The 71,133-nt window shown below is 49.8% G+C and overlaps 2 protein-coding genes across 2 annotated transcripts in view; both read left to right on the top strand.

Annotated features, from left to right (window-relative positions):
* The first annotated feature begins 19,526 nt into the window (after positions 1-19,526).
* P2RY2 (purinergic receptor P2Y2) lies at positions 19,527-29,665 on the top strand. The gene is given in 6 exon segments (XM_017894481.1): positions 19,527-19,697; positions 21,526-21,714; positions 27,873-28,127; positions 28,129-28,153; positions 28,155-28,259; positions 28,261-29,665. Coding segments are annotated over 4 exon segments (1,131 nt in total). The 5' UTR covers positions 19,527-19,697; positions 21,526-21,714; positions 27,873-27,876; the 3' UTR covers positions 29,011-29,665.
* Positions 29,666-65,732: 36,067 nt separating this feature from the next.
* Positions 65,733-71,133, top strand: part of P2RY6 (pyrimidinergic receptor P2Y6) — a 25,832-nt gene continuing 20,431 nt past the window's right edge. Inside the window, 1 exon segment of the mRNA XM_017894485.1 lies at positions 65,733-65,939. The gene's annotated coding sequence lies outside the window, so the exon portion shown is untranslated.

Here is a 71,133-nt window from a genome sequence, read left to right as displayed (position 1 = left end):
CCCAGCACTTCGGGAAGCTAAGGTAGGAGGATCACTTGATTACAGGAGTTTGAGACCAGCCTGGGCAACATAGTGAGACCTTGTCTCTACAAAAAACAAAACAAAATTAGCTAGGTGTGGTGGTGCACACCCATAGTTCCAGGTACTCATGAGTCTGAGGAGAGAGGATTGCTTGAGCCTGTGAGGTCAAGGCTGCAGTGAGCTGAGAAAATGTCACTGCACTCCAGGCTAGGGTACAATGTGAGACCCTGAATTTTAAAAAAAAAAATTGATAAATTAAATCACAGAAAAATGAAAACTTCTATGCTAAAAAAAGTTACAAACTTAAGTGCTATGATTTGAACATGTCCTCCAAATGTTGTGTGTTAGAAACTCAATCCCTAAATTCATTGTTGATTGGAGGTGGGGCCTTCAGGAGGTAATTAGGGTTAGGTAAAGTCATCAAGATGGGGCCCACGTGATGGGACTGGTAGCTTTATAAGGGGAGGAAGAGAGAACTGAGCTAGCATGCTTGCTCTGTATTGCCATGCAATACCTCTCACCATGTCATGTTGCAGCAGGAAGGCGCTCACCAGATGACTGAACCATGCTCTTGAACTTCTCAGCCTCCAGGATCGTGAGCTAAATAAATCTCTATTCTTCATTAATTACCCTGTCTGTGGTATTCAGTCACAGCAACAGAAAATGAACTAAACACTAAGTAAAACCTAAAGACAAATGACAAACTAGGAAAAATTATTTTCAATTCAGGTCACAGACGAAGGGATGAATAATCTTCCTAAAATACAGTAAGCTAATGTGAATCAATAAGACCAACAACTTAGTAGAAAAACGGCTAAAGGATATACAGTCATGCACTGCATAGTGATGTTTTGATCAATGATGAACTGCATATATAACATAGGATTATAATACTATGTTTTTACTGTACCTTTTCTATGTGTAGATACGTCTAGATATATGAATACTTACCACTGTGTTACAGTTGCCTCTAGTAATCAGTACAGGTACAGGTTTGTGGCCTAGGAGCAATAGGCTATACCAGATAGCCTAGGTGCATAGTGGGCTATACCATCTGGGTTTGTGTTCACATTCACACAGTGATGAAATAGCATAATGACACATTTCTCAGAAAACATCCCAGTCTTTAACCAACTCATGACTGTAATGGAAAAAGAAATGGAAATGGATTGTAAATTATACTTTTGTTATGAATATAGGCACTCAAAACAAAACAAAACAAAAACCCACAAATTAAAACTATACTGAGACATGACTTTTCACCTATCAGATTGGCAAAAATCCAAAAGTTTGATATCACAGTGTTGGTGAGGCTATGGAGATACAGGCACTCTCATACATTGCTGGTGGAAGGGTAAATGGATACAATCCCAGTGGCTGACAATTTGACAACAGTTACCAAATCTTCAAAAGCACAATCCTTTTGATTGAGTAATAATGTTTCTGTAAAATTTTCCTACATATATTTACACCCAAGCAAAAAAAATGTACAAGGCTATTCATTGCAGCATTGTTTGTACTAGCAAAAAATTGGCAACAACCCAAATGTCCACCGACAGAGGACTGGTTAAATACATTATGGTACAACTATACAATGGGATACTAGGCAGTCCTTAAAAAGAATGAAGAAGCTTCCAATGTACTGATTTGGAAAGATCTCCAAAATACACTGTTAAGTGATAACATGCAAGAGTCAGTGTGTATCTTTATGATACTCTTTTGTGTTTTTTCAAAAAGGAAAATGAGGGAGGCTGAGGCAGGCACTTGAGTTCAGGAGTTTGAAACCAGCCTGGCCAACATGGTGAAACCCCGTCTCTACTAAGAAAAAAATCCAAAAAATTAGCCAAGCATGGTGGTGCAAGCCTGTAGTCCCATCTACTTGGGAGGCTGAGGCACAAGAATCGCTTGAACCTGGAGGGTGGAGGCTGCAGGGAGCCAAGATCACGCCACTGCACTCCAGCCTGGGTGACAGAGCCAGACTCTATATAAAAAAAAAAGTAAAAAATAATTAAAAAATAAAAAGGAAAATAAGTGGAAATGTTTGTATTCACTCAAAGGAACTCAAGGATACACAATAAATTAACAAAACCACTTTCCAGGTTAAGAGTGAAGGGAGCAGTGGAAACTAGGCAGCTGAGTGATGGGGGATGGAGGGAGACATTTCTCTGAATATCTTTTTTTCCTATATTATAAAATTTTTGAACCATATATTACTTATTCCAAATTTTAAACAGAAAAGTTAAATGACACAGCAAGTTTACATTTGGAAGCACAGACAAAGCTATGTGAGGTAAATGCGAATGAAATAAAGCAGGGGATGGTAGTAGTGATGTAAGAAATGTTTTAAAATATGGTTAAAAGCATTAGATGGGACAAAAGGGGGACACTTTTATCTATAAAAATATGTAAGCCATAGTGAGGATGAACTTTTATATATTGAATAACAGAGCATCAAAATAGATGAAATAGAAATAGAAGGAAAGATTGATATAAACAAAAAAGTAGTGGGAGACACATTATTTTCAACCTGCTGGGTTATATAGGGAAAAAAGAAATACTGAGGCTGGATGCAGTGACTCATGCCTATAATCCCAGCACTTTAAGGGGCTGAGGCAAGCAGATTGTTTAAGCCTAGGAGTTTGAGACCAGCTTGGGCAATATGGTGAAACCCCATCTCTACTAAAAATATAAAAAATTAGCTGAGTGTGGTGGTACCAGCCTGTAGTCCCAGCTGGGAGGTTCAGCTGGGAGGATCACCTGAGCCTGGGAAGTCGAGACTGCAATGAGCTGGGCTGGGCAAGACCCTGTCTCAAAAAAGAGGGGCAAATGAAAGAAAAGAAAGGAAGGAAGAAAAGAAGGAAGGAAGGGAGGGAGGGAGGGAAGGAGGGAGAGAGAGAGAGAGAGAGAGAGAGAGAAAGAGAAAGAAAGAAAGAAAGAAAGAAGGAAAGAAGGAAAGAAAGAAAGGGAAAGGGAAGGAAAGGAAAGGAAAAAGAAAAGAAAAAGAAGGAAGGAGGGAGAAGAAGAAAGAAAGAAAGACAGAAAGAAAGACAGAAAGGAAGGAAGGAAGGAAGGAAGGAAGGAAGGAAGGAAGGAAGGAAGAAAGAAAGAAAGAAAGAAAGAAAGAAAGAAAGAAAGAAAGAAAGAAAGCAAAAGAAAAAAGAAAGAAAGGAAGGAAGGGAGGAAGGAAGGAAGGATGGAGAAAGAGAGAGAAAATTATTTTCAAATATATTTGTGTATTAAGTACGTATATAGTACAACTAGGCAAATAAAATATCAAGAGGTGAATCTATAAAACACAAATCTCCTTTAAAATATCCATGAAATGCATAAAAGTAAATTCTAAAAAATAAAATATTCACCAACTACAGACTTTACCCTTTCTTTACAGACTTTAATTTAAACTTTCTTCCCCCACATACCTGCAACAAAACTAGAAACTCATAGCATGTTTAAGCAATAGGAAGAACTCCAAAACTTAAATATTTCCCTAAAAAGACTTTTGGTTGTGTCAAAGAGTAATTACAGATTCAATTACTACTAGTTATAAAACAATGATAAAGAAAACTTGACATACCAAAATGCATATAACATAGACCAAGCTGAATTCAGAGGAAAATGATAGCCTTAAAATGCTTACATTATTGAAAAGAATAACAACAAAATAGGTATTCACTTTATTTATTTATTTATTTTGAGACAAAGTCTCACTCCGTCTCCCACGCTGGAGTAGAGCGGCATGATCTTGGCTCACTGCAACCTCCAGCTCCTAGGTTCAAGTGGTTCTCATGCCTTAGCCTCCTGAGAAGCTGGAATTACAAGCGTGTGCCACCATGCCGGGCTAATTTTTGTATTTTTAGTAGGGATGGGGTTTCGTCATGTTGGCCAGGCCAGTCAAACTCTTGGCCCTCAAGTGATCCACCCATCTCAGCCTCCCAAAGTGTTGGGATTACAGGCGTGAGCCACTGCACCCAGCCTAAGCATTCACTTTAATAAGCTTGTAGAAAAAGAACAGAAAAGCTATCCAAGGTAATTAAAAGGGAGAAAATAGTAAAGATAAAAGCCAGAACTTAATTACTTAGTAAACTATAGAGTTGAGAAATAAATTCAAGTATGTTTTAAACAAGCATGCAAAAAAATTCCTTAGTATGGCATTATAAAACCCTTCATGGCTTGGCCCTGGTGAACCTCTTAGTTTCATCCCTTGACAATGTCCCTACACACTCAACTCTTGCCATTCTGAACTATAGACTCCTTGCTATTTGAACTCAGCAACCTGGTTGATGCAGATAAAATTTTGGAGATAGGGCTGATATCCCTGATTCTTTGAGCTCCTGTCACTTGCTTATCATTGCCATTCACTAGTGAAGTCTACCTGCCCTGTAAGGCCCAGTTCAAAGGCCTCTTCTTCTAGGTAGGCTTTACGGATTTGAACAACTACAACACAAGCCAGTGGGGGAGGAGCACCGCTAGAGTGGGTGAACCCAACATTGTAGATTAAACAGGTTAATGGGTGAAGCTAAACCCAACTGTGGGCATGAAGAAAAGCTAGCTAGGCTAGTGGAGGTGGCTTTTGAGCTGGTTCATGGAGGAGAAATGAGATTTCAGCCTACCGGAGCAGGGGAAACAGCCCCCCAGGAATAAGGAAAAGCATGAGCCAACACGGGGGTGTGTGTGTGAAAGGATAGAGTGTTTGGAGAATAGTGGGACTGCATGTGACTGCAGCGTGGGAGGCTGAGGAGGGGTGGGGACAGGTGAGTGAAGAAAGGTCAGCAGAGCAGGCCACACAGGGCCCTGAAGGACACAGCGCTGAGAGTGTTTGCTTCATCCTGCCACCGGTGATGGGGAAGGGTCAGAAGTATTGTGAGGCTGGGACTGCCAGACAGTTAGTTGCCTGAGCCTCACCCTCACTGAGATGGGGGAACGTGGCGTGGTGGAAGGTGTGTGGAAGATTCCATAAGCTGGCAGGCTGCCCAGCGGGGAGATGGGGTCAGAGGCCTGGGGAGTGGGGAAGGGGCCCATCTCTGAGTCTGTTTCTCCTCCCTGACCCATTTCCTGGTTCTTGCAGGCCAACACCCTCCCCAACCCTCATCACGACCAGGGAGGGTCTAGGAGGCAGCTCCTGGCAGCTACCCCAGTCACCACAGATAGAGTCACACAGCTCCATCCATTTGTCTGTCCTAGCCCCCACAGGGGCCTCTGTGGTCAGGTCTTTGTGTCTGCACAGTGGCCCTCTTTGTCCTGAGCAGCCTGTCCCCATCCCACCTCCCTCCTGCCCTTCTCTCTCTCCTGCCTGGATCACAAAAAACACCAGCTTCGCAAAGAGCCGGGACAGAACTCTGATCTTGGCTTCCCCCACTGAGTCTCTGTGTGGCCCTGAGCAAGTTACTTTGCTTCATGGATTTTTAGTTTTTTCGTTCCGTGAAAAAGAGCTATTGTAAGCAATCAATCTCCTGGCAAGGAGTTTGGTCTGCCACCCAATGCTGAGACCCAGATAACAAATCATGAACTCGGAGACTCTTACCTCATCCTCATGCTGTTCACTGGACCTCCTACCACCAGCTCCACCTCATTCTCATCCTCACTCTTTTGGCCAGTGGCTATCATTCTCCCACTTGACAGACGAGGAAACCAAGGCCTGAGGACAGGGCTGACTTTGTGGGCATGTGATCTGGACAGTGAGGGCCATGATTTGAAGCATTAAATACTCTGCCATCACCATCTTGAAATTCTTAACTTTTTCTTATTTTTTCATTCTTTTGTTGGAAATTCTTAATTTTTGAATGAGAGGCCCAGATTTTCATTTTGCCTTGGGTCCTGCAGATTAAGTAGCTGGCCCAGCTGGTCTTGCTTGAAGGGAAATGAACAGAGGCATGCCCAGGCCTGGACTAAACTTCCTGCGTCCCAGGCGGCCTCATTTGGGTGCCCGCATCCTGGCATGCCGAGAGCCAGCTTTTGGCATCAGAGCCCTGGACCCTACCCAGGAAACCTGAGGAGCACATTTCCCGGCTGGCAAGGGAAGGGAGGATGGTGCAGGCCAATGCAGCAGTTCAGGGAGCAAGTAAGACAAGGCTGCTAGAGCCGGCCCAGCCCTGTGTAACTGGAGCTGCCAGTGTGGGTCCCAATGCCATGGCCCAGCCATTAACTCTGGGAACTCAGCAGGGCCTTCCATCCCATCAGGCTGCAGTTCCGGGGCCAGGAGAACCACTGCAGATTCACTGTGTGGCTTTCGACATTCACTTCTCACTTCCCCTTTCTGAACCTCAGTTTCTTTTTTTTTTTTTTTTTTTTTTTTTGAGGCGGAGTCTCGCTCTGTCGCCCGGACTGGAGTGCAGTGGCCAGATCTCAGCTCACTGCAAGCTCCGCCTCCCGGGTTTACGCCATTCTCCTGCCTCAGCCTCTCGAATAGCTGGGACTACAGGCGCCCGCCACCTCGCCCGGCTAGTTTTGTATTTTAGTAGAGACAGGGTTTCACCGTGTTAGCCAGGATGGTCTCGATCTCCTGACCTCGTGATCCGCCCGTCTCGGCCTCCCAAAGTGCTGGGATTACAGGCTTGAGCCACCGCGCCCGGCCTGAACCTCAGTTTCTCTACATGTCACATGAGAATAAAATAATGCCTATCTCACAGGGTTCTGGAGAAGATTAAGTGAGATACCTTAAACTTAATGACTAGCACAAAGAAGGTGACCACTAAATAGAGTTCTTATTCATTCACTCATAAGAAATATGTTGTGACAAGTATTCAGGGACAGGGGTCAGGTGCGGTGGCTCACACCTGTAATTCCAGCACTTTGGGAGGCCAAGGCGGGCGGATTGCTTGGGGCCAGGAGTTCAAGACCAGCCTGGCCAACGTGGTGAAACCCTGTCTCTACTGAAAATACAAAAATTAGCGGGGTGTGGTGGTGCACGCTTGTAATCCCAGCTACTTGGGAGGCTGAGGCAGGAGAATCGCTTGAACCCAGGAGGCGGAGGTTGCAGTGAGCTGAGATCACGCCACTGCACTCCAGCATGGGTGACAGAGCGGGACTCCATCTCAAGAAAAAAAAATTCAGAGACAGTGCTAGGTGCTGGCCATTTAATTGTGAACTGAATGGACCCTGGCTCTGCTCTCAGAGAGATCCCTGTTAGAAGGAGAGACAGGCAGTGATAGCGATAACAGCATGGTAGGTGGTGGGGCACCTAGCCTGGGTCTTTGAGGAGCCATGGTGGGGAGCCAGGAGCAGGGGCACTGGGGGGCAGAGGGAGGGGTAAGCGGCAACAGGAGGCTGGTCAGAAGTGAGAGGTGAGGCAGAGAGACAGGGAGGCTGGAGTGGCAGGCTGGAGAGCTAGGCTTTATCCAGTGGATGGTGGAGCCACCAGAGAGTGTAAGGCAGGGTATGGCATCAAGGGGCAACAGAGACACCACTATAGCCTGGGAAGGGGGGATTGGAGTTTGGGCCAGGGCAGGGGCTCCATCCCCAGCATGCATTTTCAGAACAAGTTTTCCCAGGGGCGATGAGAGAAGGAGGATGAAAAGGCCTGAATTAGCCAAATACCTTCTCAGGGCTGGAGAGACAGGAAGCCTCCTAATACATGGGAGAAGCTGAGGCTGGAACTTTGCCCTTCCCCTCCTGACCTGCTACTGCTAATGGAACCCTCCCCCTGCCCCCATGGCTCCATTACCCACCTCCAGGGGACCATTACTGTGCCTGGGCCTTCACCATTAGCCGGCCTTGGCTGCTTGGTTCCAGGGAGACTCCCTCGATGCTATTCCAGCCTTTCAGATGAGCCTGTTGTGTGATGCTGGCTGTGTCTCAATTTCCAGTTTGATCAATGGTTTTACATTATTTCAGCCACAAAATCTTCTATGTGTTTACAACAAATTCTTGCCAAGAAATATAAATAAATAAAAATACAAAAGCAAAGGTGCTCAAGTTGAAGTGGGATGGAGGTTCCCCAGGCAGCCCCAGGTAAGGGGGACTTTGTTGGGGGATTTGAAGCCTGCAGGACTTGATGACCTCTAAAACCCAGTGATGGGAGTGCCTGGGGAGGATGTCAGGAGACGAGACTTCTAGCCCCTCATTACATGGGATACTAACCCCTTGAGCCCAGACAGCTTGGGATGATGAATAAAACCATGAAAAAAAGAATTTAAGGATAGGGTGCAGGGGCTCATGCCTATAATCCCAGCACTTTGGGAGGCCAAGGCAGGAGGATTGCTTGGACCCAGGAGTTTGAGACCAGCCTGGTCAACACAGGGAGACCCCATCTCTACAAAAAAATTTAAAAATTAGCCCGGCATGGTGGCGTGTGCCTGTAGTCTCAGCTACTTGGGAGGCTGAGGTAGGAGGATCCCTTGGGCCTGGGAGGTAGAGACTGTAGTGTGCTGTGATCATGCCACTACACTCTGGCCTGGGTGACAGAGCAAGGCCCTTTCTCAAAAAACTTAAGACAGGCCAGCAAGTGAGATATTAGTATTACTCCCTTTTGTAAAAGAGGAAACTCAGGCTCAGAGATGAGTCATGGGACAGGTGAGGCAAGACTGGAATCTAAACCCAAGGCTATGGGGTTCAAGGACTAGACCCCTTCCTCTGCTCCTGAGGCCTCACTAAGCCACCTGTGTGGTAGCTGAAATGCCATATGTCTCAGGGATGCAGTTTCCTCAGCTGTAAAGTAAGGGAATTGGGCCAGAGCAGGGACAGAGCCCTGGGCAGGCCACCAACCAGATTTGCCTGCTGAAGGTGAAGGTCGAGGCTGGGTCCTCAACTTTGAGTCAAAGAAACTCATTTCTCCTGGGCTAAATGGCTGTGACAGTATAAGGTTTGAAGTTTTGGAAGAGGGGAGAGAAAGAAGGGATTGGCTGGAGTTCCAGTGCCTAAAGGGTCTTCCCCACACTGGAACGTGAAGGCCTAGGCCCTATAACTTGGCTATGAGGAGACTTAGGTCCCTGGAAGGCACGTGGCCCGGCTTAGACAATAGGGGGAGAAGGCTGGACAAGGGGCTTTTGTGTCTCCCAAGCAAAGGTCCCAGCGGGACTGCAGAGGCGGCTCTGCCCCTCTGGGCTGTGTGTCCATTCTGTTCCTGCTCCCGGTGGGGCTGCAGCCAGCACCCTTCATGGCAGCCAGGCCCAGTCAGCTGATATGGAGCCCAAGAGGGCCCAAGGCCCCAAGGGCCCTGGGCAAGTTCCTTGGCTACAGGAAGAGGCCTCCTCTGCACTTGTCCAGCCACCCGAGTGATTGACTCCACTTCACAGGAAAGGAGACCCTGAGAGAGAATGGAACTGGGTCAAGGTCTCCCAGAGTCGGTGCTGAAGCTGGGTAGGAACCTACATTCCTGATTCCTAGACCAGAAATGAGAGAGAGGGGGGCGCTCATTCGTTCATCCATTCACACCTTTAAGGACTGAGCACCTGGGACAGCAGCAGGAAGAAGGTAGACCTGCTTCCCGCCCTCGGGAGCTCACAGTCTCCGAATGGGTCAGACACGCAGCCCGACCAGGGAAGGCCATTAGAGTGGGGTGGACGTGGACGGCAGAGAAGAGAGTTAAAGCAGCTCAAGATAACGGGCCAGAGAGAGTGGGGAGTTCAGGGAGCTGCTGGTAAGATTAAGGCAGGGAAAGTGGGGAGCACGGAAGAGGTGGGATCCTGAGTACCCTGCTTTCCTTCCCAGGGTAATGGGGAGAGGCATTCCCTACCCCCACTTTCAAGCAAGGGAGGTGCGTCCTCGGCCTGGGGTTTCGAGCAGGTCTCTCCGAGCAGGTCCCTTCCTGGCCAGCCAGGCTGGGGCAGGGGCGGGACAGGGGTAGGGTGGCGCGGCGGCTGGGCGCAAAGGTCCTGCAGTGGGCCACGCAGGCGCCGGGCTGACCCGGCAAAACTTTGGCGTCTCTGAAAACCTCTGCTCACCCGCTCCTTTCTAGCGTGAGGGAGCCGGGCGGCCTCTTTCTGGCCCGGCAGTGGGACCGTCGCCGCCCGCCCCTCCTGTTGCAGCACCGCTACAGACGCGCTGACCCCGCGGCCGTGTCGCTAGGCGGCATCCCGGAGCGGGTGGCGAGGTATCTACCCGGGCGGGTTGAGGGCGGTGCCAGGGTTGGTCAAAGGTCTGCCCCGCCCCCTGCCTGGCCCGGCTTCGGGGTTGGGGAACAGCGCAGAGAGGTGGGTAGCTGGGATCCCAGGCACGTGGATCTCTGCGGCGGCGGCTGGACGCAGGCACTGGCACCCGGGAGCCGCGGCGACTGCACGCCGGGCGGAGAAGCGCAGCGCAGGGGCGAGAGGTGCGGTGCCTGGAGGGAACAGGGCGCTTGGAGAGGCCCGGGGAAGCGGCGGGCCGGACTGGCGCAGGTGCCGACTGGGCGCGGGGCAGGGGAGGGCGCTGTGGAGCTGCTGTCGCCCCGGGGCACCGTTGAGAGCCGGCGTGTAGCGCATAACTGGGCGGCGTGAACGCGCCTGTGGGTCCGTGGTTGAACTTTGTCTCCACGGGAGCGTCGGTCTCGGTGAGTGTGGACGGGCGCCCTGGTTGTGAGGAGGCTGTGCGCGAAGTCTGCATGTTAGCGGGTGAGTGTGTGCGCCCCTCGGGGCGACTGGCCCAGCCTGCGGAACTTGTCTGTGTGTGCTCGGATGTGAGCGTCCCCGTGGCATGGGGCGGTGGGCGGTGCCCAGAGACATGAATCCCTGAAGATCGCCTGACCCCTGTCCTGCCCCCTGTCCTGCCCCTGTCCTGCCCCAGGGTCACTCTGGGTGGCCGCCTGCCATTGGTAAGGTTGAGGGGCAGTTGCAGGGAGTGGGCGGGGGAGGAGGGAGTGGGGAGGAAGGACAGTTAAGCCTCTGTCTCGGGACTTTAAATCTGGCAAATGCCCCGGTAGGAAGGGTCAGTCAGGAGAAAGGCGATACCCCACCCCGCAACCCGAAGGCTGCCAGTGGCCCTTTTAGGGTCCTCCAGGAGTGCAGCCCAAGGGTCAGGGACTGCTGGAGACCAGCACTGCCAGCTCGGGATCCACTGTGGGGTCCATGGCTGCTGTTCCTTTCAGCATGGCATCGCCAGCTTCCCCGGGACCACAGCCTGATCTGCCTGGTTTGTTTTGGATCTAAGCTGAAATAATGATGAGTTTTGAGGATCTGGATGAGGACCCAGGCAAGTTTATTACCTGTGGGTGGAAGTGGGAGGAAGAAGATTCTCTGCGCAGACAGGTCCACAAGAGAGCTCTGGAGACTCAAGAGATCTATGTTCCAATCCTGTCTTGGCCACTGTGTGGTCTGAGCAAGCCGTCCTTTCTCTGAGCCTCCGTGGCCTCCTCTGTAAGAAGGGACTAATGATACGGAATTTGAGGGCTGTTGAGGAGCTGATGAGTGTGTCATGTTCAGCACCAGTGTCCCCCCATGGGCAGGCTCACAGCTTGGGGATGGGAAGTCAGTCCCTGGAGGGAGCCTGCCAAAACCAGAATCCCACAAGTGCCCCTCCCTAGGGCACAAGCCTTCCACAGGACCAAGCCTGAGCCCTGTAGCCTGGGACTTAAGGTCTCTGATAACTGGGGCCTGCTGGCCTTTCCAGCCACCTCTCCCGCCTGATTCTTCACCTTGCAGCAGCTGTCTGGAGTCTCTCATTTCTTGCCCCAGGCCTGCTGCATATTCTACACTCCCTGCCTGATAAGCCTCCTACTCTCACCTTCTTCAACTGGAGAACTACCCAGACTTGGGACCCAGCTCAGATGGCCCCTCCTCTGGAAAGCTTTCCTTGATCCCCACAGCTGGGTTGGAGCCTCTTCTAGGCCCCTACAGTCCTGGTGCTGACAGCCCTGGTCCCACCTGGACTGTCATGATCTATGTCTGTCTCCTCCTTTCCTCTTCTCAGGTCTAGGGGATCCTGAAGGGCAGAAACTGGGTCTGACTCATTTCTGTGTTGCCAGCATCCCGCACGAGGCTGAGCTGAACCGAGAGAGCAGCAGCAGCCCCTATCCCCTGTTTCTGGCCCCAGCTTCTCCAGTAAAGGCCTGGCTGCAGGTGAGCTCCATGTCACTACAAAGAAGGGCAAACCAGAATATGGTTATCAAAGTGGGTGGCACAGTTTACCAGAACAGTGTGATCTGGGACACGGCAGGACCTAGAGTGCCCAGGCTAAAGTCCTGGATTTTATCCTGAAGGCAATTGGGAGCCATGGAAATTTATGAGCAGAGGAGTTTCATGGTCAGGTGGCATTTCAGAAAGAGCTCTCTGGCTGCAGAATGGAGAATGGATCAAGTAGTGCCAAGTGCAGGAAGGTCAGGGCATTTGTGATGTCAGCATTAGAACTGTCCCAGGAGTTGTTTAAACCCTAATTGAGTCCTTGCCCGTTGGCCAAACACTTTTCCCTGAGCCTTCAGATGCTCCTGCTGAGGAATTTGGGGACCTGCAATAGATCTCATTCCAGCTCTGCTCCCAGCTTGTTGGATGACCAGTTCCTGCCCTGCTAGGCTCTAAAAGGAGGCCAGAACAAGTAAGATCCTGCATGGCAGAGTATGTGGGGAGGCCCTGGCACAAAAGGTTTGTCACTCTTTCTCCTTTTCTCCCTGTCTTGGGCTTTCTTGGAGTCTGGTCAGAGGGATTGGGTATCCCAGTGGGTAACCCTCAGAAACGACTACCAAACTTGGGCTGTGTAGTGAGGCTGTGGCTCCTCTGTTTCTGTCTCCCTCCCGCCCTGGATGCATAAGGTTCTAAGAAGGTGTGAGGGTATCACCAGGGCCTCATGAGTGACCCCATGAGAGCTTTGACTTAATGGCTATAGTCTTTAGAGAGGCCATTGTCCCTCTCTAGGTGTCAGTTCTGCCATCTGTAAATTGAGAATGGTGATCCTTGCTTCTTTGAGGGCCAAGTTGCTACAAGGATTAAGATAGTGACCAGGGAAAAGCTTTATAAGCCTTAAACTGCAGTGCTTGGAGAAGGAATGTGATACTCATAGACTTAAATTCATTTTGAAGACTGTAAGAGAACATGGGTGCAATAGCAAGGGATTGTGCTGGCTATTGAAATTTGATTACTGAATGCCTTCCTCTCTACCCGCCCTGCAGAGATGGCTTCACTAGGAATGATTTACAACAATCCATTTTGTCTTCCTATAGACCTGTGAGGCAGGAATTGGATCTCCATTTTGCAGATCAGGAAATAGAGGCATGGATTGTATCTTGCCCAGGGTCACCAAGCTGAGGTGAAACCTGGGGCTCCAGTCCGCCTGCCAGCTTAGCCCTCCCCACCTGAGACAGAGCCCTGTTGGGGTCGGGCCTGGTCCTCTGGCTTCCAGGCTGAGAGGAGCTTGAATTCTGCCCTGGGAACCTGTGTTTGGGGCTTTCTTGTGGCCAGATTACCCAACTGCTGATAAGATAACACCTGCCCAGACCTGCCCACAGGACCAGAGATGCCTTGTTGATCTGGTGAGGGGAGTGGGGGTTGCCCCTCAAGCCTTCTGCCCAAACTGCCTCTCCCCAGACTGCTTTCTGTAGGCCTGCTTGGTATACCCTCTGGGCCACACCTTCCTCTTGGTTGCCCTTGGGTCCTCAGGCCTGTCCTGTCCTTATTACTGGGCCCTGATAGGAGTAGGCTGGCTGTGTGGGCCACTCTGACCTCTGTACTCATCCAGAGGCCAGTTGTAGGACTATGCTCGGCCATCCCTGCTTTCTCTCTCTGTCCCCATCACCCAGCTTGGGCTCAGGGCAGGTGCCAGTGGGTATGTGGGAAATGAGTGGCCAGGTGGGAGTAGGCATGGAGTAGAAGGGGAGGCTTTGCTCCATGGAGCGCCACAGTTGGTTCTGGAGCAGAGAAGTTCCTCCACCCCCATCACCCCATCTCTTAGGCCTGAGTCATTCCTGGTCCAAGATGAGTAGCAGGAGTTTCTGGTAGGAGTGTGAGCAGCCTGGGCCCCGCGGAACAACTCCTTGGCCCTCTGCCCTGGTACCTTGTCCCTCTCATTTTAGCTCCTGGGTGAGAGGCCTGGGTGCTGGAGTGAGGGAAAGGGACCTCCCTCAGACTTCTGGGGCTCACGTGGCCTTTCCCTCCCCAGGTCTGAGGAGAGTCTCTGGGTGTGGACCTGGCTTCCTGGTGAGTGCCCCAGCCCTGGCTTGTAGGAGGGGAACTCTTACCATGGCTGGGCTGTCGCAGGAAATCTAGGGCCAAGGGACCTGCTCCTCTCACGGCACCACCATATGTGTCGTCTCCTCCTTGGTCTCCCTCCCTGCGGACTCCCTGTCCCATCTACCTTCCATGTGGCACCATTTTTGTAAAGGTCGACTCTGACCATGTCCTTCCCCTCTTAAGCCTTCCATGGTTGCTCATTGTCCTCAGAATAGAGGCCAAGCTCTTCGGCCTGGCATTTGAGCCTTTTCATGTGAATTCCTCAGGCTCCCATGCCACCTCACCCTCCACAGCAGCCATGTAAGACCTCCCGGCCTTTCCCAGCAGGTCACACTTTCATCCACCAAGTCTTTGCTCATGCCTCTCCTGCCTTCAGAGCCCTCCTCCCTCTTGGCCCACCGGACAAACTCCTAATCATCTATCAGTTTCCAGCTCAGATGACCCCTCCTCTGCAGAAGCGCTCCCTGACCACCTCCCCCAGGCCAGGTAGGAGTTGCTGTGTGCTCCATAACCCCTGGGCTTGCCTTGTATGGTTTATTCACCCAAGTGGATTTGGTCCCTGTCTGTGTCTTTTTCCACAGCCTGACTGGGTACTCCTCAAAGGTCCTGCAGAGTGCGATCTGAGTCTGAGTTCCTGAGATCCCTCTGAGGCCAGGTGCACCAGAGCATTGGCAAGTGTTTGCTGGGACTTTGTGGTTCCTGGGAATGTGATTTAAGATTTCTTACTCTGAATCCAGACTCCTGTGGCTCTGAGAATCTCAAAAGCAAAGGTTATCAGGAGCAACGAGTAATAGAATTGAAGAAACACTGAGCCCACACCCGGAACCAGAGCCTCTTGGAATTAGACTGTGAGAACCAGGGAACTCAGAATCCTGGAGGCACCTGGAGGGGCCATCTCAGAATCACAGGCTCATGTGGTTCCCGGTCGATTCTTTCATCCCCCTTTCCACCTTGGATTCTCCATCCACCTTCTTTCCTCCCAAGCTGGACCCTTCCTGCTCCTCCTCAAATCTTATCACAGTTCCCCTTCCAGGGACCTTGCCTGACTGCTCTGACCATGACCTCTGTCCCTCTGCTGGGGACACCTGGGAGGGCCTACCTACCAAGCAGTGTCGTGGGCTCCTGAATTTCAGTGTCTCCCTGTTGTGACAGGCAGACACAACCTCCACATTAGGACAGTTCATGATTTGCTAGTGCCATGGTGCACCCATCTGTCCCCTTGTCTTATTCCTCATGGGCTGTCCCATGCAGCAGTGATTCTCCCCATCTGACCACTGAAGAACCCAAGGCTCTGAGAGGGGGGCTGACTTCACCCAGACTGCACAACACAGGTGGCTCCAAGTTAGAGCCTGATCTCAGGGTTCTTGCCTCTTGAATCTGGAGGCATTTGGCTGTGATAGGTTGGGGTGGTGTCCAGGATGTTGTGGTTCTGAGCCTGTTTAATCTAGCAGCATGTCTCTGTAGCCCGGTTCTGGGCTGTGCTGGGATCCAGGTGAGATGGGTGGTTTGGGGTCCTGCTCTGGGTTGGGGATAAGGTGGTCAAACCCACACTGACAATAATTAAAACACCAGACCTTGAGTAAGTCCCTTCCTCTTTAGAGGTCTTGGCTTTCCGATCTATAAGCCTGGCTGATCTGAGATTTACCCACTCAGATGCTGCTCTGAGCTCAGCCCTGGTGAGTGACCTCCACAGCCAGGATCCTAGGGGGGTTCCCAAGAAGGAGAGAGTATCTGGGAGGGGGTAGAGAGCCCAAGGGCCGTGTGAAGGGGAGGTCTTACACCACAACGGCACCGGCTGATAGCATCTGAGGTTACCCCTTAGCCATTTCCTCAGACCAGCTTTGGTGCTCCCGGTGCAGAAGCATGTCAGGCAAGGCAGGGGGCCTGCTGGCCTTCAGCCCCTTGAAGGACATTGAGGAGGGGCCAGGATGACTTCTAAGCTCCTCAGCTTGTGCACTCCAGCCTTGCCCTCTCCACTCCCCTCAAGCCACCAAGATGAAGAGCAGTTCCTCAAACGTGTCATGTCATCTCTTGTTCATCCTCACTCTGCTCCTCCTGTCTCTTCAACCACCTGACTCCTCATCTTCCAAAATGCAGGTCAGGTGCCCTCTCCTCCAGGAAGCCTTCCCTCATCACCCCTCCAATCCTGTTGGGGGCCTCCTTGGCTTCCTCCAGGCCTGATCACCCTGTGTTATCATCGCCTGTTTCTGAGTGTGCCTCCCCTGATCTTGACAGTGAATTCCTTGAGATCTGACCTGCCTCAGAGTCCCCAGGTACCCTGCCCAGTGATGGGCATAGATGTGACAACCTTTGTGAAGGGTGAGTGAGTGAAAGAATATGGTGGCTATCTGGCTTCTGCTGGGGAATTCCTGGACTGCCTTCCCCCTGAGGACAGCCTTCAGTGTGGGAGACCTGATCTGTGGTTATTCTGGTTGTGACCTTCCTGTAGCCCATAATTCCTGCAAAGCTTCCTGCCCTTCTTGTCTTCCTGAGATACCCCCACCCTCCATGCCTTCTTTACCTGCTGAAATATTCTCTCTTACTATTTCGTAAAATGAGCCTAAATCATCTAACTAGCTCAACAACCTTCTGAGGCAGGTACTGTTCTGATATTGAGAGGAAACTGAGTTCTGGGTTTTGGAGTTAAGAGACTTGTCTTACCACTGGGAAGAGCAGAACTGGGATTTCCCACCTGCCTAGTGCCCTCTCTTGCCCCCTTAATGAGGTTCTGGGACTAGGTCCTCTGTTTTCCCTCACAGCACCCCACCCCTGGTGGAGACAGGCAGCAGGGGTCTCCACAGAGGTGACAGGACGTTCTTCTCTACCAGACTAGACAGGGTCTGCCACCAGCCAAGGAGGCACATCCTGGAGTCACTCTAGTGGAGGAGCTGGAATGTCATCCAACCACCCTGGAAATTCCACAGTGCCCTGGGAGCTGCCCAGCTCCTCCTTCTGACTTTGGCCTCACTAGCCTAGAACCACAAAGAGAAAGACCCAGATTGGGTTAGGGGCAGGACCAGATCAGGGGGTTAGAGGTCTGCACGCTAGGCTTGGCTCTGCCCTTGGCTCACTGGTGACCTTGGGTGAGACCTTGAGCTACCCCTTTCTGGACTTAGTTTTTCTTTTTTTTCTTTTTTTAAAACTATACTTTAAGTTCTAGGGTACATGTGCACAACGTGCAGGTTTGTTACATATGTATACATGTGCCATGTTGGTGTGCTGCACCCATTAACTCATCATTTACATTAGGTATATCTCCTAATGCTATCCCTCCCCCCTCCTCCCACCCTATGACAGGCCCCGGTGTATAGTGTTCCCCACCCTCTGTCCAAGTGTTCTCATTGTTCAGTTCACACCCATGAGTGAGAAAATGTGGTGTTTGGTTTTCTGTCCTTGCGATAATTTGCTCAGAATGATGTTTTCCAGCTTATCCCAATGTCGCCTACCAAAGACAAACTCATCTTTTTTATGGCGCATAATATTCCATGGTGTTATATTGTGCCACATTTTTCTGAATCAGTCTCGCAGTTGGGGGACATTGGGTGGGTCCAAGGCTGGGCTATTGTGAAGTAGTGACACAATTAAACATACGTGTGCATGTGTCTTTATAGCAAGCATGATGTTAATCCTCTTTGGGTATATTACCCAGTTAAGGGAGACTGGATCACTGTGTCACGATCAAATGGTATTGTGTCCCTAGGTCTAGATCCCTTTGAGGAATCGTCACACGCTCTTTGACAAGGGCTTTGAAATGGTTACAGTCCCACCAACAGTGCTAAAGTGGTTCCTTTTCTCAACATCTCGCCAGCACCTGTTTGTTGTCCTGATTTCGTTTAAGATCGCCAGTCAACGGGTGTGAGATGGTATTCATTGTGGTTGTGATTTGCACTTTCTCTGAGGGCGGGTAAGGAGAGCATGTTTTTTCATATGGCTGTTGCTGCCCATAATATCAGTCGTGTTTGAGAAAGGTCGTGTTCAAGCCTTTGCCCCCACGTTTGAGGGTTGTTTTGGAGGTTTTTGCTTGTCAATTTTTTAAGGCTTTGCTAGATGTTCATATGGGTCAGATGGGTAGACTGCAAAAATGTCAGCATGGTTTGTCAGATGGGTAGAGTGCAGAAGTGCTCCCACTCTGTAGGTGCTGTCAACTCTAATGGTTAGGTTCTGTTTGCCTGTCAAAGCTCTTTTAGGTTAATTAGATCCCATTTCCCCAATTTTGGCGTGCTGTTTGACGTGCTTTTTTGGTGTTTTAGACATGCAGTCCTTGTCTATGCCGATGCTCACTGAATGGTATTGCCTAGGTTTCTCTTCTAGGTTTTTATGGTTTAGGTCTGACATTTAAGTCTCTAATCCATCTTGAATTAATTTAATTTTCAATTTAATACGGTGTAAGGAAGCGCGAATCCAGTTTCTCAGCTTTCATACATATGGCTAGCCAGTTTTTCCCAGTCCCATTATTAAGGAGTCCTTTCCCACATTTCTTGTTTTTGTCAGGTTTGTCAAGGATCACATGGATGTAGATGTGTGGTATTATTTCTGAGGGCTCTATTCTGTTCTATTGGTCTATATCTCTGTTTTGGTACCAGTACCATGCTGTTTTGGTTACTGTAGCTTTGTAGTATAGTTTGAAGTCAGGTAGTATGATGCCTCCAGCTTTGTTCTTTTGGCTTGGGATTGTCTTGGCAATGCAGGCTCTTTTTTGGTTCCATATGAACTTTAAAGTAGTTTTTTCCACTTCCGTGAAGAAAGTCATTGGTAGCTTGATGGGGATGGCATTGAATCTATAAGTTACCTTGGGCAGTATGTCTGGCCTTAGTTTTTCTACCTGTGAGATGGATGCAATAACCACCATGACCTCCTTACACTAAGGAAGTACTGAAAAGTACTGAAAAGAGTAAATCCTGGGCCCTGCCACTCCTCTGGCAGAGAACTGAGCAGACAGGCAGAGAGCTGTGGGGCCAAAAAGGGATGGTCAGGCAGCTTCCTGGGAGAGGGCCTGGGCCTTGCAGGGTGGGAGGTAGTGGTCAGGGGCACAGCCTCTGAAGTCAGACAGCCCAGAATGGCTATGCCGTTTGCTAGCTTTGTGAGCTGTGAGGTTATTTAGCCTCTCTGAGTCTCTCAGGATTCAACGAGAAGAGGTATATGAAGTCACCTAACACAGAACTTGGCACAGGGACAGCACTAAACTCTTGGGGTGATATAGGTGTCAGATGATAAGGGAGGCTGTCTCTGAGCAACAATATGACCATGGGACTGCTTTTGTTGTGCCTGAGACAGGAATATGAGGGCAAGGGCAGAGAGGATGGGTTTTCTGGAGCGATGGCAGGGACCAGATCAGCTAGGCCCTGAGTGGTAGGTTGAGGAGCTGGGACAGTCGCCTGAGGGCACTAGGGAGCCACGAACATGATTCAACAATACGTGGTTGGATTTGTGTTTTAGGAAACCACATGACCGCAGTGTGAAAGGTGGACAGACAGGGCAGGGGTGGAGGCACAGAGGCCAGTGAGGAGGCTGGTGCTGTGGACTACGGAAAAACAGGCCTCAGGCTGCAGTGTGGGGACCATGTGGTGCATGTCCGAGGAATTTCACTGGTTGAACTAACAGGACGTGGTGAGTGGTGGGCTTCTAGCAGGGTGGAGAAGAGGGAGGTTTTCCAGGCTGTATCAGAGGTTTGAAACCTGGAAAGACGGTGGGGGCCCTTCTCAGAAATGAGAACCACTTGGAGAAAGTGATATTCTCTACTTTAGCCTGTTGAGTCAAGGCATTTTCTAAGGAGGAGGAGACAGGGTGTGCACCTGGGTACAGCAGGGTAAAAAGGTTGACGTTCCCTCACCTTGTCATAGTCTCTAGTGTAGATTAGCGGGGAGCTACCAGCCCACCGGCCTTGTCCGTCTGAGACCACCGGGCAAGGTGCACTCAGTAAGCAGTGGCCCAGAGGCACTTCCCATGCACACCCCCGCCCTATCCCCAAGTTATTCTTGCAGTGCCCCCATCTCCTCTCCCACATCCTCCCACCCTTGTACTGCACTTCCAGCTTGGGGACCTGGGCTTAGCTGTCACAGGCCCACTCCTCCATCCTAGGGAAATGAAGATGGAAAAAGAAAAACTCAGGAGTTGCATGTTCTATTTCTCCTTTGAGGTATCTGAGGTGCTGGTGGAGGGTGAGACCTGCCCACACAGAGGGTCCCCTCCACCAGGCAACTGTCCCCTCCCTGAAACCCTGTGCTTGGTGTACACAAGGGGCTCCAAGGTGAGACAAAAACCACAGCCAGAATTCGGGAGGGCTGGGCTCTAGTCTTGGTTCTGTCCCTGACTTACTGTGAGGCTTGGGCCTGTTTCCTCCTCTGTGAAACAGGGTTTGGCACAGGAGATTTCATACACACACACACACACACACACACACACACACACACACACACACACACTTTAAGTTCTGGGTTACGTGTTCAGAATGTGCAGTTTTGTTATATAGGTATACACGTGCCCTGGTGGTTTGCTGTACCCATCAACTTGTCACCTACATCAGGTATTTCTCCTAATGTTATCCCTCCCCTAGCCCTCCAACCCCAACAGGTCCTGGTGTGTGATGTTCCCGTCCCTGTGTCCATGTGTTCTCATTGTTCAACTCCCACTTATAAGTGAGAACATGCAGTGTTTAGTTTTCTGATCTTGTGATAGTTTGCTGAGAATTATGGTTTCCAGCTTCATCCATGTCCCTGCAAAGGACATGAACTCATCCTTTTTTATGGCTGCATAGTATTCCATGGTGCATATGTGGCACAGGAGATTTCTAAATGCAGTTTTAGGCCCTAATGGTCTAGACTCTGTGTGTGTGTGTGTGTGCGCATCCGTATGTGTCCACTGCATGTACACCTGAGTGTGACTCTGCATGCCTTTGTGTATCCATGTGTCTTGGTGTGTCTGTGCCAGTGTGTGTTCAGGTGTGGCATATGTGTGTTTATAACACCTATGGAGGAATGCTTAGAGGTAGCAGTGGGGAGAAAGGGGGTCTCTAGAAAGAGACCTAGCTTAGGCAAAAGTGTGTTGGCAGAAGGATAATACAATGGACCCTGCGCAAAGAGGGTATTGACTTTTCCTGCTATGGGGCCAAAGCACAGAACCAGGACTGAGGGAAGGGACACTGGAGGCTTGGAGGCTTGGCTCAGCTGTACAGGACATGGGGGAGACCTTCCTCCAGGCAGGGCCACCACTCTGTGAAAGGCGGCCTGGGGAAAGGGGCTGTGAATAACCCATTCCTGGAACACATGAGCTGCGGTTTGGGTGTACAGAGGGCACTCAGACCAGGCCATACACCAGGCCACCTCTCTGCCTCCTTCTGGTTAAGGTTACCACAGAGGAGGTGGCCGTGGGGGGGATTGGCCTGGCTGGGTTTCCATGACCCTGAGACCACGCTTTCTCTACCTCCCTCTGTCTGCAGGAGCCCCTTGCGGCAGCAGCACTGCCTGCCCAGAAAAATGCTGGAGGCTAGGCGTGGCCCCAGGCCTGGGGACCTGTTTTTCCGGTTTCCCGCAGAGTTCCCTGCAACCCAGTCCAGGCGGGTGCATTCATGAGTGACGAACCCGAGCAGGCGCTAAGCATCCTGACCTGGACAGCAGGGGCTGGTCAGGTACGTGTGGTTGGGGGCGGGTGCGCTGGCTGGGAGGTGAGGGTGGGTACATGTGCTGTTGTGCCTGTGTCTGTCCTGAACTGGCTTAGATCAAGGGGATCCGAAGGCAGGTGCCCTGCTCTGCTCCCTCATCCCAGGCTGTGATGAATTCAGGCTTTGAAGTCAGATAGCTTTGGGTGTCAAGTCTAATTTTTCCAATGCCTGGCAGTGTGACCTTGTACAAATAGCTTAACATCTATGGCAATATCTACCAAAGTGTGGGGATGGGGGATGACAATGCTGTGTGAAAGCTGCTCAGCCCAGGTCTGGCCCCTACAAAGCAGGGTGGGTGGAGAATCCTAATCAGACTGACCCAGGTTCTGAGCCAGATAAAAACCTGTGGCAGGTCTCAGACAGCCAACCCATCTCCAGAGTGCCCATGTCCAATCCCCTCCCGCTGGCACTTCCCTGACCTGTCCAGAGAAAGGCAGAGTCTCCTGGGCTCCTGTGGCAGTTGAAGGAGAGACAGTCTACGGACATAAGCAGATTCTAGGTGGGCCAGGACCCCTAGAGGGGCTGGGTTGTCCCCTGGTTACTGAGGGTCAGCAGCTAAGAAACCTTTAAGCATTCTTGTCCTTGAGAGGCCCTCAGAGAAGCAAGTAATTTGTAAGTAATTTGATCAAGGTTACTCCACTGGAGATGGGCTGCAAATCCTATTCAGGTACATCCCACAGTGGAAGTGGCTGCAGGAGGGAGGTAGTGAACTCCCTGTTTATAGGAGTGTGCAGAGGATGCAGAGGGCTTGTGCCTGTGTGTGCCTCCTCTGGGCCCCCATAGCCTCTTGTGCTTGATTCATTCACTCATTCATTCATTCATTCATTCATTCATTCATTCATTCTCTCGTTCCTGTAATCCTCCTGTGGTCGGGCCTCCTGCTGGATGATAGGGACAGAGAAAAGCATCAGATGGACCCAGCCTTCAAAGAGCACCTGAAATGTGTTGGGGTACAGGATGGAAGGACAAATTACCAACTGGCTGAGAAACATCCTAAGGGGTGATGGAAAGGAGAGCTTCAGAGATTAGAAGATCCTTTGGAATGTACGATGGAGTGCAGTGTGGGTGGGTTCAGGGAAGGCTTTCCAGTGAGAAAGAACAGAATGAACACAGGCAGGGGAGCCTGGAAGGGTCCTTACAAGGCTTACATCTCCCCTCCAGACTGGGAGTTCCTTGGGGCAGGGCCAGCCAGACCGGGGCGCAACAGGGTTGGTGAGCGTTGGATAGTCAGGTGGAGCCTGGGGCTCCCAGGGGCATCAGTCCCAGGGGCATCAGGATCAGGAGAGGCAGAAGGGAGACTTAAGGGAGGGGGCTGGGAAGTTGGCTGTCCCTCTAAGGCAGGGCTAGGAAAGATGTACTCACAGATTGGTGAGCCAGCCTGCAGAACCAGAGGGCGGGCGGGGTGAGTCTGGCCCAGGGCCATGGTGATGGAGTCCCCAGCTGGCTTGGGAGGGTGGGGGCCAGGATGTCTTAAAACAGGTGGAAGGGTCAGCTCCCTTAGTTTAAGGGAGACAGGGAAGTCTCCACCCCTCATTTCAGTGTCAGAGATTCCACCGTTACGGATTAGCAGGAAACTCTTCATGCAGGGTGATGCGATGTTTATGTTGACTGTGAAGGGAGGTCAGGCCTCATCTCTGGGGCAGGAACAGAGCAATGGCGTGAAGGCAAGACTGGGCGTGTGTGTCTAGATCATGGAGGAAGCCCCCTCCCTGTCCAGGTGGGGCAGAGGACCTCCCGGGGACATTTTGGGGCTGCAGTTCTCAAGGCTGGGGGATTTGACTAGTGTCTGATACTTGGGAGGGAAGGAAATGCTTGATGTCACCTGATGTTTTGTGGCAGAGCTAGACTCGAACCTCGGCTTACTGATACCCAGGTGGGGCTCTGTCCTGGGAGGGAATATGGCCCCTCCATAGCTCCTCAGTCTCGCACAGGGGCCTCTCCTTGCTCCTCCTGCAGCTTCTGTGAGTCAGTGACTCTCAGCTTGCCTTCCAAAGCTCCAGACCTGATGGACCCAGGCTGTGCCCATCCCCACACTTGCCATGGCTGACACTGAATTCCTCTTCCCCACCATTCCTCCATCAGGGAACAGTCTCCAGAGCCTCCCTCCCAAACATCTCTCCCCTCACAGGGCCCCTCCCCTCAGAGGGCCCAAGGCCTTCCCCTTCTTGGGTTTCAGTGTCACTCCCCTGGCCCACCACACTCACCTCCACAGCCTCCAGTCAGGACCTCCAGTCCCACCTCCACTGTGGCCAAAGGTTTCTGGAAAAGGCCACCACTAGCTGAATCTTGGCACTCATAACACCACTGTGTGCCTATTGTGTGCCAGGCTCTATTCCAGACATTTTACACAAATGACTCGACCCTCACAGCAGTCCTGTGGTGGAGATTCTAGTAAGTGTCCCATTTTACAGCTGAGGAAGCAGAAGCAGTCTGGCTCCAGCGCCCAGGTTCTTAACCACTGGGTTCTCTGCACTGAGGGATAAAGAGCCGTGAGTTCAACAGGTGGAGATGAGGGCCACGAATGAATTCCAGGTAGAAGGAGCAGCAGCAACTAAGGCTGGGCGGGGAGAGTGTTAGGCACATCCAGGAAACTGCAGGTCACAGGGGTTGAGGCAGGTGAGGTTGGCAGAAGCTCAAGTTATGAAAACCTCAGGTACCAGACTTGAGGTCTGGGCTTTCTCCTGAGAGAGGGTAGGAGCGGCAGGAGGATTCCAAATAGAGGAATGCTTTATTTGACAAAGGCCACTCTGGATTTTGGTGGGTAGGTGCGTGGGACTGGGCCTGGAGGAGGGAGGCCAGTACAGTGGTTCCAGCAACAAGAGGTAGAGCCTGGAACTAAGTTGGCAGCAGGAACTGTCCTGACCCTGGGTAAGATGGGTCTCAGCCACTTGACCTGCCAGAGCCCCAGCCTCTAAATCTACCTGTTTCTTCTTAACTTGGCACCACATAAGCTTCTCCTGGCCTCGTCGCCCTGGTTTTGCCCTGGCTCCTGGGGAGCCATCCATGTCCATGGCAGGGGGAACAAGGGTGCAGGCCCACTTGCTTCTGAGTGCACATTTGCTGACAATAGGAGACAGAGAAGATCTGGGAGTCTTGGTGGAAGAAGGGAAACTGGCCGGGCGCCGTTGCCCACACCTATAATCCCAGTACTTTGGGAGGCTGAGGTAGGTGGATCGCTTGAGGTCAGGAGTTCGAGACCAGCCTGGGCAACAAGGTGAAACCCCATCTCTACTAAAAAATACAAAAACATTAGCTAGGCATGGTGGCACACACCTGTAATCCCAGCTACTTGGGAGGCTGAGGCATGAGAATTGCTTGAACCCAGGAGACAGAGGTTGCAGGAAGCTGAGATCATGCCACTGCATTCCAGCCTGGGCAATGGGGTGAAAATCTGTCTCAAAAAGAAAAAAACAGAAGAAAGAAAAAAAGAAGGGAAATTAAAGGATCTCTACACCCCCCAGAACCCCTAATCTCAACCTCCTGGGCCTTGAACTGCCTCTGAGAAGCCAGGGCTGGAAAAGTAGCTCAGGGTCTGTGGAAGTGGATGTTGCAGGCCCTGCAGAGTCCCCCAGTCCCTCAGGACTCCAGGATCTAAAATGAAGGGAATTAGTCCGGGCACAATGGCTCACACCTATAATCCCAGCACTTTGAGAGACCAAGGCGGGAAGATCACTTGAGGTCAGGAGTTCGAGAGTAGCCTGGCCAACATGATAAAACCCCATCTCTACTAAAAATACAAAAATTAGCCAGGCGTGGTAGCATGTGCCTGTAACTCCAGCTACTCGGGAGGCTGAGACAGGAGAATCGCTTGAACCTGGGAGGCAGAGGTTGCAGTGAGCCGAGATCAGGCCATTGTACTCCAGCCTTGGCAAAAAAGGGGGACTCCATCTAAAATTAAAATTAAAATAAATAAATAAAATAAAAATGAAGGGAATTATATGGCCCCAGATTCTCAGGATGAAGAGGACTCACATCTCATCTGCCCTTTCCATCCTCCCAGACATACCCCGACACAGGCACAAGCCCTTCTGCATCCTCTGCTAGAGAGTCACTTGCATACTCCCATAAACAGGGAGTTCACTACCACCGTCCCACAGCCATTTCCAGGGACTGGACCTGGACAGGAATTGCAACCCATCCCCAGTGGCAAGACCTTGACCAAATAACTTACATGATCTGTGTCTTAGCTTCTTGATTGGAGAACTGGGGATGGTGATTGGCCCCCAGAACACATCGTAAGGATAAAGTGAAGTAACTTTTTTTTTTTTTTTTTCTGAGACAGAGTCTTGCTGTGTCGCCCAGGCTGGAGTACAGTGGAGTGATTCTGGCTCACTGCAACCTCCGCCTCCTGGACCCAGGTGATCCACCCACCTCAGCCTCCCAAGTAGCTGGGACTACAGGCGCCTGCCACCACACCTGGCTAATTTTGTGTGTGTATATTTTTAGTAGAGACAGGGTTTCTCCATGGTGGCCAGGCTGGTCTTGAACTCCTGGCTTCAAGTGATCCGCCCGCCTCAGCCTCCCAAAGTGCTGGGATTACAGGTGTAAGCCACCACGCCTGGCCTAAGTGAATAACTTTTATAAAGCAGGCTTAGTAGTAGGGTTTGAAAAATGTTAGCTTTTCCTTCCCCTTCACACTGCTAGAAAGTGTTTCTTTGTGTTTTTCTCAAACTTGCCCACCCAGGACTCCTGCTATGATTTCCAACCTGCCTCCTGGGATGTTAGGCATGTCTTTGTCTTCCAGGCCGGGATGTCTGTCCCCTACCTCCCAGCTGCGAGAGAGCTCTTAACTGGTCACTTGGGTAGGGGTGAGGAGGAGAGGGAGGGGACAAGCTGCTCCCTAGGCACTCACTGTCTGTTGGATGGTCAGTCCCCATGGGTGTGTTATATGCTCAGTGGGGACAAGGTTGGGGGGGATATTGATGGTATGCAAAGAGAAACTGGATGGCATAGAAGAAGCCGCATTTACCACACAGAAGAAGACCCTTTGACCCCCTATCCCCATCTCCACCCCAGATTTCCCTAGACTCTTCCGGGGGGGGTTACTTCAGGGGGATTCCCTGGTAGCCTCACAGGCTCAGGGGCTGTTGATAGATACAGAAATTGCCAGAATAGAGGAAGATGAAAAAGTGAAGGAATAACTGAAGAGGGAGATCCTTGGAAATACTTCCTCAAATACCAGAACACTAGGCATGCACCCAGAGCCTCCCAGAGAGTGGGAAAACGAGCTGGAGAGAACTCTGTAGTGCCTGCAGGGGGCTGTTGGATGCCCACTGGCCAGAAACGCCTCTGCAGGCAGTAGGCATTGGGTGTGAAGCAGGGTCAGCCAGCCTCAAAGGCCCCTTCCCATGAACTCAAAATTACCTGCTCTGGCACCCCCAGATCCTCAGATTCTAGGGCTCAGAATCCTAGATCTAAAACTCTGATCCTGAGGTTCTAGAGAGGAGTAAGAAAACTATCCCCCCCACCACCGTCCCCTCTCCCAGAGATGGGATCTTGCTATATCACCCAGGCTGGAGTGCAGTGGTATGGTCACATCTCACTGCAGCCTCAACCTCCTGGGCTCCAGTGATCCTCCCACCTCAGCCTGCCAAGTAGCTGGGACTACAGGTGCGTGCCAGCATCCCTGGCTAATTTTTAAAACAAATTTTGTAGAGATGGGGTCTCACTTTGTTGCCTAGGCTGGGCTTAAGCACCTGGTTTCTGCCTTGGCCTCCCGAGTAGCTACGATTATAGGCATGAGCCACTGCACCCAGCTTGAGCTAACTTTTTTTAAAGGTCAGATAGTGAATATTTTAGACTTCACAGGCCATATAGTCTTTGTCACAGCTACTCAACTCTTTGTAAACAGATGGGTACGGTTGTGTTCCAATAAAGCTGAATTTACAAAAGCAGACCGGATCTGGCTTTTGTACTATAGTTTGTCTACCCCTGTTCTCAAGTTTGACAATTGTGTGATCCTGATATTCATGGATCTCATGCATTCTCAAGGTTCCAAAGCTTGGAGGTTCCAGGTCCAGATCCAAGTCAGATGGCAACGAAAGCCCTGGTCAGGTGGCTGTGTCAGGTCCCCTAGGGGCGCTCCAGCCACAACTCTGATGGCATCACCCCTCCCTTCCCTGCAGGGCGATGGCGGCAGACCTGGTCCCCTGGAATGGCACCATCAATGGCACCTGGGATGGGGATGAGCTGGGCTACAGGTGCCGCTTCAACGAGGACTTCAAGTACGTGCTGCTGCCTGTGTCCTACAGCGTGGTGTGCGTGCTTGGGCTGTGTCTGAACGCCGTGGCGCTCTACATCTTCTTGTGCCGCCTCAAGACCTGGAATGCGTCCACCACATACATGTTCCACCTGGCTGTGTCTGATGCACTGTATGCAGCTCCTGCCGCTGCTGGTCTATTACTACGGCCCGCGGCGACCACTGGCCCTTCAGCACCGTGCTCTGCAGCTGGTGCGCATTCCTCTCTACACCAATCTTTACTGCAGCGATCCTCTTCCTCACCTGCATCAGCGGTGCACCGGTGTCTGGGCGTCTTACGCCCTCTGCGCTCCCTGCGCTGGGGCCGGGCCCGCTACGCTCGCCGGGTGGCCGGGGCCGTGTGGGTGTTGGTGCTGGCCTGCCAGGCCCCTGTGCTCTACTTTGTCACCACCAGCGCACGTGGGGGCCGCATCACCTGCCACGACACATCGGCGCCCGATCTCTTCAGCCGCTTTGTGGCCTACAGTTCAGTCATGCTGGGCCTGCTCTTCGCGGTGCCCTTTGCCATCATCCTTGTCTGTTACATGCTCATGGCTCGGCGGTTGCTAAAGCCAGCCTACGGGACCTCGGGCGGCCTGCCTAGGGCCAAGCGCAAGTCCGTGCGCACCATCGCCTTAGTGCTTGCTGTCTTCGCCCTCTGCTTCCTGCCCTTCCATGTCACCCGCACCCTCTACTACTCCTTCCGCTCGCTGGACCTCAGCTGCCACACCCTCAACGCCATCAACATGGCCTACAAGGTCACCCGGCCGCTGGCCAGTGCTAACAGTTGCCTTGACCCCGTGCTCTACTTCCTCGCTGGGCAGAGGCTCGTACGTTTTGCCCGAGATGCCAAGCCACCCACTGACCCCAGCCCTGCCACCCCGGCTCGCCGCAGGCTGGGCCTGCGCAGATCCGACAGAACTGACATGCAGAGGATAGAAGATGTGTTGGGCAGCAGTGAGGACTCTAGGCGGACAGAGTCCACGCCGGCTGGTAGCGAGAACACTAAAGACATTAGGCTGTAGGAGCAGAACACTTCGGCTTGGGCAGGTTTATATTGGGAAGCTGCAGGGGACCAGGACTTGTGCAGATTGTACGGTCTCCCCAGATATGGACCATCAGTGACTCATGCTGGATGACCAAGGAAGCCATGACCCCATGCTCCATCATTTGACAGGGGCTCAGGATATTCGCTCTGTGGTCCAGAGTCAACTGTTCCCATAACCCCTAGTCACCGTTTGTGTGTATGAACTGGGGGAATTAAGTTTCAAGAAAGGCGAGAGTTAAGGTCAGTGACACCCCTGGCCTGACTCTCATGCAAGTAGCTGGCTGTACTGCCAAGGTACCTAGGTTGGAGTCCAACCTAATCAAGTCAAATGGAGAAACAGGCCCAGAGAGGAAGGTGGCTTACCAAGGTCACATACCAGAGTCTGTAGCTGAGCTACCTGGGGTGGCAGCCAAGTCACAGATTGGCCGGAAAACCCTGGTAAGTAACGAGGGCTGAGTTTGCACAGTGGTCTGGAATGGACTGGGTGCCACGGTGGACTCAGCTCTGAGGAGTACCCCCAGCCCAAGAGATGAACATCTGGGGACTAATGTCATAGACCCATCTGGAGGCTCCCATGGGCTAGGAGCCAATGTGAGGCTGTAACTTATACTAAAGGTTGTGTTGCCTGCTGAGCTGTGCCTTATTGTGTGCTTGGGGGATGAGGATATGGTGGGGAAGCTTTCACCAGCCACACAAGGGTCCTTTCTCCAACCCATTCCCTTCTGCCACCTGCCTTCTCACTAGCTGTCTCAGGAGTAGTCTCCTTTCAGGGATCCTCTCTCTAGACCCCAGGTCATTCCCCACTTTAAAGCCAGTTGGCTTCTGTGCCTGACTGTGCTGAGCACAGAGAGAAGTCAGGTGCAGTCCCAGTCCTTGAGATTTCCCAGTTTAGGTGATGGCCAGTCATGTGCTGGTAAATGTTAAACCATTTAACTGGAGCTCTGATTTAACTGGGAACCCCTTCTTTGTAGAACTGCCCAGTTTCATGATGCAAAAACTCTTATGGCCGAATTCAAACTATAAACATGATGTCAGCTTCCTTGTAAAATTCCTGAAAATTTAACAATTGGTTCTTGGAAGCAGGTACAAGTCACTCTAGCACACCACTGGATAATGCCAAGTGGATGGGGCTGTGAGCCAGGGGGTCAGGGAAGGGTTCCTGGAGTGGGAGACTCCTGAGCTGTAGCTTCTGAGAAAAGCAGCTCACCAGAAGAAAATCCACATGCCGGATGCATCCCAGGCAAAGACATGGGGCAAGAGGGCAGGGTGGGCAGGAGCCATAAGTAGGCTGGACAGCTGGCTCCAGGCTCAAGGCAGGGTTGGGCTGGGTCACAAGGAGGCCAAGTTAGGGCTCCCTCCTTGCCCTGACCCTAAGGCTTCTTTTGCATTGTGGGTAAATATGAAAGAGACTCACTCCTCCTGTCCATCCTCTGCCTTCTGGGAAAATCCCAGAATGGCAGGGTGTTGCTCAGGCTGGGTCAGGACTTAGCATGGGGGAGATGGGTTTCACCTATGATAGGTTCTGGGTCTAGCCAGGACCACTCAGGGCTGATGTGTGGAGCTCAGCTGGACAGAGCCCTGCCCTAGCCTTTGGAGAGGGACACGGCAAAGCTGACAGGCCTCATTCTTGATCTCAAGGACAGGGACTCACTCCTCTCCCTCTGGGAGAACCCTCGCTCTGTGGGCCCACTCTGCCTGCCTCCTCTGACCTCTCCACCCTTCCCACTCTGCCACAGACTATGACCCAAATGATTGCACTGTGCCACGTGGGTGACCTGCTCAGAATAGTGCGAGCTATTCACCTCTCACATTCTAGGTTCTATACTTTTGTTAATGTAGCCGATGTCCTTCTGAGCTTTTCTTTTTTTTCTTTTTGAGACGAAGTCTTTTTCTGTCACCCAGGCTGGGAGTGCAGTGGCGCAGTCTTGGCTCACTGCAACTCTCTGCCTCCCGGGTTCAAGGAATTCTCCTGCCTCAGCTTCCCAAGTAGTTGGGATTACAGGTATGCACCACCACACCCGGCTAATTTTTGTATTTTTAATAGAGGCAGGGTTTCGCGTTGGCCAGGCTGGCCTCAAACTCCTGTCTTCAAGTGATCCACCTGCCTCAGCCTCCCAAAGTGCTGGGATTACAGGTATGAACCACCGCACCCGGCCCCTCTTGAGCTTTCTTAATGATTGCCTATTACAAACCACCCTTCAGTCTTTCCTGCAGGCCTGAGCCACTCCATAAGGACACAGGAGGGGCTTATTCACCATCTAATCCTGTGGCAGGCACAGGTCGGGGTGGATACTGGAGACCCCGGGCGAACCAGGGACAGGCCCAGAGCCCCACCTCTGGAACCCAGTTGAACTGCATGGCCCCTTGGTATGCACGTCCTACCTTGTTGCTCAGTGCCCAGGCCACTCGCCTTGTGGGTGAGGTTCCTGCCCTGATGCCTCATGCTATTTTCAGCCCAAGTAAGACCATAATTTTCCACTCCTGGCCCCAGACCATTGTCCAGCAGTGACGTGGGGGGACCTGCCTGCCCTCAAAATATCTCCTATTACCCTCCAGTACTCCCTGCCCCCTTCACAGCTCCCTAACCTGACATCACTTCCTGGGCTGTTGACTCATGAAGGCCACTGTGAAAGGGCACGTGCCCAGCTCTTCCTGCCCAGGGTGACTGGGATGGAGCCATAGAGCTGAGGCCAGGGACAGGGCAGGGATGGGAGGAAGGGGAGGGTAGAGAGTTGAGTGTCAGGGAATAAACATCTGCTGATGTGCCTGCAGCAGCTGTTCTCAATGAACTGCATGACATCAGGGCAGGGTCCCTGGCACACAGTGGTCTCTGCCCTGGGTGACAGGTGTTCCAGGGCCCAGGAGGGATGGGAGAACCCCAGGTGATATCCCACTTTCACCCCCTGAGGTTAGAAGAGGCCCTAAACAGCATGTTATCCACACATGGTTGCTCCAGGTCAAGCCACCAAAGTACCTCTCTGCCACCCTTGTCATGGCAGATTTGGGCTGCTCTCTTTAGAATCAGGCACATGGGGGAGGGAAGCCGTGTATTGACCCATGTTCCACGCACCCTGCAGGACCCTCTCATCTCTGTTATATGGTGGATGCTTCACAGAAAGCCTGTGAAGTAGACGTTATGATCCCATTTAGCAGATGAGGAAACAGAAGGGCGTGAGAAGTGAGGATTTGCTCCAGGTTATCCAGGCCATCAGAGTGAGTCAGAGTGAGTCCAGGGTCACCTGATGGCCAGAATCATGCCCTTTCTAGTGCCCCACGATGCTCACAACCCCGCAGGGCAGAAGGTTCTCTAAGTGGCCCCTCGCATGATTCAAGATGACAGAGGCGGTGTAGCAAGGATGTGAGAACACAGATGCTCCACCCAGACCACCTCAGTGTCAATATTGTCCCCACTTTCCTTGCTGGGGTCTCTTGGGCAAGTAACCTAATCTTGCAGTACCTCAGTTTTCCCATTTCTAAGTGAGATGCTACCTTCCACGCAGGGCACTGTGGGGCTTCCGTACATTATTACACACAAAGTCCGCCTCACAGTGCCCGGTGTGTGCTCAGCATTTATATGCCTGGCACCAGGCCAGGGGGCTACGGAGGCAAACCAGCTGGGCCCTGCCCTCATGGAGTTGACATCACTTAGTAAGTAACCACTCTGGGATACATGTTTTGAAGGAGAGGACAGTGTGCCTGGCCAGTGAGCAATAGTGGGCCATACATCTCCAGGGTCCCCCTCCGTGGGATGTGGGAGGAGGGAAGCAGGTCTGTCCTGGGGGAATGTGTGGGGCCACCTCTGCACCTACCTGGCAGTGGGTGGATTTCAGGACCATGGGCCTGTGCTGTTTACAGAACCTTGTCCAGGTGCCCAGCTGTGGGAGGGTAGCATGGAGAGGAGGAAGAAGGCCTCCCTAATAGCAAGCTTCAGGACCTTGCCACTTCAGGCTAGAGAGCTCCTACCCTCCCACAGCAGCAGGGTGGCCATTTCTCCCTGACTGGGGTATCCACCATGGTGCTCTGCAGCCACCCCTCACTTCACTAAGAGTCCAGAGATCTAGGAGCAGAGGACTGGTCTGGAGCTGGGCAAGGGCAGGCAGCAAATGGTGAGTTTTTGCTGTGTGACCGGAGGCCACTTGCCTGCCTTCTCTGGACTGCACTCTGGGGCCTGGAGACCTGTTCCCCTGTTCCAGTTTCCCCACCTCAGTGAAGGCACAAGCAACAGCTACCCCCCAGGCATTTCCAAGACCCTCCAGGCCCCCGGTTCTGAGGACTAGGGTGGAGGCAGTGTTTCTCCCCAGCATCAAGTGACCAGAGAAGTGAAGTGACCCCACTGCCACCACACAGAGCCACACAGTGCCATGTCTGGAGCTCCTGCCTCCTGCAAGGTGGAGGGTGAGGCTTGGCCAGGAGTGACCAGTCTACAGGGTGAGGGGTGTGCTTGTGGGGGTGAAGGGTTGGGGTGAGAACTGAGCCCGAGTCAAACTCATCTTCCTCTGCCCTAATATACTGTGCAACTTCGGGGAGTCACTGCCCCTCTCTGGGCCTCATTTTCCCCATCTTCGATAGCACTTGGCTCTGCCTGGCCACTCCTCCTCCAGTGGGGGAATTCCTGGGCTCGCCTCTGTGTTGGCTCCAGCTCAGGTGTCAGTCTCAGCCCTGTCCCAGCCAGAAACAATGGGCCAGGCAGGGCCAGTCACCCCCTGTCCTTGGGGGCTCCACCCACAGCCCTGGACTATTTTCAGCCCTTGCAGATGGAGTCAGAAAAGGATTTTCCACTCCCAGCACAATGACTGCCCTGGACAATTGTCCAGCAGTGACGTGGGGGACCCGCCTGCCCCAAAATATCTCCTGCCCCTAGTTTCCAAGCCTCTCTGCCCTGCTCCTCGCCTCCTGGCCCTGCTCCTTACCTCCCCGCCCTGATGTCATTTCCTGGGGCTGTTATAACTCCTGAAGGCCATTGTGAAACAGCTTGTGAGACTCCTGGGAGACACAACCAGTTGGAGTCAGTTTTCCCTCCTGTCAGGGACCCTAGGGATTGTTTGGCTGCTTAGTGGGACTGGTGGCCCAGAGAGGGCTGTGCCTTACGCAGTCACACAGCAGTCAGTGTGCAGCCTAGACATAAGCCCAGGGCTCTTTGACTGCTCCCGCTGCCTCAGACAAATTCATTAGCTCCAGTCTGTGCCTCCTGGAACTGAGAGCTCACCACTGAGCTTCCGGGATGGGCACCTGGGGCCCGAATAGTGTGGGTGGAGAGGTGCAGCTCAGGCTCTGACCTTGGAGTAAGCCCAGTACACGGGCCTGACCTTAAAACCTTTGTCCCCATTGAGTCCCATTTTTACCAAATGTGGCTGTTAGAAACTGAATGTTTGTGTCCCCTACCCCGCAAATTCATATGTTGAAATACCAGCTGCCAAGGTGATGGTATTAGAAGGTGGGGCCTTTGGGAGGTAACCAGGTCCTAAGGGTGCAGCCCTCATGAATGAGTTTAGTGCCCTTACAGAAGGGACCCCAGAGAGCTCCTCACCCTCTTTCCACCATGTGAGGATATAATGAGAAGCTGGCAGTCTGCAGCCTGGAAGAGGTCCCTCACCAGATCCCAACCATGCTGGCACCCCAATCTCAGACTTCCAGTCTTCAGAATGGTGAGAAATAAATGTCTCTTGTTTCTAATCCACCCAGTCTGTGGCATTTTGTTATAGCAGCCCACACTGACTGTGACTGAACTCAGGGTGACGAAGCAGCAGCTCTGGGGCAAAGGGGAGGATGGGGACCACAGGGCAGCTGATGCAGGAGTGGAGTTCTGGCCCAGTTCAGCCATCACCAATTCTGGGACTGCAAACTCAATTTCTTCATCTGGAAAATTGAACTGGTAATACCAATACCTCTTTTCCCAGTTTACTAGACAGCAACAATGCAGTGAGGCATAAACACCCAACTGTTTGATTTTCCTCCCACCCATGCTGCCTGCTCGGTGACATGTGATTTTCCTTTCCCATCCATAAACTGCGCATTTGGCAAGCTCCAAACTTTTGAGTCACTTTTGGGTAACAAAGTCAGGTTTAAAATTTCCATCGCCTGCTTAATGGAACACTCACCTGTCCTCTTCCCCTGTGCTGTGAGGACCCTCCTCACTCCTCTTCTGGGTCCCTCTCTCCTCTAGGTGTTGGAGCAGGCTGGGGAGGAAAGGGACCAATGTGTCTTTCCTGGTGATGCTATAGCCCTCTCTTGTTGACCTTGCTTCCTGGGCCATCAGTGCCCCCTGCACAGAACTCTCCAAACATCAGTCCACACCTTTGTAAAAATAGTCTCTCCACTAAGGTATCCCAAAATGACCTGATTGGAGTGTGCAGCGACTTTCCTGCTGGGACTCTGACTGATACCCTGGTCTCCCTGAGTGATTTTCCTGCACACCCTGCTGGGGGTGTAGAAGCCTGTCCCCCTCCCACCGCACACCCCACACTTGGCTGAGATCTCACAGCTGCAAAGATGTCTTTGAATCCATGGAGCCCAGGGTTCAGCGTGTAGAGTGAGGCTGGGGTGTGTAGACAGCTGGGGTAAGGAACCCTGAGAACGTGTCTTACCCCAGTTGTTTCCAGGTTTCTTTAGAAAGCGGGCTATTTTACCCCATGTGTCCTCAGATTTATGTCCTGGAAACAAATTCCAAATCAGCAGCCACATGAAAAGTCCCCTCCTCTCCGCTGTGGGATGAAACTGTTAGACAAACCTTTGTGACCAAAGCAATTGTAAAATGTAGGGGAGGAAATTAAAAGCCTGCCACCATAGTCCACACAGTGCATGCTGTCTCTGTGTGTTTGCATGTGTGTTTACGTGTGTGTTGAGTGATCACATCTGTTCAAGGCAGGATAGTGTGGGGCAAGGGGCAGTCCTGGCAGGTACCAAGTGGACACTCGGAGACAGAAGGGCTGCAGGTGGGCAGCCAGGCCACAGGTGGGCAACGAGGGGCTGCCAGGAGTCAGACTAAAAGCCGGAGGTGGAAGTGTAATGGCAGGAAGAGATGGGAATGGAGAGAGGGTCCAACTGCCAGCTCTGTGGCGCCCCCCTCCTTCCCTCCCTCCCACTCTGACTCCCTTTTCCTCCCCACTCCCCATCACCCTCCTCTTTTGCTCCCTGTCCCCAGAATCCTTGGGAGCAGAGGGAGGCAGACAGGGATAGTCCACTCTGCTCTGCCCTGGATGTTTAGTCTATGGAGGGCCCCAGGTTGGTTGGTGCTGCTCTGCTTCCCCCTGGTGGCCAGAGCCGGCAGCAGTGCCAGGAAACGGGAGCTGGGATCCAGACCTTCGCCTATGGGGTGATAGGAAAGTGATCCGGCTGCAGCCAGGCTGTTGACTGTGAGGGTCCGGGACGGGGAGAGCTGAAAATTGAAACAGAGAACACAATTTGCATACAGTGACTTGCCAACATGCCCTGACTTGCCAACAAGGTGACGGTGCCTGACCCAAACCATGATGCCCGTCTCCTGCACCCCCAGCCAGGGGTAGAGATCATTCCCTGCCGAGCAATCCCTTTTCCTGTGGAAGACCACTCTTCACAGGGTCCTGGGCCTCCCCAGCTCAGCCTCAGGGACACAGCACATCTGCCCAAGGCAGCCATGGAAGGGCATGGGAGGGTATAACCATGCCCTTTCCAAAGACTGGGCACCCCTAACTCCCTCTTCTACCCCACTCCAGTAACCCCACCCTCACCAGAGAACCCTGCCCTCTGAATGCCCCTAGAAGTCCTTGTCTTCTCACAGGACAACCTCCAAAACTGCACTCCATGCCCTGGAGAAGTGTGACTAGCACAGCCGGTTCTCCCAGGAACTCCATCTGGGAAGAAGTTGGGGTTCATCCACCACACCCAAGATGCCTGTAATTTGGATCCCACCGGCATGCCTGTCGGTAAGATGTGTCTGACTCCTGTGGAAGTCATGTGGAAGGGGAAGCCTGAGTTCGGGGTCCTTGGGTGAATCCAGAAGCAGAGGTAAGATGGGAAGCCTCAGCCAGCCTCCTAAGCCGTCCTCTCAGATCTCTGCACACCTCTCACCCACAAGCTTTTACTCCACATAAACCCAGATGCCCTCATTCACAGCACAAAAAGCACACAAACCCTGAAGTCAGAGGGACTTGCGTTTGAGTCCCAGCTCTGCCACTCATCAATCAGGCGACCTTGGGTATCTGTTTTCTCATCATAAACAAAGGGGTAACCAGCCGGGCATGGCAGCTTACACCTGTAATCCCAGCACTTTGGGAGATTGAGGCGGGTGGATCATTTGAGCTCAGGAGTTTGATACCAGCCTGGCCAACACGGTGAAACCCCGTCTCTACTAAAATACAAAAATTAGCCGGCAATGGTGGCATGTGCCTGTAATCCCAGCTACCCAGGAGGCTGAGGCAAGAGAATTCCTTGAATCTGGGAGGTGGGAGTTGGAGGTTGCAGTGAGCCGAGATTGCGCCACTGCACTGCAGCCTAGGCAACAGAGCAAGACTCCATCTCAAATTAAAAAAAAAAAAAGGAGGGTGGTAATAATCATACTCACATCATAGTTTATTTGTGCTGTTTCTCCTTGCTAGGATGAAAGTTCTCAAAGGCAGGGATCTCTGTTTTGGTCACTGCTTTATCCTCCGTGCCCATCAGTGCCTGGCACATTCCTTTCCTTTGCAAAGGAAATAAATTAATTATTTTACAAGTTTCACAATGGCGCTTTGAGGCAGGAACCTTATTATCATCCACTCATTCATTCATTTATTCAACAAATATTTAGTAAGTACCTACTATGTGCCAGGTACTGCTCTGTGTACTGCCCATAAATCATCAGTGAATAAAAAAGAGAAAGACAGCCAGGCGTGGTGGTTCATGCCTGTAATCCTAGCACTTTGGGAGACCAAGGCAGGCAGATTGCCTGAACTCAGGAGTTTAAGACCAGCCCGGGCAACACGGTGAAACCTCATCTCTACTAAAATACAGAAGAAATTAGCCGGGCTTGGCGGCATGCGCCTGTAGTCCCAGCCACTCGGGAGGCTGAGGCAGAAGAATTGTTTGAACCCAGGAGGTGGAGGTTGCAGTGAGCTGAGATGGTTTCATTGCACTCCAGTCTAGGCAACACAGTGAGACTCTGTCTCAAAAAAAAAAAAAAAAAAAAAAAAAAAAAAAAAAAAAAAAGGTCAAAAAAAAAAGACAAAGATGCTGCCCTTGAGCTTACATTCTAGTAGGGGAGAGAGATAATAAGCAATGGACACAATGGAATGTAAATTATATGGTGTGTTAAAAGGTAACAAGCTCTGTAGGAGAAAAAAACAACAGGAAGAGGGATTGTAAGGGCAGGGAGGTTGCATTTTTAAATAGGGTGGTTGAGTGAAAAGGGGGCATTTGAGCAAATACTTGAAGGAGGTGTGGGAGTTAGCCAAATGGAAAAGAGCTCCCAGAAAGAGGGACCAGTAAGTGCAAAGCCCTAAGGCCTGTGGCTGGGGTGGAGTGGGTCTGGAGGAGAGAAGAAGGGAGGAGAGGGGCCAGAGGTAGGGGGAGATCTGGTAGGACATTGAATGAGAAGGGAAGCCGTGCAAGGTCTGAGAAGGAGACAGAATCTGACTTACATTTTAGAAGGATCGGGCTGTCTGCTGTGCTGAGAATAGACCACAATGGGGCAAGATCAGAAGTAGTGACAACAGGGAAGAGCTGTTGCAGAAATCCAGGTGAGGGCTCAGTCTGAGGACTGGGACCAGGTGATAGCCATGAAGGTGGGGAGAAGTGGACCAATGTCAGACGTATTCTGAAGGAAGAGTGAACAGGATTCCTTATGGATTGGATGGGAGGATGCGGTAAAAGCAGAGGAGGTGCAGAGGATGCCTACAATGTTCTGTGGACAGTGACCCTGAGATCTAGAGAAGATGTAGTATGGGGCCACACAGCTAGTCAGTGGGTGGGGGTGGAGGAGAGGAGGATGGGACCGGGGTGGCGGGAAGGTCCCCAGGTCTAGGACAGTATCTGGGAGAGGATAGAGCAGAGTAGGGGGAAGGACTCTGCTACATCTGGTCACAAACCAGCCCCAGGGCAACTGAGCATTGATTTATCAATGGCTTCTTCCTCTTCCCTTGAATTCCCCTATGATGGCCTTTTAATTGGGTCCATTTGTTCCGAGACCATGGGCTGAGCTGAGCAGACACCAGATGATATGCCTATTATTAAATAGATTAGGAAATGGCCCTACATTTTGAGCTGCCAGAAAAACCAGAACGGCTGAACAGTGTCCCTGAGGAGTAACGCATGTATTGTAGAATACTGGATGTATTGCAGAATCCCTTCCAGGCACTTGCCTTTCCCATGCCTCTCTGCATCTACAGAGTCCTTCTGACTTCCTTGCTCACCTGGAATGTGTCTCCTCCTCCTCCAAGACTCACTTCAAATTCCCTCCTCGGTGAAGGAGCTGAAGGAGTGCGCTAATCACCAACCCTCCACTCAGCCTGCCTGAGCTCTGGCCACAGAGAACTCACACATCTGCCTGGCAAGAGATCCAACCCGAATTGGAGGGTCTGCCCTAGGGGACACTGTCCAAGTCAGGGTTGTCCAGGGAACAGGATTACCCAAAGAACATTTAAATAACAATTCCACTTCATTAAAAAAATAAAAATAAAGAATAAAATATGTCTCCATTTCCTGAGCTAGAGTCAGAAAGGGTGGCTGAGAGGCAGGAGAGAAGAGGAGTGAATGTAAATTGTGTGTGATGGAAATGAGTGGCAATTTAAATTCGACTGGAGAGAAAGAAAACTTTCATGTTGGTATCAAACTTAGACGATTTTTAAAAATTGGTTTCTTCCATTTTAGACATTATATACTGGTTTCCTTTTGTGAAGTGAGGCTTTAGTTCTCTTCCTTCTCTCATTCTCCCATTGCAATTTTTGATTAAATATTCAGTGCTTCTATTTTTATGATGTCAAAAGTATTGCTCACAGTGACATCTTAGGGCATTCTATGTTTCTATTTTCTTTCTTACATAACTTTTTTTTTCCTGGAATTAATAACTGCCTCACTGTACACTCCTAAGAAGAACATATTCTAAGGACACAGAGAAATAACTCTAAAGAAATCCGAAGCAGTCTTTGTAATCATATTGTAAGTACAGTTAACCCTGAACATCGAGGGCTTGAACTGCATGGGATGCAGATTTTCTTCTGCCTCTGCCACCCCAGAGATAGCAAGACCAACCCCCACCTTCCACCTTTTCCTCAGTCTACTCAATGTGAAGATGAGAGGGATGAAGAACTTTATGGTGACCCACCTCCACTTAACAAGCAGTAAATATATTTTCTCTTCCTTATGTTTTCTTAATAACATTTTCTTTTCTCTAGCTTAATTTATTGTAAGAATACAGTATATGATGCATGCAACATACAAAATGTGTTAATCAACTATTTATATTTTCGGTAAGGCTTTGGTCAACAGTAGAACACCGGTAGTTAAGTTTTGGGGGAGTCAAAAGTTATATGTGGATTTTCAACTGTGTGAGGGGTTGACATCCCTGACCCCTGTGTTGTTCGAGGGTCGACTTTAATACTATTGATGGTGTTAGTTTGAAACTATTACATACAGTAAGATATAATGAAAATGTAATTATGTGAATGTCACTGGAAACCAAAATTTTCAACATAAGAGAAAAGAGATACAAATATAAAATCAAAGAAAAAAAACTACTATCAGTATAGTCTTGGATTTGGAAACAACTGTATAAAGTCATGATGCTTTTTTCTCTTTAAAAAGTATGTTCTATTTCTAACTTCTAAAAAGGTCTGGAAACGATAACTAGCCCAGTGATGCTGAGCACCTCTACTACCTGCTTCAAAGGCTCTAAATGTATTTCCTATTAAAAGGAACAAGGGCTTCTTGGAGAAATGGCTGATTCTGGGTTTGTGGCAGGAAACGCGTAAGATGGTTTCAGAACATTTTGTCATACAAAAAGCAAGTTGTCAGCACTACTCATGTTGTGTTTAAAGGACATGAAAACCAACTTGAGGACTGTGCTGCACGAAGATGGGGTATTTTAAGTACCAAAAAGAATAATGCCTACTATGGATTGAAACATACAACTCTGAAACTCATGCTTCAATCTATGAGTTTATAATGACACTAAGAGCAAACGAACAAGCAAACATGTAGGTTTGTTTTGTAGGTTGGTAGCTTATCAATGTATTATTCCGAAAGGCAGGTTAAAAGGAAAAGAATCTGTCTTTCCTATACAAACTGTATTTCAGAGTAACCAAATAGACACTGAGGAAAAATTCTTCTCTATTGAACTCCAGTCAATAAATGAAGAAGGTATCACAGAATTAAATATCATCATTTTGCCTGCCCTAATCAATGAATGCCTGTAGGCCTGGGGTGTCCAACATGGTAGCCACTACCCACAAGTGCCTACTGAACATTTGAAATGTGGCTTATCTGAATTGATATGTGGTATAAGTATAAAATACACACTGGATTTTTAATACAGAAGAGAAAGATTGTAAAATATCTTGATTTTATATAATATTTTTGATATAACAGATAAAATAAAACATATTATTAAATTAATCTCATTATTTCTGATTACCTTTTTTAATGTGCTTACTTGAAAATTAAAAAATAAATACAAAAAAAAAACTAGCCGGGCCAGGTGGTGGGCGCCTGTAGTCCCAGATACTACGGAGGCTGAGGCAGGAGAATAGCGTGAACCCGGGAGGCGGAGCTTGCAGGGGGCTGGGATCTGGCCACCGCACTCCTGCCTGGGTGACAGAAGGAGGCCCCCTCTTAAAAAAAAAAAAAAAAAAAAAGAAAATTAAAAAATATGCCTGTGCTTTGCTTTCTACTTCTATAGGCAAGTCTGGCCCAATGGCTGCTAGTCTGATAACACCAGAGCCCACTGGCCAATGTTAACATCACAAGAAAGAGACAGAACTAGACATTATGTCTTGCTTTATAGAGTACAAAGAAGTACACACCACCTCCTGTGAAGAATTCATAGGTGAACCTGAATTTGATCAAACCTCTAGAGCTACCTACCAGTTTTCAGAAAATACAGGGGACTGAGGAAGTTGAGATAGCAATAGGTGATGCAATTAACCAAATCCAGAATTTGAGAACTTTTATAGGATACGTGACTGAGTTTCTTTAATAAATGGCAAAAAAAAAAGTGTGGGGGAGGAGTAGACATCAGAATGGAGGTCAAAGCCAAGGTTCCGTCTCTTCTCCCTGCTACAGAGATACGAGGCCCCAACTCCCTAAATACTCAGAAGCCACCTCAGAGGAAACAGGGAGAAAATCTGAAACAGAAGAGAGACTGGACAACATTTTTCTCCAGCCCTCTGTGGGGCAGGCACTCATGAGAATCAACAGATCTGTTATAGGTGACAAAGGAGCTGCATTTTCTTGGGGTATATGTTCCCAAAAGGGGTGCCTGCTGGAAATGACTCCTCTGGGCCTGCATTTATTCTTGCTGGGTTGACAAGTTGTCTCCATGGTGGGGAACCTGGCCTTGATTGCTCTAATTGGCTGAAGTTCTATACCTTCCCACCCCCATGCTCTGTTTTCTTTCACCTACTCCTTCCCAGATCTCTATTGTCCTTCTGTTTGCACACCCAGAATGCTCATGACTTTTGTATCAAAGAAAAACATCTATGTCAGGTGCAAGATTCAGCTGTTTTTCTTTTTCTTTTAAACATTTTTTTTTTAAAGACAAGGTCTTGTTCTGTCACCCAGGCTGTAGTGCAGTGACACAATCATAGCTCACTGCGACCTTGAACTCCTGGCTCAAGCCATCCTCCCACCTCAGCCTCCCAAGTAGGTATGATGATAGGACACCACGTGACACCACACCTGGCTAATTTTTAAAATTTTTGTAGACATGAGGTCTTGCTACATTGTCCAGGCATCTTGATCTTCTGGACTCCAGCGATCCTCCCACCTCAGCCTCCCAAAGTGCTGGGATTACAGGCGTGAGCCATCACACACGGCCTCAGCAGCTTTTCTTTCTCTTTATTGTCCTTTCTAAATACCACGTGTTGATGTTCATAGCCTGCGGTTGCTTTGTGGCCACCTATAATCCATCATTGTATGAAGTCACCATGTCTCCTCAGGTGAGAGAGAGAGAGAGAGACTGGATTTGCTGGAACCGCTCCTACACTGGGCACATACTTAGGCTGACCTTCTGTAGTATTGATGTCATCAACCATCATCTTGTGACAGCCTCTTGGTTCTCTAAGTTTCTCCTACCAGCACCTGTGCCAATGAAGCAGTGGTTTTCACTGTGGTGGGTATTAATAGCACAGTATCCAGTCTTCACTTCTCTCACTTTCATCTTTCATTTAATTTGCTCAAGGCAAACTAAAACCTTTCAGCACCTGCAGCTTTCACATCAATGCCATTTATGTTTTCTTTGAGTCAGTAGCATTCATGTATCTCAAGCATTTTTCTCCAGGGTCTATGAACCAGTAGACATGGCTTTCTGTTTTCTATTACAACTTGAGATCTGTGTTGAACTCCCTGTTTAAAGCCTGAGGAACAAGAAGAACGCTGGTTAAAAATCTAGGAAAGTGGTGATAATGTAGGGAGATCTATAATGGTTAATTTTATGTGTCAACCTGACCAGGCTGACGAATGCCCAGATGGCTGGTAAAACATTGTTCTGAGTGTGTCTGTGAGAATGCTTCTCAAAGAAATTAGCATGTGAGTAGGTGAACTGAGTAAATCAGATGGCCCTCCCCAAGGTGGGTAGTCATCATCCAACCCATTGAGGATGTGAATTAAACAAAAGGTGGAGAAAGGACAAATTCACTTTCTCTTTCTCACTCTTTTTTTTTTTTTTTTGAGACGGAGTCTCGCTGTCACCCAGGCTGGAGTGCGGTGGTGCAATCTTGGCTCATTGCTGCAACCTCTGCCTCCTAGGCACAAGCAATTCTCCCACTTCGGCCTCCCAAATAGTTAGGATTATAGGCATGGACCACCACCCTTGGCTAATTTTTGTATTTTTTTGTAGAGACAGGGTCTCGCCACGTTACCCAGACTGGTCTTGAACTCCTGGGTTCTTGAACTCCTGGGTCCAGCAGTCTGCCTTGGCCTCCCAAAGTGTTGGAATTACAGGCATGAGCCACTGTACCCTGTTTTTTTTTTTCATTTTAGAGACAGGGTCTTGCTCTGTTGCCCAGAGCGATCATAGCTCACTGCATAGCTCACTGCAGCCTCAAAATCCTGGGTTCAAGCAATCCTCCCACCCCAGTCCCTTGAGTAGTTAGGACTACAGGTGTGCACAACCACACCTGACTAATTTAAAAACCTTTTTTTTTATAGAAACAAGGTCTCGCTTTGTTGCCCAGGCTGGTCTCAAACTCCTGGACTGCAGTGACCGTCCCACCTAGGTCTCCCAAAATGTTGGGATTACAGGTATGAGCCACTGCACTCAGCCTGCTCTCTTTTTCAGACGGAACATCCACCTTCTCCTGCCCTTGGAAATCGGTGTTCTGGTCCTTGGGCCTTCAGACTTGGCCTAAATGACACCAACAGCTTTCCTGGTTTTCCAATTTACAGACAGACAGTAGATCATGAGACTTCTCCGATTCCACAATCATGTGAACCAGTTTCTTAAATAAATAAATATGTCATTAGTTCCTATACTTCCTTCAAATGTAAATTGTTATATTATATATTATATATATAATAAATATATAATATATTTTAGATATATATATAATATTATCAGTAATATATATATATATATAATATATATAGTATATATATATATATATAATGGTTCTGTTTCTTGGAGAACCCTGACTAATACAGATCCCCATTTTTTTTTTTTGGTGGTTTTTTCACAACAAGATTTGTTTCTAACTTATTTATCCTTTAGATGGGAGAATGTTCAGTCTCTCTTCAAAATAGGCTCTTTTTACAGGTTATCCTGGTTCATTCCTTGCTTTCTCACCTCCCAACATTCTTGCAGACGCTTTTTCTATGTTTGTTGCTCATACAAGGGCCTTAGACACTTTTCATTATAGTTTGGGACCCCTCTGTCTCCTGCTGTTTTCCCAAATCCTAGCATACACAAGTCCTATAAGTTGCCTGGAGAAAAAGTTGGGCACCAGAGTCTGCTTTACCTAAACCCAGAGTGCCAAGTCCTATGGAAGAGGCTCTCTTTCTTGTCAGTTTGTTCTGCAAGAGGCAGCAGATTCCGATGAAGTGCTTCCACTTCCAACCTGTGGACAGCTCCAGGTTGGACTTCAGACCTGGCCTAAATTGACACCAAATCACCTCAGTCTTGTCCTTTTGTATTATTAACCTTACTGCCTTTGCTTTTGTTCCCTTCTGGCCTCTCTTGTTCCCCTTCTGGAGAGTGACAAAACCTAAGAGACATCTGCCAGCCACATCCTCAAGTGGTGACAGGTGGAAGTGTTTCCAAACCAAACCAAGCTCCCTGGTGAGTAATGCACATTTGTGGGCCCTCTCCACAAGACAGAAAGAAGTCAGGCTTTTCCCTTTGAATAAGTGTTACATTCCCCTTTTTCTAAAATACTGGGGGGAAGAAAAAAAATATCATGAACTGCAATGAACAATTTTATGTGTTTCTTTCCTCTTTTTTTTTTGGAGACGGAGTCTCGCTCTGTCGCCCAGGCTGGAGTGCAGTGGCGCAGAATCTCAGCTCACTGCAAGCTCCGCCTCCCGGGTTTATGCCATTCTCCTGCCTCAGTCTCCCGAGTAGTGGGACTACAGCACCCACCACTCGCCAGCTAGTTTTTTGTATTTTTTGGTAGAGACGGGTTTCACCGTGTTAGCCAGGATGGTTCTCGATCTCCTGATCTCGTGATCCGCCCATCTCGCCTCACAAAGTGCTGAGATTACAGGCTTTGAGCCACCACGCCCGGCCTGTTTCTTTTTTAATTTAAAGTTTTATTTTCATTGACAAATAATAATTGCATATACTTATGGGGCACAATGTGATGTATTTTTAATGTTGGTTTTTGTTTGTTTGAAACAGGGTCTCACTCTCTCATCCAGGCTGGAGTGCAGGGACATGAAGGCTCACTGCAGCCTCGACTTCCTGGGCTCAGGTGATGCTCCTAGCTCAGCCTCCCAAGTAGCTGGGACCACAGGTGTGTGCCATCATGCCTGGATGGATGGATGGATAGATAGATAGATAGATAGATAGATAGATAGATAGATAGATAGATAATTAGGGATGGGGCCTTGTCATGTGCCCAGGCAGGTCTTAAACCCCTGGGCTCAAGCGATACTCCCCTCACCCCCACCACAAGATACTGGGATTTCAAGCATAAGCCACCATGTCTGGCTCGGTGTGGTGTTTTAATATATGTGTACATTGTGGAATGTCTGCTGTTTCTTATATGATAATTTTTAATGAAGTTCATCACTAATCTGTTAGTATTTTTCTAGTCTACAAATTGCCAGAAGCCCAAAGTGAGTATCATATATGTCACTACAATTAATCATTAGATAATGAAGAGAACACATGGCAGTGCCACCATTTTGGCACCATTAATGCCGAAAATAGCATGGATGAGGGATGATCAGAGGAGAACTGGACATGTGCCTTTGTTAGAGTGGAACACAATTGGTGATACAAGTTATGCACAACGTTATTTAAAATGGCATCAAATATTCTGAAAACAGCAACATTTAGTTCTTACTGTGAATTTTGTCACTTATTGAAAACCACTGCGCATAAAATTGGATAAACAATCTATCTGCATTTTAATTTTACAATGAGGTTAGCATAGAAAAATAAACTGAATATTGACAGTAATAAACTGTACTCCTAGAAAGGCTGTGTGGGTCTACTAAAAGGTTGTCTCACCAATAAAACCATAAGCATCTTTTAGGGCAAATGTGGTTTCCTATACTTCCTTCAATTCTCCAGTGCTTCTCCCCTTAACTTATGAGGCAGGCATATGGGGAATTCAAGAACTACAGGGAGTTCCGCTGAATTAAAATATCTGGTTCTGCCGGGAGGTAGAGGTTGCAGTGAGCCAAGATTGTGCCACTGCACTCCATCCTGGGTAACAGTGAGACTCCATCTCAACAACAACAACAACAACAACAATCTCACTCTGTTATTTAAAGAAAACACTCCGGCCGGGCGCGGTGGCTCAAGCCTGTAATCCCAGCACTTTGGGAGGCCGAGACGGGTGGATCACGAGGTCAGGAGATCGAGACCATCCTGGCTAACACGGTGAAACCCCGTCTCTACTAAAATACAAAACTAGCCGGGCGAGATGGCGGCGCCTGTAGTCCCAGCTACTCGGGAGGCTGAGGCAGGAGAATGGCGTAAACCCGGGAGGCGGAGCTTGCAGTGAGCTGAGATCTGGCCACTGCACTCCAGCCTGGGCGACAGAGCGAGACTCCGCCTCAAAAAAAAAAAAAGAAAACACTTCAACAGTTAGAAATTTTGATTGTTTGTGCCAGGTACTGTACTGAGAGTTTTACATACACTATTCCAGTTAAAACTCGATCCACTTGGGAGGACAGAATTATTATCCCCCTTGTACAGGTGACCAGAGCTCTGAGAGGGGAAGGAACTTGGCTTGGCCACACAGCTATCAGTGGAAGAGCTAGAATCCAGCCCAGGCCTGTCCCTGCCCAGGGTGTGCTTGAACCCCTGCATCAGCCCAGGGGTCTTCCTGGATGGACTCTGCTCCTGTCGTCGGGCTCCCAGGCTCCATCCAGGACCAGCTCCTTTACTTACAGACTGGGGAGACTTAGGCAAGACCACTGACCTCTCTGAGCCTCACCTTCCCCCTCTGAAAAATTGAAATAATCAGCTGTCCCTAATAAGGCTTAATTAAGCAGGTTATCATCTTTTTTTTTTTTTTTTTTTTTTTGAGACAGGGTCTCTGTCACCCAGGCTGGATTGTATTGGCACAATCACGGCTCACTGCAGCCTTGACCTCCCAGGCTCAAGTGATCCTTCCACCTCGGCTTCCTGAGTAGCTGGGACTACAGACATGTGCCACCATGCCCAGCTAATTTTTGGATTTTTTTTGTAGAGATGGGTTTTCGCCATGTTGCCCAGGCTAAAGAAAGTTAATGTCTAAATTTATGCAAAACTACTTAGAAAACAGTAAATCCCTGTATCAATCTTTGTTGATAAAACATTCAATTTTCTCATCATTGGAACACTATCACACCTTAGCATCTGGGGCACCTTTACTAAATGGGACATCTTGATTTTAAAAGTGATCTGTTCCTTTTAATTTAATTTTCAAATAAATAATGTATTCACTTGGTTCAAACAAACAAACGAGAAAAGGTAAACAGTGAAAGATCTCCCTGTTATTGGCCCTAATAAGTAACCCAGTCAGTGGTTGTTTCTTTATGTTTTCAGATAACTATATGCATATACAAATCCTAAAACTATTATGTTTTTTTCTTCCTTTATACACAAAAGTTTGCATACTATATACGCATTTCTGCACCTAGCTTTCTTCTGAAAATTCTTTGGTGAATTTATTTTATTTTATTTTATTTACTTTTATTTTATTCTTTTTTTTTTTTTTTTGAGATGGAATCTACCTCTGTCTCCCAGGCGGGAGTGCAGTGGCACGATCTCTCCCGGGTTCAAGCAATTTTTCTGCCTTAGCCTCCCAAGTAGCTGGGACTATAGGCGTGTGCCACCACACCCGGCTACTTTTTGTTTGTTTGTTTTTGATTCGAAGTCTTGCTCTTATTGCCCAGGCTGGAGTGCAGCAGTGTGATCTCAGCTCACCACAACCTCCACTTCCTGAGTTCAGGTGATTCTCATGCCTCAGCCTCCTGAGTGGCTGGGACTACAGGCATGCGCCACCATGCCCAGCTAATTTTTGTATACTTTTTTCTTTTTTTTTTGAGATGGAGTCTCGCTCTGTCGCCCAGACTGGAGTGCAGTGACCGGATCTTGGTTCACTGCAAGCTCCGCCTCCTGGGTTTACGCCATTCTCCTGCCTCAGCCTCCCGAGTACCTGGGACTACAGGCGCCCGCCACATCACCCGGCTAGTTTTTTTGTGTTTTTTAGTAGAGACAGGGTTTCACTATGTTAGCCAGGATGGTCTCGATCTCCTGACCTCGTGATCCGCCCGTCTCGGCCTCCCAAAGTGCTGGGATTACAGGCTTGAGCCACTGCACCCAGCCTTTTGTATACTTTTTAGTGGAGACGAGGTTTCACTATGTTGGCCAGGCTGGTCTTGAACTCCTGACCTTGTGATCCGCCTACCTTGGCCTCCAAAGTGCTGGGATTACAGGCGTGAGCCACTGTGCCTGGCTATTTTATTCTATTTTTTTAGAGACAGGGTCCCACTATGTTGCCCAGGCTGCTCTTGAACTCCTATCCTCCTGCCTTGGCCTCTCCAAGTGCTGGAATTACAGACATGAGCCACCATGCCTGGCCCTGAAGTTTTCTTAAAGGTCTTTCTACATAAAAACTCCCTTGTTCTGTTTTAACAACCACGATTTATTTAACCAGTTCCTTATGAATAGACAGGTCACTTCCAATATTTCAGTATTGATTTGTTGATTTCTTAAAGAGCTGAAATAAATGAAAACACTAACTTTTTCTTCATTGTGAAGTTTAAACTATTTACTAAACGATAATGTCTGCTTGAATCTCAGATTCAGTAAATCTGTTTTTAAAAGGACAGGGATCTGTTGGTACCAAGTGAAAGAATTGCCCCACTCCCAAGGGTTAACTCACATTGACTTGGCATTCTATTCTATTCTATTCTATTCTATTCTATTCTATTCTATTCTATTCTATTCTATTCTATTTTGAAATGGAGTTTCACTCTTGTTGCCCAGGCTAGAGTGCAATAGTGGGATCTCAGCTCACTGCAGCCTCCGCTTCCTGATTTCAAGCGATTCTGCAGCCTCAGCCTCCCCAGTAGCTGGGATTACAAGCACCTGCCACCATGCCTGGCTAATTTTTTTGTGTGTGTTTTCAATAGAGATGGGGTTTCGCCATGTTGGCCAGGCTGTTCTTGAACTCCTGACCTCGTGATCCGCCCGCCTCGGCCTCCCAAAGTGCTGCGATTACACGCACTCACCACCGCGCTCAGCCTGACTTGGCTTTTTGTTCCATGTGTTGATTTCATCACCCTCTCAGTGTCCCTGCAGTCCCAAGGACAGCAGGCAGTGTTGCAGAGGTCACAGGGCTCCACAGGTAGTGTGAGCAGCAGATGTCTGTGGACTATCACCTCCTCTGACATAGGCACTATGCTCTTTTTAATGCCGCCAGAAAGTATGTTAACATTTATAGCCATGCATGGTGGCTCACGCCTGTAATCCGAGCACCTTGGGAAGCCGAAGGAGGTGGATCACAAGGTCAGGAGTTCAAGACCAGCCTGGCCAACATGGTGAAACACCGTCCCTACTAAAAATACAAAAAATTAGCCAGGCATGGTGGAACGCTCCTGTAATCCCAGCTGCTCGGGAGGCTGAGGCAGGAGAATTGCTTGAACCCAGGAAGCGGAGGTTGCAGTGAGCCAAGATTGTGCCGTTGCACTCCAGCCTGGGGGACAGAGAAAGACTCCGTTTTGAAAATAAATAAACAAACAAACATTTGTACCAGGAGCAGCTCTGGTGGGCATGGGTCTGGTAGGAGGGAGCTAAATGGAGTGTCCCATCAATGTGCTTAGAGGCAAGAGAGGAATCCAGAGCCCTGACTAAGAGCTGCCAGGGCAGGATTCCTGGGTCATGAATTTGTGAATTAACACTTGGTTGGGCAGCTGGAATGTGGTGGGAATGCAAAAGAGGCAAGTTTCAGGAAATAGTTCTCCTGTTCAGAGCAAGGGCTAGCCATGACTGGTGGACTGACAGGGCAAAGGGGAGTCATGTGGGAGCTCCTGGACCTCAGGAAGGAGGCCAGGGTCCTAGGGCTATGGCTGGGGCTAAAAGAGCAGCCCCAGGCCTGAGAGGAGGCCACAGGCACACCAAGGCCAGGGGCTGACAGGGGCAGGGGGATATCTCAGAAGTTGCTGGAAATGCCAGATATGGCTCATCCAGTGCCAGATCTTGCTGGGAACCTGCCAGCTGCTAAGGCTTCTGAGGCCATGGCTGAGGCTGGGAGGGAGCAGAACAGGAGGAAGCAAATCAGCTCCCGGACACAGTTTAACCAAGGACTCTTGACCTTTCCTGGGGCCAGTGGGGATGGGGACTGGCTCCCAGGCCCAGCTCTGAGCCTGTGGCCTCTCTCCCTCTTCCAGGCCCATCTTCCCTTGGCCTCAGTGACACGGCACTGACCTGCTCCTCCTTGTACTGCTCTGGCTGCCCCCCTGCAGTTCCATTCCTGGGCATCTCTTCCCTCCCTTAACTGATGGCTCCATCTTAAAGAGAGTAAAAGTGACCTCACCCACCCTACTGCCTAGAGGCCCAAACATGAAGCTCCTGGGCAACAGGATTTGGTTTTATTAAAGAGCTGCCAAGTTCCTCTGCCTTGAAGTGAGTATGGGGATCAGGTGGCCTGGCTAAGCTGATCAGAGGGAGCATTTCCAGAGGTAAGAGTACAGTCTCCATGGAAACAGGGCTGTGTATACCCAGGAGGACCCAGGGACAGCGGGAGGACCAGGGAGAAAGGCGGAGTGCTGAGGAGAGGACACTGGGGTGCAGGCAGGGCCACCAGGTTGAAACCCACTCCCACTTCCCCAACTCCTACAGAGATTCCCTCCTCCACCCAGCTTGGAGAACCAGAGCTCAGCCTACAGGGAGCAGATAGGGCTCCTTTCGCCCTGCAGAGAGATGTTGTGCCTCCTATACCCCTCCTGGGCCTCAGGAAGGGGGCTGGGGTTCCCAGGGCTATGGTTGGGGCTGAAAGAGCAGCCCTAGCCCTGAGAGGTGGCCACAGGGACACCAAGGCTGGGGGCTGCCTGTGCCGTTTAGCACTCTCATCCCCACACCTCTGGAGTTTCTCACTGTGGGACCCTGGGTTGCTGCCCTGGGGTTTCCTCTGGCCTTTGGAGCACACTTGGCCAGAAGTGCCAGAAAGTTTGAGGATCAGCCTTTAACCGATGACAGCTAGAATTGGTGACCAAATGCTCCAGCTTTCTTGCCTTTTGGGTGGGACCTCCCTGTGGCAGGTTCTGCGCAGTCTCCCACAGGTTACCCACAGCACCAACCCACAGTTATGACCTGCTCAGCAGCCACCATGGCTTGCTTCTTTTCCCTGGATCACCTCTGAAATAAATGATTTGTACTTAAATGTTTGCCTCAGGATCAGCTTCTGGAGGAACCCAAACTGAAAATCCCCTCTCTCTCCCTCATATTCACATCCAATCTGCCTGATTCTGCTGATTCTACCTCCTTAAAAAGCCCTCAAGGCCAGGTGTGGTGGCTCACACCTGTAATGCCACCATTCTGGGAAGCCGAGGTGGAAGGATCACTTGAGCCCAGCAGTTCAAGACCAGCCTGGGCAACATGGTGAAAGCCTATCTTAAAAAAAAAAAAAAAAAAAAAAAAAAATTGTCAGGCATAGTGGCATGCATCTGTAGTCCCAGCTACTTCTCAGGAGGCTGAGGTGGGAGGATCACCAGAGCCTGGGAGGCAGAGGTTGCAGTAAGCAGAGATTGTGACACTATACTCCAGCCTGGGCGACAGAGCCAGACCCCATCTCAAAAAAAAAAGAAAAAGTTCTCAAATCCACCTTCCAATCATCTCCCATATATCACCCCTCCTCCATCCCCACTGCCCTGGCCACCTGCCTGGACTACTGGCCCAGCTTCCTCACTGACCCACTGCCTTTGCACAGCAGCCAGCACAAGTTAGCTTTGTAAAACACAACTCTGGGCATCTCCCTGGCTCCCACCCCTCTTAAACCCTTCCATGGTTCCCATTGCCCTCAGGATAAACCAAGCTTCCCAGCCTGGCATCAAGACCCTGAAAGGACTGGTCCTTGCCCTCTCTACAGCTCTCTTATCCCACTCCCCTCTTCCACTGGACTCTCCAGTAGGACTGAACTTCTTGAGGTTCTCAGAGTTGGCCATGATCAACCCCATCTCCTGGTCTTCACAAGCTATCCCCTCTTGTAAACAGGAGCATCTTCCTCTTACTTTACCCAAACAACTCTAGTTGTTCTTGAACACAGCCTAAGACACAACTTGTGCCTTAACCAGCCCTGTTCTCCCTACTCTCTGGCTGGGCTGGGGCCCCTCAGAGCTCCTATGTGTCTTCATGTCTCTCTGGCCCAATGCCCACCACGTTCTGGTCTATTTTCCTCCACACTGGGCATTTCTGAAGGACACTAGCCATGAACAACTCATCTTGTTTCTTCCTGGAGCCTAGGCACATAGCAGGTGTCAGAGAATAAACGAGTGATGATGATGACTTTAAATCTCCAAAGAATTATGCCCTGGAAAAACTCCTTGGCTGGTGGAGGAGAGGTGTGAAGAAAAACAATACCAGGGCCGGGCGCGGTGGCTCAAGCCTGTAATCCCAGCACTTTGGGAGGCCGAGACGGGCAGATCACGAGGTCAGGAGATCGAGACCATCCTGGCTAACACAGTGAAACCCCGTCTCTACTAAAATACAAAAAAACTAGCCGGGCGAGATGGCGGCGCCTGTAGTCCCAGCTACTCGGGAGGCTGAGGCAGGAGAATGGCGTAAACCCGGGAGGCGGAGCTTGCAGTGAGCTGAGATCCGGCCACTGCACTCCAGTCCGGGTGACAGAGCGAGACTCCGCCTCAAAAAAAAAAAAAAAAAAAAAAAGAAAAGAAAAATAAAAACAATACCAGGCCAGAGCAATTAGGGTGTTACAAAGGCCAACACTCAGAGCCCAGAGGAGGGCTCCGCCCTGACTGGTGGGGAGGGGACCAGAGAAGGCTTTGGAGGGGAGGTGCCTCCTCCATGTGCTGGCCCTGCCCATCCTCTTCGTCTTTGCAGAGTGTGCTAGGGAGTTGGGGAGTCAGGAGGGAAATAGAAAGTAGCATAGATCCCACACAATCTCACCCCTTCCTTTTCTCAAAGGTGACCTCTACCCTGGTTGTCATTCTTACATATGCCTTTGTATGGTTTCTACATTATTGTATTATTTTGCATGTTTTAAAACTTTATGTGCATAGTCTCATACTGTGTGTATCCTATATATTTTCTTTTTTGGTCACATTATGCTTGTGTGATTTTAGCCTTCTTGATGTGTGTTGCTAAGTTTATTTTTTGTCTGCTGTACAATATTCCATCTAGGAATATACAGTCACTTTTACTGCTAGAATATAATTCATTCCTGTAATACCAGCACTTTGGGAGGCCAAGGCAGGCAGATCACGAGGCCAAGAGATCGAGAACATCCTGGTCAACATGGTGAAACCTCATCTCTACTAAAAATACAAAAATCAGCTGGGCATGGTGGCGTGTGCCTGTAGTCCCAGCTACTTGGGAGGCTGAGGCAGGAGAATCACTTGAACCCGGGAGGTTGCAGTGAGCCAAGATCATGCCACTGCATTCCAGCCTGGCAGCAGAGTGAGACTCTGACCAAAAAAAAAAAAAAAAAAAAAAAAAAAAAAAAAAAAAAAAAAGGTAAGGCCTATATTATATAATATATACTCTATATTATATATATATATATATAATAAATATAATTCTATTCCTGATAACAAATTTTTGTGAATAGTGAAAGCTTATATTCCCAGAAATTTAAAAGGAAAATGTGTCCCCAGCTCATCCTAAGACCCTAATTTTCCCCAAATGCCATTAACATTTTTTAAAACTATTAACACTCAACAACAATTTCTGCATAGTATAAAACTACACTATCCAATATGGTATCTGTTAGTCACACGAGGCTATTTACATTTAAACATAAGTTAATTTGGAGTTAAAAATGCCATTCCTCCGTTGCCCTGGACACATTTCTACTTGTGGCCAGAGGCTACGCTACTGGACAGCAGATATAGGATATTTCCATCATTACAGAAAGTTCTAAAGCATTTAAAACACTAACTACTTCATTATCTAATACTGAATGTGCTGTGTTTTCTCACGTACAGAAGAGCCCCCGCACATGGTGGGTAAGGATGAGTCTAATATCTCTCACATAAGCCAAGCTTACATCTTTCACTGTCCAGCCCTCCCAATGAGCTTTGTCACTTCCACATTTTCTTCTAATAATAAATAGGTTTTTCTAGGTTTTTCAGGCTCAACTACTTTCTTCTCAGGCCTTTCCACTTTCTTAGAAGACAACTGTACTTAATAATGAAGGGAAGAGGCCGGGCATGGTGGCTAATACCTGTAATCTCAGCACTTTAGGAGGCCAAAGTGGGTGGATCGCCTGAGGTCAAGAGTTTGAGATGAGCCTGGCCAACGTGGCGAAACCCCATCTCTAATAAAAATACAAAAATTAGCTGGCGTGGTGGTGGGCGCCTGTAATCCCAGCCATTTGGGAGGCTGAGGCAGAAGAATCGCTTGAACCCGGGAGGCGGAGGTTGCAGTGAGCTGAGATCATGCCATAGAACTCCAGCCTGGGCGACAAAGAGAGACTCCATCTCAAAAAAAAATAATAAATAAAAATAAAAAGATACAGTGCTGTGATGCACATCTTTATACGTGTGCAGGGGTTATATGCCTTGAAGTGGAATGGTTCAGTTTTAGACTATGCATTTTCACTTTCACTAGATACTGACAGATTGTTCTTCAACTTTGTTGTGTTCAACTTCTAATCCCACCCGCAGTACGTAAAAATTCCTGTCAATTCAAAATTGGTTTGGTTTCAACCAAATAATTGGTTTCAACGTTTGCTGAATAACCGATTATTGGTTGAAACCAAACCAATTTTGTTTTAATTGAGCAGAATCAGCAGAATCCGGAGCGCTTCTGTATGTGAGAAAACGCAGCACATTCAGTGTTAGATAATGAAGTAGTCAGTGTTTTAAATGTTTAGAACTTCCTGTGATGATGGAAATATCCTGTATCTGCTGTCCAGTAGGGCAGCCTCTGGCCACATGTAGAAATGTGTCTAGGGCAATGCAGGAATGGAATTGGTTTCAACCAAACCAATTTTTAAACTTTAAAAACTTTAAATGTTTGATAATCAGATATGCATGAAATGGTATCATTTCATTTGGTTTTAATTTAGATTTTCCTTTTTGGTGGTAAGGTTGAACATATTTTCTTATGTGTATCGGCCATAATTGCTTTCTTTTCTGTGAAATGCCTGTTCATGTCTTTCAATCATTTTTCTGTTAGGTTGTTTAGCTTTTTCCTATTGACATGTAGGAGTTCTTTTTATATACTGAATAACAATCCTTTGTTATATGCATTGCAATAATGTCTCAGTCTGTAGTCTGTCTTCTTGCTTCTTTCTTTTCTTATAGTTTTTGTACAAACATAACTTTTTTATTACACTGAGCTTATTAACATTTTCCTTTACAATTTTCTTTGTTTTTGTTGTTGTTTAAAAAATTGTTCCTTAATCCTGGCAGATAGTAGAAATTCAACATTTGCTGAATAAAAGGAGAATAAGGAGAATGAGTGCCTCCCCAGGGAGAATGCACAGAGTGAGCAAGAAGAGGGTGGGACAGAGCCCTGGGGAGGACAGAGACAGAGCTACCTAGGGAAGAGTGCGAAGTGGGAGAAGAACCAGGAAGGGAGCTGTACAGGTCACATGGGGAATTTTGAAAGTGTCTGGGGGAGTGACCAAGATGTGTGCATTGCTTCAGAGACATGGAGGCCACTGGATACTTGACAGGGCCATCTTGTGGGTGCTACAGAAGCCAAGACCAGATAGGTGGGCAGGGCACTGCAGAGAAGAGTCCAAGAATTGTCACCTCTCCCAAGAACATTGACAGTGAAGGGAAGACCTTTCCTGTCTTGGGGCCTCTGTGTACTTTCTGCCTAGGATTCTCTTCTCCTTACCTTCACCTGGCTAAGTCTAACTCCTCCTGGTTCAGTTTAAATGTCTCTTCCTCTGGGAAGCCTTCCCAGATCTCTCAATTTAAATTAGACGGCCTCTTTCCCCATGATAGTCTTTCATCCAGTTCTTGACTTTTCCTTCTTAGCAGTTAACACAATATGCAACTATGTATGAAATTTGCATGACTATTTGCTTAGTGTCCATGTTTCCCACTAGATTACCAACTCCACAAGGCCCGCACTGTCTGGACTGTCTTGTTCCAGTGCACCCTCAGTGCCTAGCACACAACCTGGCACAGTAATTGTTGAATAAAAATCCACAATGGGGGCCAAGAGGAGGAGCTGGTTTGTATCTGAGGACAGCAGATCCGGGAGGTTTTAGAGATGAGGGAATCAGAGGTCCCTGTCCACCAGCCAGATCTTAGGCGATAAAAGGGAAGAAGAAAGGGAAGGAGAGTGACAGTCAGGAGGAACACTGACAGTGATGAGGCAACAACTGTGTACCAGGCACTGTCCTGACACCATCCCTAGCATCACTCCCATCCCCACTCCCATCTTTAGTGTGATGTCCTACTAACTGGGTGACCTGGAGCAAGCTAATCTCCCTGAGCCTCAGTTTCCTCATCTGTAAAATGGACTGGTAACACCAAGCTCCTGGGATTGTTATGAGGAGGAGGAAGGAGGGTATGGTGTGGAAAGTGTTACAAACCCACGCTTCAGGGGTACCTGGGCTCTGGAGTCAGACCGTTTGGCTTCAAATCTCAGGTCTGCCACTTACCAGCTGTGTGACCTTGAAAAAATCACTTCATTTCTGTGCCTCAGTTTCCCCGCCTATAAAACAGGAGTAATAATACCTCTGGAATTGCTATGAGGATTAAGTGAGGTATGCATTAAAACACCTTAGCGGCGGGGCGCGGTGGCTCAAGCCTGTAATCCCAGCACTTTGGGAGGCCGAGACGGGCGGATCACGAGGTCAGGAGCTCAAGACCATCCTGGCTAACATGATGAAACCCCGTCTCTACTAAAAAAAATACAAAAAATTAGCCGGGCGAGGTGGCGGGCGCCTGTAGTCCCAGCTACTTGGGAGGCTGAGGCAGGAAAATGGCGTGAACCCGGGAGGCGGAGCTTGCAGTGAGCTGAGATCCGGCCACTGCACTCCAGCCTGGGCGACAGAGCTAGACTCCGTCTAAAAACAAAACAAAACAAAACAAAAAAACAAACAAAAAAAACACCTTAGCACCGTGCTTGGCACATAGTAGGTGCTCAAGGAAATAATAATTAAAATTATTCCTCCCTCCTCCCCACTATCCCAGAACTGCAGAATGTCAGAGCTGGAAAGATGGGAGAAATCACCATTTGATACCCACCCCCTACACACACATACCAATACAAAGAGGGAAACTGAGGCCAGGGAGGGTAAAGTCGTGAAGGATTTTGGATTGGAGTCCACCGGTCCCAGGTCACAGCCCAGGAGCGGTCCCCAGAGCCCTGAAGCCTCTTCCAGACATCACCTCCCCCTCATCCCACGAGGGCGGGCCGCCAAGTCCCATCCGGGCTGGGCGGGACTTCAACGCGGGGTGCCAAGGCCGCATGGCCACAGCCCCTCCCTGCCGCTTTGCTCTTGCTCCGCTGGGTCCCAGAGACGCTAGGGCCGGAGCTGCTGCCGCCATCTACACGTCTACCCTTCGTTTGGCAGGTTTGCCTCCCAGCAGCGCCTGGGCAAGTGACATCTGGTCCGGACCGGCTGGTGCTGCGCTTCGCAGGTAAGGACGTGCGCAGACGGGGACAGAGGGGCAAGGGTTGCCGAGGCGCGGGGATACAGGACAGGCCTGCACACTCCAGGGTCGCGGGCGGTCAGGGCGGGTGCCGGGGGTGAATCCCTGCATGTGTGTGTAGTGTGGGCAATGTGTAAATGATTACTGCGAGCGCGATCTGCACTCTGGCCTGGGCGACAGAGCAAGACTCCGTCTGGAAAAAAAAAAAAAAAATTACTGTGAGCAATGGGTTAATGGGTTGTAGGAGGTTAGTGTGTGGTATGTGCAAGGTGTGACCCATGGATCGTGGTGTGTGTCTGCCTGTGAGAAGTGTGCACTGCAACTCTCTATAGCTCTGAGTGACTGTGCTGGGGTAACACAGGGGTCCACGGCGCATATACACTCTGCGGCGGGAGCCCTGGCAGGATGGTGCACTGGGTGTGTGCTGTGTGAATTGTGAGGTGTGTGTTTTGGGTGGCACATCCATGGCCCCTGTGGTGTGCTGAGCTGGGTGATGGAAGGTGGGGCACATTTGTGCAGGGGTGACACTGACAGAATGTTTTCTGTGGTGGCTCTGCCTTTTCCACCCAGTGCCCCCCTGGAGGGCTTGGGAGAGTGAAAGTTCACCCGGATCTGGGTGGAGAAAGTATGACAGGTCCCAGGCTCACCCTCTCATACACACAAACACATGCACACACAAGAGAAGCTGCTCCGAAATCTCATTTTTTTATCTTCCAAAATTCCTGTGTATTTTGCATTCTTCTAAAATATTTCTGCATTTGTTTTAACGTAAAAATAATGTTCTGATAAATTACCATCCAATGAGTTGGCTCAAGTCTTGGAGGTAAGCTGGGTTTATCTTGTGGTGGGAATCCCCTGCCTGTCTCCCAAACTGAGATGCAAGGACTTGGACTCAGCGGGAGTGAGGCTGTGATGTCAGGTATGTGGTGTGTGCTGCAGGGTGGGGCGGTGGGGTTGTCTTGGTCACTCCTAGTGCAGGGGCAAGAGAGCTGGGCTTATGAGGAGGAACCGTGATCATCAATGAAGTTCTTGCCTCTTCTCCACTGCCTGGGCAGGAAGAGGCTGCAGGACCCTGGGGACCACGAAGAAGGGGGTTCCCCAGCAGGCTGCCTTCTGAGACAATTAGGTGGTTGTGTCATCCAAGCTTGGTTCAAATTTGTTTTAAGCAAATGCAGAAATATTAGAGAGGCTTGCAAAAGGGCTCTGGTACTTTATCTGCAGAACTTTGGGCAAAACCTCACTGCGTCTCAGTTTCTTCCTTTGTAAAATGTAGATGTGGATGTATTTGCCTCATAGGTTATTTTTAGGACTGACTGAGTGCCTGGATATTAAGTGGCTGGCACAATCTCTGATACATAGAAATCCTAACAGCTGGTGACAAAACTATGATGATAGTAATGGTGACCCCCACACAACTGGGTCCCTGCCCACCCCAGGAACTCTCAGTTTTCACAGAGCCAATGATTCCAATAAGCTATGTGGCTGGAAATCTGAGAGTCCTTATTTGAGTATGTCTGGGGGATCCTTTCCCATTTCCAGATCGAATCCTTGTTGAATTCTCAGTGACCATCTGATTCCTGGGAAGATGCAGTCTGGGAGGGGACAATGCACGTCTCTGTCAAAGCCTGGGATGGAGCGTGGGAGAGACGTTGGGGGAGAAAGGCAGGGGCAGCCATGGGCTGGGATGGAAGCTTCTCAGTCCTGAAAAATCCTGGAGGGACCGAAAAATGCTGGCCCTGTGTATGTGTGTGTTTGGAAACTGGCAGGAGGAGGGGCCTGGGGTGCCCTCTGCCTGGAATGAGGAAAGTCCAGTACAGGATCAGGAATGTTTGGTCCCTGGACCAAGACAGGCCCTGAGAGCTGAAAGGGAGGCTGTGACGTCAGCATTGAGCTGCAGGCAGAAATGGACCAGGAGGCCCTCCCCCCAGCAAGGCTGAGCCTTGTATTGGGGGCTAAAATGTTTGCATTGGCAGAGCAAGTGCCCCTATTCCTGTTGACTTCATTGGGTCAGTTTAGAGGAGTTGCCTGGAGGCCTTGGAGGACAAGGGGACAAAAAAGGCAGTGTTGGGAGCTGTGGAAATATCTAGGGAGGGCACCTAAATATATCTCATGGTGATGGGGTGCCATGATGGGTCAGTGCAAGCTCGGGCAGGGGCAGAGGCAAGCCACTGTCCCCACTGTCCCCTAGCAGGGAGTACTGCTGCCCCAGAGGCCCTGAGACCTTCTCTGGAAGGTCTGGACAGAGCCCTCCCAGGGAGAAGGAGGCCTGGCCCAGCCCTTACTTGCTGAGTGATAAGGTCAGCTCTCTTCTCAGCTGTCAGGGAGGTGGGACCGAGTGATGCTCTTGTCACTTCTGGCCCTGATTTCCTTTAATCCCCAATTCTGGCTATAATTGTTTATAATTCCACAGTCCTAGCCCTAAGAGTCTATAATTACTCAAACATTCTAGAAGTCTACAATTCAAATTCCAACTTTCTACACTCTAAAGCTGTAACATTCCCCGATTCTGGCTCCAATGTTGGAGGATTCTGGCCCTGACTTTGGCAGTCTGACTCTTGTAAACTTATAAACTCCCAAGGAAGAGGTTATTTCAGCCAAATCATATGAGAAGCCCCAGAAAAGCTCTCTTCCCTGCCTAAGCCAGCCTGGAGTGGAGGCAGGTGCCTGGTAAAATGACCATATGCTCTCTGGGGTGGATGACAGTGAACCCAGAGGCCCCTCCTCATCAGAGCAGCAGAGGTACCTGCTCTGCTGCCGTGGGAGTACCTCACGGCTCTCAGGGGAGGGTGGCCCTAGAGCAGAGACATGTTGGGATCTTGGATTGTAGGCACCCCTCAGGATGAGGGAATTGTGGAGTCACTGGGCACCTTGAAAGGCCATCGAGAGGAAGGAGAGAAAGAACAAGAGATGGGGCTGAAGAGACCTCAAAGGCAAACCTCGTTCTGTCTGAGAGACCTCAGGTTGTAGAGAAGACTCCTGCGGAGCCAGCAGGAGCAGCATCGTTGATGCACAGCCATGTCTGAACTCAGCATAGGCTGGGAGGTGGAGAGCTCCAAAATTCAGTGATTAGCTTGAAATGTTGCCTTGAGCCGGTGACAAGCAGGACTAGTGGCTGACTGGGCAAGTTGGGGACAATCTTCCCATAGAAACGTTTGCCTACTTTCTTTGAGTATTCTGACCAGGACTTATGTGGGATGGCTGAAGAGGGTGAGCCACACAAACCATCTGTGTTCTTGGGGAAACCTGTTAGCTTCTCTGGGAGAGGCAGAGGAACGGCTTGGGCATCCAAGGACTCAGCCCTTCCTTTGCTATCTCTTTCCTGGTTCTGAAAACTCTTCACATGCAACTTGCTGCTGAGCTAAGCTAGAGCCCTATGTATGCTGGGCGGAAGTGGGTGCATGCATGTGAGGGTGCCTGAGTGCCTACTGTGGGTGGTATGTTCCCAAGTGTGGCAGGAGCCAGGGCACATGTGCATATGCATGTGTGAACCTGCATGAGTTATGTGGAGCTATGTCCGGGTCTGGGTGTGCTGTGCATGCACCAGTGCAGAACTGCATCCACAGGCACGTGCTCCTTACAACTCTGTCAGGTCTCTGTGGTCTCTCTGTGCTTTCCTATAATGGATGGCAAACAGCAGACCCCAGACTGGACAGAATGAGGGGGTCAGGTTGCAGAGAGGGAAAACCTCTGCAGCTCAGCAAGAGGGCCTAGCTCTGGCCAGACACGGTGGCTCACGTTTGTAATCCTAAAACTTTGGGAGGCTGAGGCAGGAGGATTGATTGAGACTAGGAGTTCGATACCAGCCTGTGCAAACTAGAAAGGCCCTGTCTCTACAAAAAAAAAAAAAAATACAAAAATTAGCCAGGCGTAGTAGCTTATGCCTGTAGTGCCAACTACTTGGGAGGCTGAGGAGGATCATTTGTGCCCAGGAGGTCAAGGCTGCAGTGAGCTGTGTGTTTGCAGCACTGCACTCCAGTCTGGGTGACAGAGTGAGACCCTGTCTGGGAAAAAAAAATGATGTCCAGTCTCCTCCTGTCCAAGGAGACCACCAACCATGCTTCCTGCAAGCTTGAAGTGGGCCAACTCTCTTTAGGATCTGATCTGAATCCCAGAGGGACCACATCTCCTCCTACAGACTGGGCCAGGCAGCCTCCTGTTTCAGTCAAGAGGGCTGAAGGTAGTGTTTTCCCTCCTGACTCCTGGGAGTAGCAAGGGGCCAATGGGCGGTGGCCAGGGATGTGCACGAGACCATTCCTGCCTGCCAGGGGCCTCATTACAGGCTACAGAGACCCTTCTCAGCCCTTGACTCGTGTGGATCGGAACAGCTCCATTCCACAGCTGGGAAAACCAAGGTTCAGGAAGGGGTGAGACCCACCCAAGGGAGTAGCCAGTACTGGACTGCGAGCCCAGCCCAGGGCCAGGAAGGAAGACCCTAGGACTGAGCTAGCAGTGGCTGCCTGGGGGCAGGGCCTCGGGGGGGGTAGGACACCAAGGTCAGCCTGGCCAGCTAGTGGTGAGCATCACCCAGCAAGGGCATGTGGGGTGTAAACTATAAAGCACCTGATTTATTGTAAAGGACCCAGGGGCTTCCTGCTGGTGACTGAGTACTGTGGAGGGGTCAGTGCCCACAGGCAACATAGGGTCTCAGGGGCTTCAACCTTGGGCACTCCTCCCCTCCATGTGAGGAGCCTACACCCTGGGCTGAGCTGGGAGAGTGTGCGCCTGAAAGTTATCCCCTAAGGCTTCTCATCTTATGTAACTGCTTTTATTCCTGGGGAAAATCCAGAGCTTGGGAACCACACAAATCTCCCGTGGCATCTGGGACAGTTTGGGATTATGGTAAGGATTTCAGAGCCTGGGAAAACAAGGCCTGTGGACTAGGGGTTTGTGGGGCTCCCCAGGAGCGTCATGTGCGTGGAGCACATGCAGAGGTCCGGGCCTGGGCAAACATGTATGTGAACAGGTGTACACACTCCAGAGCCACTCACAGAAACACACACACATAAACACTTGGGCACAATTTCAAACACCTGTGCCTTGTGAATGCATGTGCATCTTCCAGCACAGGCACATATGGCTGACAAGCCCCCAGGTGGACACTGTGCACCCAGCATTCACATCCTCCCTCAGCCTCGGGGCCTGACTGAGGTTGGTGGCTCTCAAGGCTACCTCAGGGCCATGCCTCTGCCTCCCGGAACAAGCTCTCCCAGGCCTCCCAGCCTTGTCCCTTTCCCATCTCTCCCCCCATACCTTCTCACCACAAGGACAGAGGAGGGGCCCTTCCTGTCAGCTGGCTGGGAGCAGAGGTGGCTTTGGTGGAATTTGTGCTTACTTCCCATCAAGGATCAAGGACCTGCTCTGGGGCTACCTCAGGGCCCCACAGGATGAGGGGCTGGTTTTGAGAGTTTTCTGCTTGCCTGTCATCTGGATAGTGTCTAAAAATTTGCAAGCTGCCTTCCTGTCAGTGTCTTGCTCATTCTTCATGACACTCCTGAGATGTAAGTGCATTCACTTCCTCTATTTGGCAGATGAGGGAACTGAGGCCAGAGAGGGATGGGACTGCCTGAAGTCACACAGCAAGCTGTGGCAAGGTTGACCAAAACTCTCATGAGCTGGGGTTGCAAGGAAAATGCTTTCAGCTTCCTGGGGCTTATGGTAGGAGAATTTGGCTGTCAGAGCCTAGAGGGTGGGGCAGGCTGACACTACCAGATAGGCCTGCCACAGAAACACCTCATACTCCTTTACCAGGAGCTGACGGGGGGCACAGCCAGCCCCTCACAGGCCGGCACTGTGCTGGGAGGCTCACCCCTGAACCTACCTTTGTGGACATGCCAAGAGAGGGCAGGAGGGGGAGCTCTGCCTTGCTGTGTGACTCAGGCAAGCCCTGACCCTCTCTGGGTCCAGTGCCCTCTCTACTGGGATATTGGGATTGGGGATTGGTTGAGGGATGTGCTCCCTCTCTGGACCACAGAGGAAGCAAAGAGCTTCCCCAGGGCTAGGAGTGGGGTACCAGCTCAGGATGCTCCCTGTCAAAGCCCTGGTGGCCCTGAGTTGCTGCCTGTGCCCAGGGAGTCTCAGCCTTGGCACTGGCCTGCTGCTGAGATCCACCAAGGCAGGGTCTGGCACAGAGTGGGGGCTTGGGGCCTGGGGAAGGGTCTCCTCCAGGCTAGGTGGCCGGGAGAGGGTGATCTGGCAAATCCAGATGGGGCCTGTCCACCTGTCTGAGGCTGCAGCCCCCTAGCTCTCTGCCACTTACCTTCCTTCATGTTTCTCTACCGCCGCTCTTATCACTATCTGGCCTGCTATATTTTTACTCATTAACCAAAAGAAACTAATCTCCCCTGCTAGACTACAGGTGTCTCAAGGGTGGGACTTTGTTTTTTGACCTCAAGTGCCTTGAACACTACCTGAACAGAGTAGATGCCCAATAAGTACCTATAACAAAGAAAAGGAGGTAGAGGAAGCGGGAGAATGAGTCATCTTACAGACAGGGAGGGCCCACCATTGGCCCAGGTAGAGCCGCCCTGGCTGCCTTCTCTTCATAAAGCTCAAGCTCAAGGATGGATTGGCGCTGGGGAGGGGAGGGTCGCCTGGGGTCAGCCTTTCCCCCAGGATCACCCTCCATCATCGGTGCCATCCTCATCCCTGGGTGGAAGTTGTCTGGGCCCACAGGGTTGGAGCCACAGATAACACAGCCATTAATCTTGGGGTCTCAGCCTCTCTTAATGGACCTTCCAGGCACTGCTGAGAAAACCAGGTTAATGGTTTCCTGCGGCAGCAATGAGCAGAAGCAGGGCCATCTCCAGACTCCAGAGAAGCCAGGAGAGGGCTGGGGTGAGAATGGAGAGGAGGAGAAAAAACAGCCACCCAATGCGTGCCTTCCCTGTGCCAGGCCCTTGTCCTGAAATGTTATCTCACTCCATCCTCCCAACAGTCACTTGGGCTAAATTGGTGATGCTGCTTGTTTGGGTGAGCAAACAGAGGGTGAAGAAAGTGACTTGCGGGCAGCTGGGTAGAGGATGAGTCAGCATTGGTGTAAAGGACTTGAGCTTCAGGGTTCTCAGGATTCGAGTCCTGGCCCTGCTGCTTGCCAGCTCTGTGCTGTGGCAAGTTACTTCCTCTCCCCAAGTCTCTCGGTTTCCTCATCTGCTGCCTCTCCAGACTTCTGCCAGACATTGCACGCGACAGTTTCAGGCATAGAACTGACTGGTAGCAGGGGCTGCTCCACGAGTGGGTATTTGCTCCAGCACTTCACGGACTGCAAGCGGGGCACTCGCTAACTCCTGGGTGAGTTTTCTGGGTCCATGCCTGGAAGGGCTTACGCCCCTCAGCTCCCCTAGCATCTTCCTGAGTACATGCAGTCCACTTGCAGCCACCGAGGTTCATCACAGGCAAGAGCAGCATTGGGGCAGACACTGGGGTCCTCCTCCTTCCTCTGCCTGACTATGCCTGGAGCCTGCAGACTGCATAGCACGGAGGGCTGAGGCACGCAGGATGGGGTCAGCGGGGGCGGGGAGGAGATGGACACATTGGTGCTGGGCTGTGCCTTGCTGAAGAAGTGGAATAGCTCAGGCAGGACTCAGAGCCACAAAGGTCTGGGTATGAGTCCAAATGGCTGGCAAGGACACTTTTCCTCTCTGGGCCTCAATTTCTTCCTCTCTAAAATGGGGGCAACAGTGGTCTCTCGCTGCTATGTGAACACTGCTAAGTGTAGTATGCTGGAGAGCAGCCCTCACAGAGGAGGCTGGGCCCTGCCCCCAGAACTCCCCAGGAACTTTGGTTGAGGGAGTGAGTAGGAAGGATTAGTGACCGAATAATTGTCCACAGAGGAGACCCTTGGGAAGCCTCTCACCTCTGCCATTCCAGCTAAATCTTAAGACAGCCTGGAGCTGGCCCCACGAGAGTGGTTTGGAAAAAAAAAAAGAATGAGTCCCTGAGTCTAGGTGTGACCTGTTAAGGGTGAAAGGACCTATCTGGGAGAGCTGGGTTAAAACTTTTCCGGAGTTTCTATTGCCATTCAGCTCTGCTGACACCCACACAGAGAAAACAGGCAGCCCAGCCCATGCGTTCAGTCCCAACTCTTGAAGATATTTGGGACTCTCTTCTCTTGCCAGCTCTAGAATGGGTCAGATTCAGGGAACCTCTCCACCCCTCAGTATCAATGAGATGAAAAATAAGAAGGCCCTTTGCAAACATAAAGTGTTGTGCCCCAGAAGGTGCAACTGTGTGTGTGCCAAGCCCCTGGGTGTGTATGCGAGAGTGAGAACGTCCAGCTTCCAGTGTATGTGTGTGTGTGTATGACTGGCTGGGTGGGGGGGACTCTTCTAAAACTCTTACAACCTTTTTTTGCATTTCCTCCCTGTTTGTCAGTTTATCAGAAAGGGAGGGGGCCATGGTCCGGAAACCTGGCAATTGTTTCTGAGCCTGCCGACTCTTCTCTCCTGCCCTTGTCTTATCCTGTGGCTGTCTCTGGAGGCCCGACTACCAGTAGCTCCCAGCATGGCCTGTTCTGCCAGAAGCTTGCCTGGTTTCTCTGTACAGCCCACTTGCCACCTGTTTTTCCATCAGTGGCTATGCACTGGCTGTTTTCACACCACTGTCCCACTGACCCTTTTTATTTTGGAATTTTTATTTTTTTAAAGATAGGGTTTTGCTCTGTCACCCAGGTTGGAGTACAGTGGCACCGTCATTGCTTTCTGTAACCTTGAACTCCTCGGCTTAAGCAATCCTCCTGCCTCAACCTAAAAGTTGCTGGGACGACAGGCATGTGTCACAATGCTCAGTTAATTTTTTAAAATATTTTGTAGAGATGAGATTTTGCTGTGTTGCCCAGGCTGGTCTCAAACTGCTCGCCTCGAGTGCCACTGACTCTTTATAACATCCCAATGCCCTCCAGAAATGGTATTTATTGTTCCCATTTTACAGGCAAGGAAATGGAGGCTTATTGAAGGGAAATGGCTCTCCCAGAGTTATCCAGCCAACTAGCAGCAGCGCTAGGGTTTCAATTCTTACCTAACTCCGAAAACTTTATTAACTGTTGTGGCTTACCTAGTAGGTGTGTGTTGGCTGTTTGGCTGAATGAATAAGTAAATGAAATAACAGATGAATAAATCATTCCATCAAAATTGAGCTGAAAGAGAAAGTTAGGTAATAACAACAAGATCTGTCATTGAGCAACTACAATGTGTCAAGTGTTTTACACAAAAATGAAATCATCAGGAGGCTGAGGCAGGAGAATCACTTGAAGCCGGGAGGTGGAGGTTGCAGCGAGCTGAGATCGTGCCACTGTACTCCAGCCTGGGCGACAAGACCAAGACTCTGTCTCCAAAAAAAAAAAAAAAAAAAAAAAAAAAAATGAAAGAAAGAAAATAAAAGAAAAAGAAAGCAATCAGGATTATTATTATTCCTATTTTACAGCAGAGGAAGCTGAGGCTCAGAGAAATTAAAGGATCCTATCCAATGTGGGAGCTGGGACTGTAATTTGTCAGTGTCCACGTCCAGAGCCCTGAACCTAGCTTTCCTGGTTCCTTAGCGTTAGAGTGAGTCGGCAGAGCCTGGCAACAGGTGCCCATTACAGCACTCCCGGGGCCCGTCGAGACTCTCAGGAAGCTGGGTGCAACAGCCCACCCTGCCCCCTCCTGCCTTGGGACCATTTCCCCATTTGTCTCTGAAATGGGTTTCTATTTCAGGCTGGGGTGGGGATCTGGCAGCCCAGGCTCTGACTCTCCCTCTCTGACTGTTGGCTTGTCTAGTTAGGGCCAATGCCCGGGCATGGGGTGATATCTTGCTGCTTCCCCTGTCCCAGGGCTGGCTCTGTCATTAATAGTTCCATGAGAGGGCAGGGTCTGCACAAGATGCAGTCATTGGTCTATAGAGATGGTGTAGGCTCGGTCAGTGGCTTCTGTGCCCAGCTCTGTGTGGATGCCAGGGACCAAGGGGCTAGTGGGTCCAACTCGCTCCTTAGGAACTCAGGGGCTGGGCTGGGTACTGAGCTCCAGGAAGATGAACTCTGCAGTAGCTGAGACAGAGCCTGGCATCCTGACTCCCAGGGCAGTTCTGGTTTTGCTTGCCTGGGACGGAGTTGGGGCTGTCCTATGGTACCAGGAGGCAGATCTCAACTCAGAGTGAGGGATAACCTTGTTTCTGTCATACCAGAGGGATAGGAACCAGCCTTTCAAATCAGCCCACAGTTCCTGAGTGTCCTGTCCCTTCTATTGAGGGACAGAGGCACGAGGGGACAGATCTGCACAGGAGAAGGAGAGCCCATTGTCTGAGGGGGGAAGAAATTGCCTCAGGCAGCGGCTAATCTGATGGTTGAGGCAAGAGACAGACTTGGAAGTGCCAGAACCTATCCTGCAGATTCACCAGTACTTGACAGCATGGTGCAGTCTCATTCCTCATGCCTTCGCATTGCGGCCCACCATGCTCCTGAGGAGCACACACCTCCATAGCATGGAGGGGAAACAGAGGCACAGAGAGGCTAATGTTTGGCACAGAAATGCCTCTGTTGTAAAAAGTTGCTGTAGTAAAGCAGATGATAGATTAAAAGCTAAACAGTCCCCAGCCTAGGTCTCCTCCCAGGCAGTAAATCTCCCCTTCTGACTCTTGGATTCATTGGTGAGATTCATGGAGGACTTGTTTTGTGCCAGGCCCACTCAGGGGGTTTGTCATAGATTTATCTTATAATAACAGCAACACCAAGACGGGTTAATACTATAACTCACATAGAATAAGTGAGGAAACTGAGACTCAGAGAGTTAAATAACTTGCTCGAGGTCACATAACTAGTAGATGCAAAGGGGTTCAAACCTGGGACTATCTGTCCCTGAAACTCATGACTCTCCCACTCCATGGGGTACTTGTTCCACAAGATGTCAGGCTTCAGAGCATATCATGAAATGGTAAAATATGAATGACAACATAAGAAAAGGTACAATTAGGGAAATGCAAATCAAGACCACAATATAATACCACTTTACACCCACTAAAATGGCTACAGAATTATTCATAATAGCCAAAAAGTGGGAATAACCCAGAATGCCAGCATGGATGAACAGATAAACAATTATGTGGTCTATCCATACAATGGAATATTATTCAGCCATAAAAATGAAGTGGTTTTTTTTGTTGTTGTTGTTGTTGTTTTTGAGACGGAGTCTCGCTCTGTTGCCCAGGCTGGACTGCAGTGGCCAGATCTCAGCTCACTGCAAGCTCCGCCTCCCGGGTTTAGGCCATTCTCCTGCCTCAGCCTCCCAAGTAGCTGGGACTACAGGCGCCCGCCACCTCACCCAGCTAGTTTTTTGTATTTTTTTAGTAGAGACGGGGTTTCACCGTGTTAGCCAGGATGGTCTCGATCTCCTGAACTCGTGATCTGCCCGTCTCGGCCTCCCAAAGTGCTGGGATTACAGGCTTGAGCCACCGCGCCTGGCCAGAAGTTTTTATTTATACTACAACATGGATGAACCTTGAAGACACACTAAGCAAAAGTCAGACACCAAATGGTGAACATTGTATGATTCAATTTACATAAAATGTCCAGAACAGGCAAATTCATAAATATAGAAAGGAGATTCATAGTTTCCAGGGCCATGGGGAAAAAAGGAATGGGGAGTAACTGTTATTGGGTACAGGATTTCTTTCTATGGTTATTAAAATATTCTGAAATTAGATAGTGATGATGGTTGCACAATCTTGTGAATATGCTAAAAACCTCTGAATTGTCCACTTTGAAAGGCTGAATTTTATGGTATGTGAATTACATCTTAATTGTTTTAAATCCAGGAGCAGGAATATAGAAATTACATAGAAGGTTGAGATGAATGTTGGTCCTCAGGTAGGTGAACAGGGAAACTTCACTGTGAGTGTCCTGGCAGCTGGAGTGAAAAGGGAGAAGCAGCCTTCAAAAGGAGGAAACCAGCTCTTCAGGGGTTTAGGTCTAGGGCAAGATTCCTATAAACCCAAGTTGGCCCACTGCATCATAATGTCAGAAATACAGAATTGTTTTCGAGACACAGTTTCACTCTGTCACCCAGGCTGGAGTACAGTGGCACAATCTCAGCTCACTGCAACCTCTGCCTCCCAGGTTCAAGCGATTCTCCTGCCTCAGCCTCCCAAGTAGCTGGGATTACAGACATGCACCACCACACCTGGCTAATTTTTGTATTTTTGGTAGAGACAGGGTTTCACCATGTTGGCCAGGCCAGTCTCAAACTCCTGACCTCAAGTGATCCGCCCACCTCGGCCTCCCAAAGTGCTGGGATTACAGTCATGAGCCAGAAATACAGATTTTTTTTTTCTCCCACCTGATATTTCGATGCAAAAAGTATGAAGAAAGTGGGAAGGGCCTGTGATTTGACCACACTTCCAAGCCAATGAGTTGGCCTGCTATAGTTTCATAGATGCTGGCAGAAGACACAAGACTTCTGGTTAAAGATAAAGAACTTTCTTCCTCACAACAACAGAAGTAGCCCAAATATCAGCA

The sequence above is a fragment of the Rhinopithecus bieti genome, unplaced genomic scaffold (assembly GCF_001698545.2).
Source record: "Rhinopithecus bieti isolate Rb0 unplaced genomic scaffold, ASM169854v2 scaffold_21412, whole genome shotgun sequence".
Taxonomy (NCBI): domain Eukaryota; kingdom Metazoa; phylum Chordata; class Mammalia; order Primates; family Cercopithecidae; genus Rhinopithecus; species Rhinopithecus bieti.
This window is presented reverse-complemented; position numbering and strand designations above follow the sequence as displayed.